We start from the raw sequence: 72,089 nt of genomic DNA, 5'->3' as shown, positions 1-72,089 counted from the left end.
CCCAGAAGATGAAGGAGAAGTGAATGCAGAGGATGCAGAAAAGATGGATACCAAGGAAAAAAGGAAAGTGGTCAATGAATCGCCCAGAGGGGGGGGGGATTGTAGAGGAGGTCCCAAGCCTGACCTGCACTCAAATCGCCCATTTTGAAGTGCCAGGAACTTTCACGCTGAAGTACGTGACGTATGATGAGCAAGCAAACCAGCAGAGAGCCGCAGTGGGGCTCTGCCCGGTACCTATCAGACAGACAGCACCCATTGAAGTACCTGCACTTAAAAAACCTTGGACAATAAGGTACCCATTGAGAAAACCATATTGACAAGTGAGACCAACTGACGATTGCCAAAACACAATGCCTTAAGAAGCCAAGAAAGTCCTAAAGGAAGACAAATGGTGACGTCACAAGAACCCGGACGGACTCACATATAGAAGATATGACAATCTGCGAATGACGAAAAGAAACAAAACACCATGGATAAGGGACATCATGAATCTAAAGTGAAATAACGATGTCAAAAGGTATGAAGCTTATGCCATAAGAGTGATGAAGATATGCAGCCAGTTTACACGTGTACATATTCTTGGAACCGCAAGAAAGCTGAGAAAATCGTGCGGCTAGCTATGCTTAGTAGTAAAATAGATTGCGGCAAGCGCCACCTATACATATCTACCTCAAAAGGAGCATTTTATACAAGTATGCGTCCACTGTGCACAAGAGCAGAATCAACCAAACGTTACTAAAAGGCCACAGGAGAGGAGCCCCTCAACAAGAGAATCAAAAGCTAAAAGACAAGAAACGAAACTCAGACGCATGCAACCCGTACCAAGAAGCCAAGGTCACACCGGCTGACATAAACAAACCATAGATACGATTTAAGAAGCAAAGAGCGGAGTATCCTGTTCAAAGAAGTTAAGACAAGCAGCAGAAGGCAGGTGGTGGGCAGAAAGCTAAATCAAATACACAAATTGCAGGGGAAATTAGACGAGTTCATGGTGTCTGAATCACGTGACCTGCCAACTAAGAAGAGTTGGGGCCTTCACACCTACACGCGAACTTGTGCCATGCACAGATATCTGAACTCGAGGCCAAACCAACAAGAAATAATTGACACATGGCCATTGGGGAGTTGATCGATGATGGCAATGGTTGGGGGAAGGCTGGAAGAGTGGGCGAGCACGCTGCACCTGGCTGACCATTCCGCACGCTGCTAAGCCAGTGGAAAAGTACAAGGAGGCTTGATGTCAACCCAATCACAATAGACCTAGTAATCTAGGATCCTATAGTTTGTAGAACCAATGGGATGTTGTACTTTTAGTGACGCCCACAATAGCTATTCTGAAGGAAGGGCTTAGATGCCCCACCTGACACTGATTACCCAATCTTGTCACCCGTTACCATATACAGATATAGTACCTATAGTAAAGTTACCTTCCTATAACCAATAGAATTGCATGCAACATTTTAAGTGTTACACGTCAGTGATGACGAGTTTTTAGTATAAAATATGTGTTTTCTATGAGGTTCGTTGGAGTTGAAGCGAGAAGGAAGATCAAGCAACAGCTGATGTTCATGAACTCCCCGTTTTTCATACTTGTCATTAAACGGACTCCCTTTGCCAAACCATTGAGTTGTCATTATTGATTCGATGCTAGAGTACAGATCTGCTTCCCCATCCATCTCACGGGTGCTGCTACCTCATCTTAAAGTGCTATTGGGCAACCCCCTGCTTTAAGGGCCGGTTGGGGTCCTGGTGCACACCAACAGTTCTGTGACTATGATACTGGGATACGGGTGGGCACCCGGGGGTGGGGCCTTGATGCGCGATGGACAGGAAGTAGCTGGAGATGGACGATGCTGGGTTTGCCTTTGTTAATTACACCATAGATATGATGAACATGTTGTAAAAGCGATCTTGCGTTGAGTATTACGCAGGCGTAATTTGATGTGGTCAGTTCTGGATGAGTGGTGAGGGTCTAGTTCCAGGCGTGGAAGGGCATGGCATGAAACTGGTGCAGAATTCTATGTCAGGAACATAAAAGGTGAGATGGGGGCGTGAAAGGGGAGACTCAGTGTCACTGATTTGGGTGAATTAAGTGATTCAAGGAATTGGAAGAACCTCTTGAGGAAAGGGGGTGGGTCAAAGGCAAACACCACAGGCAAGTTATTGAGGCAGGGAATATGGTACAGGCTGCGGCCTAGCATGAAAACCCTCAGAATGCAATATAAATATAGCAACACTAAACATGCTATGATCACCTCTGATATAGTGCTTCATGGTGGATTCCCCCGCTTCCAAGCACCATAACAATAGATTTTTCTCACAGGTTAACAGTTCTCATGTTGTTCTTTGGAAAGATAAAAGGCCTAGTCACCTATGGCAATATTTGAAGCTGTGCTATGCAGGACCCCAACGGTGAGCTGCCGAGATAAATGAGCTTTTGCAATGACAGGTCGGCACATGTCTCCAATAAAACTGTCTTTTTGTAGCTTTCTAAAAGCAAGGCACACTTTTTTCTAACTTCATTGCAGTGCATCTATAAATGAATGCACCCCGTAACATGGGTGAAGACTGGGGTGTCCAGTGGATAACTCACAAGTTAAAGGCCTGACTGGCACACCTGCTATCAGCACATTTTAATGCAGGCTCTAGAGGTTCCTGAATTAGGTACTTGTATTTGAATTTATTGATTTTTATATAGCGCTTTACATTACAACAACAAGAATACATTAGAATATAATAAAATAGAAGCACGCGGCGGAGACAAGGGCGCAGCTGTTTACTGCTGTGCGGCTGGGTGGCCATCTGTTTGGATTTGCCTGAACTGTACTTACTGGGAAGCGCCGCTCCAATTCGCATCAGTCTACCAGCAGTAGCCGATAGCAGTTGAAGCGAGCGGTTCGCTTCCTCATCACATGACAAGCGTCACCTGACTTTTTCTGAGTTACGCCCACTGGAAGTGCCTTCATTAGCAGCACTCTGTGACCCTTGCGGCGAGAAGCCCGCAGCGGAGACAAGGGCACGGCTGTTTACTGCTGTTTGCGGCTGGGTTCGGCGATAAGTGCTGTCTACACTATCTCAGCAGTACATCCAAACAATACATTTTTCTATCCCTGTACCTGTCTTTGCTTGAATAATTACTAAACTCACAAAACCGCGTACCCCACTTCAAGGGAAACTAGAAGAAACGGTTGCTATGGCAAACAAAAGCCTGATTCAAACAGAGATAAAAGGAAAGCAAACGCCCAAACTAAACTCTAATCTTCAGGTATTTATAACGGCAGAAATATACCAGTCTGAATTTCAGTCACTGAAGCCATTAGAAATTTTACAAGCAACTGTACACATATTACCATCAGTCCCTACATCGCAAATCACTGAGCCCGAGTCCCATTCCCAGCCATCTCAAACAAATCATGCCCTTCCTCCCTATGCCTTTCCTACCCCCATTTCGAATTTGTCTACATTTACAACTCCTACGGAACTTTCTCAGACAGAAACAAAACCGATTACCCATGACAAGATGTATAGACCAACATCTGATATCCTTCATGAACCTACACCATCGGCTTCCATAAAACGATCCTGTCTCTCCACATTGCTTCCTCGTCAACCTACTGAAATAGAGTGTAAATCCAATCCAGAGGACGATTGTTACACACCAACCCTTCGGGAACGAGCAAAAACAGCCTTACAACAATGGCAATCGACATATCAACCGATAGATTTGACTAATAGTGAAAATTCCAAACCTCTATCAGTTTGCATCGCGCGTCTTTCACTCAATATAACCGAGATTGATGAGATTATGGATTCTCAGGAGAAAAGGGAGGAAGTATTTGGAGCAATCCTCAATTATACTCCAATCCAAAAAATCAATACATCGACACCCATTGCACCGAAAGGATCCCAGGCGTCCCTAAGAAATTCCTCAAAGTCCACCCAAGAACTAGTTGAGGGCGAATCGTTTTCTTCACATAAGATCTCTGAAGTATTAAATGTCTCCCCAGAGCTACCGGAAAGATTACCAACTACGATGTTGGATCTCCAAAACTCATTAGTAGCTGTACTATCTGTAGCCATGATCCTTTTTCTCAAAATGCAAGAAGCGATGGTGGACTCGACTAAGGATCAAGCTACTTTGTTAGCCATGATCATGACAAAGCAAACCCATTTAGAAAGTTTCATTGGAACCATTCAGGAACGCTTGAAATATGAAGCGGAGGCATCAAGAACATGGCAAAGTCGACTGGCGGACGTTGCGAGAGTCGACTGTGCCGATAAACAAAACTTGATGGAGACTATATCTTTAATTACTAAAAAAAATGATGGATGAAAAAAATCAAAAAACAGTGTCAGGTGCTGCCAAAATCTTCGTGGACAACAAAACAAACCCAAACTGCAACTAGTACAGTGCAACCAGATGTCCTCAAAATAGATCAGTGGACTCAATATGAAATGCAACCATACAACAGTGGAACAATGGAACCTGTTCAAACAATGACTATCCCTAATGGTGAACCGGCAATATGCACCCCGTTCGTTTTTTTTAAATCTGACCAAACGAGGCCTTGTGGGAAAAGAACCTCAGCCCAAAACAAATATAAGAAAAAACTCAAAAAAAACCTCAAACAGGCTCACGGGCATTTCTAAGAAAAATGCAATCTGTGCAAAAATCATTGCCAGAGAACACAACTAAAATTGCATCAAAACCGACGGTAAAGACCCCAAGACCGGTAGCTGTTGTCGCAATTACTCCAACTGTTAATATAGTGAGCACGACAATTAAACATGATGAGCACACTCAGCATGAACCACTAGATGTTTTGCTGGCGGTAATCAAGATAGCCCTCTTAAAGCGGGAAAAGCATCGTCAGTGATTGAGAGTGGTACTGAAGACGACTCAATTGATGATGACTCCATCCTTACTGATCCTAAAGACGATGTACTGATTGTCCTTGATGAATGCAAAGAATCATCTTTCGAATCTTCACATATGAGTTCTTCCACTCAGGATTCAAGAAACAACATTTCTTTGGGATATTCAGAGGTGTCAAATGACGAATAATGGTCACCTTCAGAAACGAAAAAGAAACCAAATATCAATGTGACCCAACCCCTCCCCCCCCTACCCCAACTAGATCCACCTCTGGTCAGACCAACTTTTCTCAATCCAACGAAAACATCTTATGCTTTTAGAATCTCTCCAACTCCAATTGCGACAAATAGCGATGAGCCAGTAACATTGAATAGAGCCAATGTACTACGCCTACTAAACGCAATCCCACAATTGGCTCAGATTGGTTCCTGAGACATTGATGTGATCCTTTTCCCCAACAAAGAACAAATGGAAACAGTACAGATTGGCTTCTATTGTGAAGAAATAATGCACCGCATACTTTCTACTAAGCAGCAATTGGAGATGCTGGGTTTTGAAGCTGAAGAAATTTTTGTTTCGAGTTTAATGGCTCGGGAAAAATGCAGCAATAAACTTGCGATGTTTGTTTCTTATCATAATAATAAAACGAACATACAGAAAATGACACAAAATATACAGAAGAATACTAACGACTCAGCTTACAAGTTGCGACACACTGATGGGGAAAACTATTCGCCATACACAAATGATGCTGTGAAGAGACGAGGGATATGGCGACCAAGAATGGAATCCAGAAAACAAATTAAGATCCGATACGAGAGACGAACAATGGAGTCAGACAGGAAAACCCATCTATAACAACCAACAGGAACTACCCAATTGAGCCTAGTGTCTCTATGCTCTTGGAACACTAAAGGGCACAAACACCTCTTCAATGAAGGCTCACTAGCTCTTGCAGGAACTGACATAATTTGCTTACAGGAAACTTGGTTAAAGGAAGAGGTAGTCTGTTAAGGTTTCATAACCCTGATGAACCCTGCAATTACTTCACAAAAAGGCAGACCGGCATCAGGAATGTTCATCCTCATAAAAAATCACTCCTTTCTGGACAGTTATATCACGGAAGAACATTCACTCTTGAGCGCAATATATGACCATACTCACATCGACGCCCTACAAAGATCCAGATCAATGCACAAAATAGAGTTTGGTAACCATCTTCAATATAGGAACCCGACTGCGATGAATGACAATAAGTTCCTAGATTTCATATATGATGAAATTGATAATATTGCCTCCTCCAACAACGGAGCTGAATTTATCATTGCAGGAGACCTTAACATCCATTTATTTAGCAGAGAAGGGCAAAAATCTGACTCCAATGCATTGTCAGCCAGAGCCAAAAAATGGGTTAAAGAATTATATATCCGTAACATATCATTAATAGAGCCTGCTGTGAATAATAAAGGTGTGCCTCTTCCGACATGGCCGCGAGAAAAAACGACATCAATCATCGATTATATCTTTACATCGGAAGGTATAAGAAACCTAATTACTTCCACTGCTAATGTTCCACAGTCTACCAGTGATCACCACCAAATATCAATTACATGGGACACAGCAAAAACAAAGTATCCACCACTAACCTTGCCAGTCTTGGAAATCAATAATGGCCTAAATAAACTTCGCATGAAAAGTCATCAATTACCTGGTTTATTATCAACATTTAAGGAGTCCTTGCTTCAGGATCAGCTAAAACTGAACTACGGATGGTTACTGGAAAAATACCATCGACCATGGCACAAGAGCAACAATTCAAAAAACGCACATAGACATCAGTTCAACCCAGAAATTGTGTTGAAGAAAAAACTTCTCCAAAAGCGAATAAGGCAGTTAAAAGAAAAAATAACCCGATTTTGAAACTAAAATAAAAAGAGAAAAACAAAAACACTCAAATGCAATCAAAGCAATTAAGGCCCTAATGCAACAGAATGATGCAGAAGCAATTTTAGCTGCACTCAAACAGAAAAACATGAGGCAACTATGGTCATTGCTAAATGATTCACCAAAAGCAACTTTCATGATCCAAGAAGTAGAAGCTCAGGGATGGATTAATCATTTCACAACCCTCTATAACCCAAATCTCAATGTCCCTGTAACTGATTTAGTTCAAGAAGAGGGTGCCTGGAATCTCAACTGGGACTTAGAAGATGTAAGAAATACCACCATGGCCTTGAACCCCTCTCGAGCCCCTGGACCTGATGGATTATCAAATGCTGACCTCAAAGCAAGTCCAAATGAATGGGCAGCCTTCTTCACACTTCTTCTTCAGCTTATTGAAAATACAAAAGAAATCCCTCATAGTTAGACGCTGGCTGTTTTGATCCCAATCTTTAAAGCTGGTGATCGTAAAAGCCTGGTAAATTACAGACCTATAGCATTGCTGGATCCCTTAGGGAAACTATTTGCGGGTTATCTAGTAAAAAAACTTAACTGGGCAGAGGAGAATGGAAGACAAGAAAAAAGGCAAACTGGTTTTGTCAAGAAAATAGGAACAAATGTCAACCTCCTATTATTGAACTTGATAAAATATGAGGCAATAAGCAAGAAACACCAAGTATATGCCATCTTTATAGATTTAAAGATGGCATTTGAATCGGTTAACAGGCAAAAGCTTTGGTCCAAACTGGCAGCCTGGGGATGTCCATCTTCTATTATGAACCCGATCAAACAACTTTATTCAAACACCTCTGTCAGAGTCCGGTTAACCAATGATGGGATGGTGACAAACCCCATTCCTACTTGTAACGGCTTAAAGCAAGTATGCCCCTTGGCAGCCTGCCTTTATAATCTGGATACTTACGACTTCTGCGAGCAAATCCAAAATTCAGCGGCTAACCCTCCAAAGATCAACAACGAGCCTATACAGACGCTAATATACGTCGATGACATCATTATTTTGGATAAAACTGTATCGGGTCTACAAAAAATCTCTTGACAAAGCTCAAAATGACATGCTCGAAAATGACCTATTGATAAACAGCAACAAAACTAAGGTAATTAAACTCGCAATTCGAAATAATAATAAAAACCAACATACCCTAAACATATACCTAGAAAGAGAAGAGATCGTAACAACCAAGGAAATAAAAAACCTGGGTGTAATGATTAATCCTTCTTTAAATGAACAAGAGTGGAAGAACCACATTGAGGGAAAAGCCAGATCCCTGGCTAGACAAGGCTGCTTCTTCCATAGAAAATACGGAACGTATTCAATAAAAGCCACAATAGCCTTGTATAAACAAAAAGTAATCCCGATCTTGACGCATGCAACCGAAACTCTGATCAATCAACAAACAATGAACTGGCCCAGGTATGAAGCATTATTTTGGAGGAAAACTATCTCTTCCAAGGTCTTTTCCGATGTCGAGAATTCGCTATGAATTAGCCATCCAATCCATTAAATCAATAGTTCTTTGGAAGCAAATGGATCTTCGCAGGAAAATAATTTCCAAAGACAAGATCCCATTGTTGGAAATCCGGAGAGAAAAGACTTCAGCAGTTCATATCACAGCACTGACCAAATGGTCTTCTGAAATCAAACTGAAAATGCAAGCTGAAGATATCTCTGAGGAAATGTTGATTAACAGACCGCAGTACGCAAAGCATAAAATACAGACTAATGACTGGATCAAAACCATCGCTGATCAAAACAAATACAAACGATACCTAAAATGTGGAATTGAAATAAGAGGTCTCCATTAATTGCCTGCCTATCTAAACTACTTCCCGGATCGCAACATACGTGATCTGTTTCTACGCTTTCGGTTTAACATCCTACCGACTCGGGAATATCAATCTATGATGAACAAATCAAACAAAATAACTCCTGATTGTCGCTTTCGTAAAGATACAAACATCAAGGAAACTCTATTTCATTTGATTATGATCTGCCCGGCACTGAAGGAACAAAGATCCTTGTATAGAGACTATTTCGGGATATCACACAAACAATTGACAACTCAAGAAAGATGGGACAATTGATTGAGAGGACAAGACAAACGCCTAATTTTGACAATAATTCAATTTTGGTTGGAAATCACCAAAGAAAAACAAAATGAATGAGTGAAATGCAAGCAAATAATGATCTGTGATTGATGTTCTTTTTTCTTAATAATGTAATACTTTTGTAACACAAAAATGAAAAGTTTGTAAAATCAAAACATTTTAAATAAAATAAATAATAAAATAGAAGCATAACTGCAAAACATGAGGCAAACCATCAAAAACAGTATGTAGAACAATTTACCTACTTCTATAAATGAGAAATAGAACAGAGGAAAAGTAAGAGGGAAGTAGTGAGGGAGGTAATGAGGGAAGTCAGAGAGAAGTAATGAGGGCTATCAGGACGGGGATGAAGAAGATGAGACTTCAAGGTGGAGAGGAAAGAGGAGTAAGAGGAAATGGAGCGGATAGGGAGAGGTAAGTAAGAGGGAAGTGTGAGGGATATCAGGACGGGGATGAAGAAGATGAGATTTCAAGGTGGAGAGGAAAGAGGAGTAAGAGGAAATGGAGCGGATAGGGAGAGGTAAGTAAGAGGGAAGTATGAGGGCTATCAGGACAGGGGATGAAGAAGATGAGATTTCAAGGTGGAGAGGAAAGAGGAGTAAGAGGAAATGGAGCGGATAGGGAGAGGTAAGTAAGAGGGAAGTATGAGGGATATCAGGACAGGGGATGAAGAAGATGAGATTTCAAGGTGGAGAGGAAAGAGGAGTAAGAGGAAATGGAGCGGATAGGGAGAGGTAAGTAAGAGGTAAGTAAGAGGGAAGTATGAGGGATATCAGGACAAGGGATGAAGAAGATGAGATTAAGGTAAGGGCGCCTGGCACAGAAGAGGATGGCTCATGTAACCTGGGACCGCTATATGAGAAAGCACATTCTCAATAACTGGTTCCAGAGCGTATGCACATAACCATGCTGCATGACCTGCCTGGGTGATAGAAGGAGTGTTCCCTGCCCTACCCCAAGCACCCCCCATCCTTCACCCTCAAACCCTCTGGGGGCTTCCAAGAGGTACCCTTTGGCAATCCCCCCTCGGCTGCATCGCCGTAAAAAGCGAAGTCAGGGCCATGGATGTTGAGGACAAGAAAAACGGCGAGGAGTGGTGGCGCCAACGGGAGCGTTGCCATTCCAAGGGATATTAAAGTTCAAACATGTTAAAGAAAAATACTACTCCAGGCCTTTTTCATCACCCACAGCTCTACAATTGCTGATGGTCCAGGACTCAAGACCGGCTTCCGCATACTCCGCACCTGGTTTCTTCAGGCATTGGTTCACTCTGCGAAATACAACCCAACTGTGCGGCCAGGTACCCTCCCTCCTCTGGAAGCTCCTTGGGGTGGGTGAGGGGTGCGGGGGGAGGGGATGGTTGGAGAGATGATGCAAACGGATGACTTTTAAGCTAGTCTCGGCCATCACAGACTTATTCCCGCCCCAAAGGGGAGTCTAGACTGGACGGCGGGGTTATGCCCATTCTACACAGGACAAGCAAACCCTGCCGACTGCTTCAGCCAATGAACTGACCAATGGGCATCATTAGCAAAGCGCAGCTTCGGGGCAATAAGCATGGCAAACTCAACCGACATCTAGAAATAGCCATGCAGTAGGGAGCCAACTCAAGTGATACGTGGGAAGAGTATTGTAACCATGTCCTTTAGGGAGCTTTCACGTTCTAGCCCATCTGTGTCATCTAGAGAGGCCAAAGCTGTTTGCAATTCAATCTAGTCCAACATCAACAGGAGCAGTGCACCCCAGGCTGATGGTTGCCTGCAGAATGACTGGGGTCTGTGGTTTGCCCCCCACTGATCTCTTGGACTCAGATTGCCAATGTCTACACCTTTGCTCTAAATCTCCCACCTGGGCCAGTTGCACCACCTCAATCCTCTGAGCTATTGAATGCCTTACATGACCTTTTCCCCCCTCCATTGCTCACTTCCTGTGGTGTCTGTTCTCAGAGCCTTTGGAAGCGGGTCCCTTTTGGCTCACCCTCACCTTGGTCATTTCCCCTGAAGTAGTGGTCAGATGCATACGGCAAAGGGTATCGATTAGGGCTAAAAGTCTGAAAAGCTCTCCAGTAGACCTGGGTGTGACATGGCCCAAAAAGCTCATTAAGGCAACCCTCCGGAGAGGACGGATTCAGATGGCTTTAGAAGGAGGCCATGGCCGCACACACGCCCATGCTATCTGGGTAGCACAGGCTGGACGCCATAAAGTCCAATCAGTGACAACAGAGTCATCAGTGGCAGAGTTGTAGCACAGAGCGTCTGCATCCACCTCTACCATTCTCAGTACTAACTCCATGGTGCTCAGGGTTATAGGTCAAAGTTTCGACTCAAAGGGGTTGAATGACAAAAGGGTCGAGTCAATTCGACCGAAAAAAAGGGTCTATTTTTTTTTTGGAGATGGGGGTGGGTATCCACCTCCCAAACCACTGTTTTTGTTGTAAAAACACCTTTTTTAACCTATACCAAAATAACAAAAAAAATATAAATTAAAAAAAAAATTCGATCCTTTTGTTTTCGGTCGAATTGACTCGACCATTTTGTCATTTGACCCTTTTGCGTCGAAACTTTGACCGCCCACCGGTGCTCATTACTAGACAGGACAACATCAAAGCAAAAACTGCTTGCTGGAGGGCTCCAAGTAATATACTAGGGGCCAGTAGTGCAAAGTATACATCTGTAACCGCTTCTGTCTCGGTAACACGGGTTCGATCCCGGGGTCCGCGCTTAGAAAACCTCTGAGTATTAAGTGCGTTATAAATACCCAATCATATCATATATCCCAAAATTCACTGAAGGCACCACCCTGTATACTACTGTAACCTACATGTTGTTGTCATTATGCCTAACATGTCATTGTAACCAAGATATGCGCCCAGATGCCTTTGGGGCAGGCGCGCAATACAAATAAACAAAATACAAAGACCCTAGGACACAGCCAAGCTGGCCGCAGGGGTGTCTTGCTGGAAGAAGTCCATTGTGAAACAGGCGCTGATGCATGCTGGGAGGAGGACAATTCTGACTCAGTCAGGGCACCGTCTGCGGGAAAGATCATTGACAAGAAGGGGGCGGGGGGTGGGGGGGGGGTAAAGGGGCTGGTTGCCATCTGAGCAACACATTATTAGAACTTCTGAGGCCGCAGGAAGCATCAGCAAACAGGTGGTGTTCAGGCACCATATGCACAATCCACAGGGGTAATATTGCAAGATGTGGCTGACCCCAAAGTGTGTGGCGCAACTGGAAAGGCATTAATTGCCACAAGATAGTGGACATTTAGAAAAAAGCGCCAATGATATACGAAAGCTATGCTTTTATAAGATGCTTTATATTTAAAAGGTTGCAAGCAAAGTGGGCCAGATGCTTCTGTGCTGCACACCGCACCAAGAACACTGCACTGAGCAGAGCCGCACCACCGTGTTTCGATACACTGCATTAAGACCCTTTTGCACCGATGCAGACTTAGAAAGCACTGACAAAGTTGGCTTGTGGTACAAGAATGCAAAGAGGGGGCTGAAGAAAAAAGAGGGGGCCACAAATAAGATAACCCAAAGGCCGGTTTCTGCCCCATGAACGGAGCAGGAGACTTGCCCTTCTGCATACTTCTGCATGCTGCACAACCCATCAACGCTGAATAAACCGGCTCTAAACGTCATGTCTAGCTGAGCCACTAGAACTACCTTCATTCACTAGCAAAGCCCTCCCCCCCGCCCCCCCAACTCTCGTGCTCAGACGGCCACAGCTGCAAGGGAGTCCTCTGAGGGCAGCCAAATCAAGTGGGAATTTCGAGGGGACCCCCTCCAATCATTCAGAGGGGACTCAAATCTCAACCATGCCCCAGAAGGTAGATTCATCTCGCCCTACAGTGCTCAGACATGGCCCCGCCAACTGTCTCTAGCTATCCCCCAGCACGTTCACATCCATCCCACCAGGTTCCACATAACATGTGTTTTACACAAAAAAGGCCACCATGAAAAAGACACAACCGGTATCCTAATGATCAACTAATACTACTCCAGGTACAGCGAGAGCCATCCAGCACATGATGACATGGAGTGCAAATTCAAGGTCTTCCCTCGGATGTGGGTAACGCGGACAGTGTCCAGAATTTAGGCCGCGAAGATGTCGATCCATGTAAATCTTGAGATTATAATAAAATTGGCAGGACAGAAATCCCTACCCACTGAAAACAAGCAAAAAAAAAAGAAACAATTTGATGTAAAGCCGTCTTGCATAGAGCAAACGTCGCCATTTTGACAACCCCATGGCGCATTGCCCTGCGAAAGATCGCGGGTCAACATAGGGAGCCTGAGTCCAGCTGAAAAGGAACAGCCGAGCGATGTTTCCGAGTGAGGGCAACTCAAGCACAGGTACACCATGCCCATTCGGCTAATGAGACATATCCCGTGAGCAACTGCGTTGAGGGGTTCTGATGGCCAGAGTGAGATAAGTGGTAGGAATGTTGTAGAGGAGAGGGTTTATAACGGCGGGATGCATCTGCATGCTGGCGGAAGCACGAGTCCACACTATTGTATGTGGCGGTTGACCCAATCAGAGCTCACCATTTTGTTTTCCCCATGTAAACACGATATGCCTAAAAGGGTGTTGTCCTCCACATGGAACGCACTTCCAGGCTGCGGTCATCTCATGACGTCTGCGCCAGTCCATGAACTAGAGAAAACTCATGCACCATTATCCGGGAGGTGGAGGTGTGATCCATGAGCGAAATGTAGTCTTCACCAACTACTCACCCCCAAGTCTGTGAAAGTGTCCTCTTTGCAGGGACAGAGGATTGTGACCGAGCGGACGAGCAGGCGGGACACCAACCCTTGTAGCAAACCCCCCCGCCCCCCCCAACTCGCACAACGCAGATGTGTGGGCTAAATGTAGCCTACCCCACAAACGCAGGATGTCAGCTTTATAGCTCTTTATTTAAATCTGTGAGACTCCACCATGGCCGTGCTGCATTGTCACACAGCAGGTTAAGCGACTGTTGCTGGGACACATGTTTTTTTCCCGAATGCCTTCTGTAAAATGTCCCATTTCGGCCAGAGTGCGGGATGAGCTCGGTTCTTCAGTGTTACACATTTCTGCCAAGTCTGCACCACCTCTCTCTAGCTCCTGCCTCAGCCTCGCTGCCCGCTCATCCTTTGATCACCACTATTTCACATCACACCTCCACCCGATGGACCACACCACCTTCCAATCCACCTTACATTCAGGTATGGCATAAGGATCGGAACCTCCCTCACCCATTCACCACAGCTCTACAGCCCACTAAACCACCCTAGTCCACCAATTTAAACTCACCCATTCCTTCTTAAACCCGTAGAGACTATTCCACAGCCTGTTCCATCCAATTACTTTGCTCACAAATGATCTTTTCTCTAAAACAATAGTATCCCCCCCCACCACCCTCCATTCTTCATTACACTACCAATCTATTGTCGCTACCTCTACGCTCTTGAAATTGGTAGTAGTTCGTAGGGTTAACAACCCTGCACTAATCATTTCATCCCACAAACACCCAACAAGCTTATATCAAGTACACACTCCTATTTCGAAGCATCCATCTTTCCTTTGGAGCTTTTCCAGCCTGCTTCAATCCGACAAATGTCATACCAAACCTTCAAAAAACACATTGTCTAATACTACAAATTCAGTCAACTATCACCCTGTTTCCCACCCCGTACCACTCTACAATATCCTTGGAAATCTTCTCTTTAACTGGATCTCTCAAATTGACTGACTTATGGTCACTGTAACTCTCCCATCTGATTTTAGTTGTTATTCTACCAAGTCTGCCCATACCACACTCACAAACGTTCAGATATCAGCTCGACACTCCTATTTTTCCTGAAGCTTCTACTACTCGATCAGCTAGCAGTCCACTCCTCTTCCCACTCTTGCCGACGTCTGAATCAAGGATTCCGCTTCTGAAGAAATTTCCTCTCATCAAATATTCTCAGTCTATTCTAAACAGCCAATGCCAGTACTATTCAATCCTCATTTGGCGTCCCTCAAGATTGCTCCTGCCACATACTATTCACCAGTCTATCCTGCAACACAGCCAACGCCAGTACTATTCAATCTTCATTTGACGTCCCTCAAGATGCTCCTGCCACATACTATTCACCAGTCTATCCTGCAACACAGCCAACGCCAGTACTATTCAATCCTCATTTGACGTCCCTCAAGATTGCTCCTGCCACATACTATTCACCAGTCTATCCTGCAACACAGCTAATGCCAGTACTATTCAATCCTCATTTGGAGTCCCTCAGATTGCTCCTGCCACATACTATTCACCAGTCTATCCTGCAACACAGCTAATGCCAGTACAAATCCTCATTTGGCGTCCCTCAAGATTGCTCCTGCCAAATACTATTCACCAGTCTATCCTGCAACACAGCCAACGCCAGTACTATTCAATCCTCATTTGGCGTCCCTCAAGATTGCTCCTGCCACATACTATTCACCAGTCTATCCTGCAACACAGCTAATGCCAGTACTATTCAATCCTCATTTGGCGTCCCTCAAGTCTGTTCTTGCCATGTACTATTCACCAGTCTATCCTGCAACACAGCCAACGCCAGTACCATTCAATCCTCATTTGACGTCCCTCAAGATTGCTCCTGCCACATACTATTCACCAGTCTATCCTGCAACACAGCTAATGCCAGTACTATTCAATCCTCATTTGGCATCCCTCAAGTCTGTTCTTGCCATGTACTATTCACCAGTCTATCCTGCAACACAGCTAATGCCAGTACTATTCAATCCTCATTTGGCGTCCCTCAAGATTGCTCCTGCCAAATACTATTCACCAGTCTATCCTGCAACACAGCTAATGCCAGTTCTATTCAATCCTCATTTGACGTCCCTCAAGATTGCTCCTGCCACATACTATTCACCAGTCTATCCTGCAACACAGCCAACGCCAGTACTATTCAATCCTCATTTGACGTCCCTCAAGATTGCTCCTGCCACATACTATTCACCAGTCTATCCTGCAACACAGCCAACGCCAGTTCTATTCAATCCTCATTTGGCGTCCCTCAAGTCTGTTGTTGCCATGTACTATTCACCAGTCTATCATGCAACACAGCCAACGCCAGTACTATTCAATCCTCATTTGACGTCCCTCAAGATTGCTCCTGCCACATACTATTCACCAGTCTATCCTGCAACACAGCCAACGCCAGTATTATTCAATCCTCATTTGGCGTCCCTCAAGATTGCTCCTGCCACATACTATTCACCAGTCTATCCTGCAACACAGCTAATGCCAGTACTATTCAATCCTCATTTGGAGTCCCTCAGATTGCTCCTGCCACATACTATTCACCAGTCTATCCTGCAACACAGCCAACGCCAGTATTATTCAATCCTCATTTGGCGTCCCTCAAGATTGCTCCTGCCACATACTATTCACCAGTCTATCCTGCAACACAGCCAACGCCAGTACTATTCAATCCTCATTTGGCGTCCCTCAAGACTGTTCTTGCCACGCGTGCTTTTCACCACCTCCTTAGGTCAACACATCTCAGCTGGATTACTCGACCTCCTCTTTGCTGACCCAAATCACCCCGTCAAGGTTTTCTGCTCATCACCGAGCATTTCTTTTTTTACTTATTTATTGATCCTTAGGACATTATCGCAGACATGATTTGGCTCACAGAGCAGACGGCAAATATGAGCTCATGGCATTGCATTGCTGCTGGCGAGATATAGGCAAAAGTCAGCCCAGATATCCTAGGGCTGCAGATGATCAATAACCAAGTAACGTACAGTTTCTCATTTGCCCAAACAACATCTTGCAGCCACATTTCGCACACAGGCAGCACTTTCCAAGACCACCTCTTGATAAAATAACAGTCACCCCAAATTCAAAAATCTGCGCTTTACCATTTCCATTCTACCTGTATAGTCCACAGCACGGCACAGTTAAGATCAGTTGTTGACGCACTATATCCAACAGCGCGTTATTGACCGAGTGCCAGTACTCATTCAGTTTGGAGAAGGACCATAGCGCATGCAATAATCGCATTTACATCATTGCATCTGGGACATGCCTTCACCTGGTCAGTCTGGAATAAGTCCATTCAAGACGGGGTGTACTACAATCTTAGGATCTTAAAGTCTATAAGCCTGTACTTTGAATTCAGAGACACCCCTTTCAACAGGGTACATACTTCTTCCGCTGCGCATCGGTTAAATCTACTTGAGACCCCTGCACCCTTTATATCATGCCTTCCTTCATGACTGTTAAGACGGATTTCTGAACTCTGTCCTGGTGGCGCAGAAGTTCAGAAGGCCAACCTAATTACTTGGAACAGGGTAACCTCTGGACAAGCCAGACCAATCAAGGTAGCGATCGCGGCGGTTAAGACTAGGTCTCAGGAAGGGTGAGGGTGACTGAAAGCCCGCAATGAGCACACAAAGCAAGAGCGCTTACAAACTACTCCAAACAGTTGTTATATCAAAAATAGATACACATTTATTTTAAGGCCTTTAAAACAATGACCGTAGCAAGAAAATCACAATATCACAATATTAAACCAACACATACCATATCAACACAATATATATACAAATACACAGTCGCAAGCGTTTAAAGCACGAAATATGTAGTCCACCTGAAAGGAAAGGAAAACAGGCAGTGCGATAACGCTTTTGACTCAGTTCGCCTTTAGAGGCACCTAACTAGATGGAAGTCCGAGCCCTGCGAAGAGTGGAGCCTTGTGCTCAAAGTACCTGCCACGCCGGTGCCAACGGGCAAAACGGGAAGCTCTTCGGAGGAAGTCAGGCAGTTCGGGTTAGTGCACAGCAGAAGGAGAACAGGTTCCGCAACTCAAGCGCAGCCTCCACAGCGGGCAGAAGCAGAGCGCGAGTACGCCAAAAGGGTGCTGTTTTTACACAGCAGGGAAAAGCAATGGGATACTGCAGGAGGGCGACCAGATCCTAGCTAAACTACTCACCGGTCCCCGAAGCAAGCAGACCCAGGCTTCTCCACGTTAGTTTCAGCAGCTGGCAGGTTCAGAAGAGCAGGGAACGCCTCGTAGTCGTGTAGAGCAAAAAGACGTCCCAATCGACGAAACCAGCACAGTTTTGTTGCCGCAGCAGGACAACGGAGCGGCCGTGTGTATTCAAGCCAAATGTACACTCCTCCCTTCAGACTTGGGAACGCCAAGTGTACGAAGCGTGGGAGAGTGACAAGGACTCGAAATACAACACAACCTGGCGGCAGTTACAGAGCAGGACTCCCTGGTAAGCTGGTCAGTCAACTGGATGGCCCAGAGACACTTCCGAAGGCTTACTTGGCAGGAGATGATGAAGTCGCCGAGAATAGCTGTTCCTGCTATTCCAAAGGTCGAAGCACCAGTACAGGCCTTCTGGTTCGATCCAAGGAGGAAAGGGTTTCACAGGACGACAGCAGTGCAAAGGAGGATTCCTTCAGCGGGTCACCAGCGATTCCTCCGTCCAGCCTCTTGGTTGCAGGATACTTGGCTCCTGTATTCCTTCGTTCGTGAGAACTCAGGAGATCGACATGGCAGTGGTGTTTCCAGCTCCCTCTTATCCACGGTTCCCTTCGCGCCAAAACGGAGGGGAGCCAATGGGAGATCCGCTCATCAACACACATACCATACGTGGACCAATCACGGACCACGGTGGTCCCAGGCATTCACACCACCCCAGACTCTCTGGCACCCAGGATGTGTATTGGGACCAGACATCCCAGCCCACACCCTGGAGGCACACAAACGACATGTAGAAGCCCGCGAAAGCAACCACGTTTCGCGGGAAAGTACATGCCCAAATAAGGAAGGCCCCGGGTTGCCCGACCTGGGGAAGGTGAAGGGAGCAAGACGGTCAGTGGACAAGACAAAGGAGCCTCGTGGTCTGGCCATTTTGGGAGCCAGGCCACCATTTTGGGTTCAGTGCGAAAAACGTGCTCAGAACGCCAAAAGGAGCTCAAAATAAACAAAACGATCGCTGCCACCATTCGAGTCCCTGAATGACTTGCACCGATCAAATACCATCCTAAAAGAGTATCTAGGGCCTGTAGAAGGCTAGAGACCCAAGAGAGCTGTAACTTAGCTTACAGTGCCCTCTTGTGTCATGTTGCACTAAAGCCGCAACATGATAAAAGAAACTACGGGAAACAGCGTTCCCCGGTACTGACTGTCTTAAGGGCATGTCAGTTTCCCCATAAGAAAAGGAGCGAAAGCCCAGAGAAGTGCGGCAGAAGGCTGTACTTCTCTGGCAAAGTCAAGAACAAGGTTAAAAACAATAGCAAAAAGTTTAGGGGTTGCCACATGGAAGGAAAATTCCCTACAGTTACGAAATCTTTCCTAACACTCGCCCCTCCCAGACTATGGACAGGGGGAACTAATCCACCCCTGGATGAGTCTCTTGTTCAGGTCGGTTAAACATTCTGGACAACCCATCAGCATTGCTATGTTGGACACCTGGCCTATGCTCAATAGTGAAGTCGAAGCCTTGTAGACTTATGGACCACCTAAGCAACTTTGGATTCTCCCCCTTCATGTTCATTAGCCACTTTAACGGCTTATGGTCAGTCTGCACAGTGAAGTGGGTCCCATAGAGGTAGGGCCTCAGCTTCCTTAGGGCCCACACAACAGAGAAACATTCTTTCTCTACCGTGGACCATCTGAGCTCTCTGTCCTTAAGCTGGCGACTAATAAAACCGATAGGGTGTTCCTTACCCTTCTCATCTACTTGTGATAGTACAGCTCCTATCCCAGTGTCAGAGGCATCCGTCTGCACGATAAAAGGTCTTTGATAATCAGGGGCCCTGAGCACAGGGGCCTGGCACAAGGAGTCTTTCAAGCCATTGAAGGCCTTCTCACACTCGTCGGTCCAAGTTACCTTCTTGGGTTTCTTCGGAGTTGTGAGGGCAGTCAGAGGAGCAGCTATGGTACCATAGTCTGCCACAAAATTGCGGTAATACCCCGTGAGTCCTAAAAAGGCTCTCACTTGGGTTTGCGTAGTGGGGGTAGGCCAGTCTTGTACTGCTTGTACTTTACTGGGTAGAGGCTGTATCCTCCCTCCACCTACTTCATGTCCAAGGTAAACCACTGAGCCTTGTCCAATCTGGCATTTACTAGCCTTTATGGTCAAGTGGGCTTTCTGAAGAGCCTGGAGCACAATCCTGAGGTGTTTCACATGGTCTTCCCAGGTGGCACTGAAAACTGCTATATCGTCCAGATATGCAAGACAGAATTCGTCCAACCCATTCAACACATGATTCACAAGCCTCTGGAAAGTGGCAGGTGCATTCTTCAACCCGAACGGCATTACCCGGAATTGGTAAAGGCCGTCTGGAGTAGAAAATGCTGTCTTCTCCTTGGCATGTTCTGCTAAAGCTATTTGCCAATAGCCAGCAGTGAGGTCAAACGTGCTGAGGTACTTGGAGGCACCCAAAGTATCCACCAGCTCATCTGTTCGAGGCAAGGGGTGTGCATCTGTCTTGGTGACAGCATTCAGAGCCCTGTAATCCATGCAGAACCTCAATTCAGAAGTGCCTGCTTTTGGAACCAACACCACTGGGCTGGACCAAGGACTACTAGAGGGTTCAATCACCCCAAGGTCTAACATCTTGTTGACCTTGGTCTTAATATAAGACCGTACTTTATCCGACATCCTGTATCCCCTACTTTTGGTAGGTACACTGTCTCCTGTGTCAATGTTATGTTTGCACCAAGGTGTCAAACCAGGGGACTGTGAAAACAGGGGGGAAAACTGCCTAAGCAAACTTTTCACCTCAGCCTGCTGATCAGAAGTCAGGTGAGGGGCCACTCGGACACCCTCAACGGAGCTATCTGAAGGACCGCTTTGGAACAGGTCAGGGAGAGGTTCTGACTCCTCTTCCTCAACATCTGAAGCCAGTAGCAGTGCTGCGATTTCGACTCTTGGGACGAAAGCCTTCAGCCTATTCACGTGGAACACTTTTGGAGCCTGTCCAGGCCTTCTAAGGTCCACTAAATAGTTCACCTCACCCAGGGGCTCCACCACTGTGTAAGGGCCTGACCATTTGTCCTGTAAAGCTCGAGGCCTTATTGGATTCATGATCAGGACTTGCTGACCAGGTGTAAAGTTGATGAGGGAAGCTTTCTGGTCGTACCAATGTTTCACAAGCGCTTGCCCTGCCTTCAATTTATCACTGGCCAAGCCCATTAGAAGTACCATCCGTTTTCTGAGCCCTAGCACATAGTCAACTACATTGGTAGTAACAGGGGGAGTGGGCATCTCCCATCCCCGTACGGGATGACCGAACAGAAGTTCGAAGGGGCTGAAGCCAACACCCTCCTGTGGTACCTCTCGGTAGGCAAACAGTAAGCATGGTAAAAGAAGATCCCATTTTCTTCTCTGGGGCTCCTCCAGAGCCCCAATCATGCTCTTTAACGTTCTGTTGAAACGTTCCACCAGACCATTGGTCTGGGGGTGATATGCAGAAGAGAACTTGTAGGTGACCCCACATTCTTTCCACATAGCCTGCATATACTTCGACATAAAGTTGCTGCCACGATCTGACACAACTTCTTTAGGGAAGCCAACCCTAGTAAATATGCCGAGTAAAGCTTTTGCAACTGACTTGGCAGTTACAGTCTTCAATGGGATGGCCTCAGGATACCTGGTTGCATGGTCGACCAGCACCAGGATAAACCTATTGCCCGAGGATGTTTGCAGGTCAAGGGGACCAACGATGTCGATCCCTACCCTTTCAAATGGTACCCCCACAACTGGGAGCGGTACCAACGGAGCTTGGATTGTCGCGCCAACCTTACCAGACAACTGGCAGGAGGCGCAACTCCTGCAGTGACTTTCTACTTGCACCCCCATCTTGGGCCAGTAGAAGTGCATGGATAACCTTTGCTTGGTCCTCTTCATACCAAGGTGACCAGCAAGGGGAACTTCATGCGCCAACTGCAGGAGGAAGGGCCTAACAGCAAGGGGAACCACCAACCTCCTATGGTCTCCTTCTGTAGACTCTGTGGGCTCACTATACAGGAGTCCACCTTCCCAATAAATCCTATGCTTCCCAGGAGGTTCACCCTCAAGCTGGGAGCAGGCCTGTCTCCTTAGGCCTTCCAGAGATGGGCACTCACGTTGGCCTTTACTGAATTCGTCCCTATCAGGACCTCCTTCTACTAACAAGTCTTTTAGTTCAGGATGATCGTTGGGGTCGAATACTTCAGGCATCGCCACCTCCTCGTCAGGCCCGGGCGATTGACCAACTTCCTCCACCGCAGTGGTAGGCGAGCTCGGGGGAATATTCTCTTTCCCTCGTCTTGACTTGTAGACTCCTTTCGCCTTGGGTTTCCCCTTCGGCTGGGGCGGCGTATTGGACTTGGCCAATGCTGCCCGTGCTTGAGACCGTGTGTAGGGTCTTTCGGCAGTGTCTCCTATGAGCCCTAAAGCTCTGAGATCATTGCCCAACAAGACCTTTCCCGGGACGTTTCTCTGAATGCTCACTGGAATCCTGACTGCTGTACCATTTAAAGTAAGATTTACAGGGATCACGGGAAACATACGGAGGGGGCCGTCAGCCAACTTAGTGGGCATCAGAGTAGCTCTGGCAACTTCCTCCGAGTCTACCAAGGTAGAATCCACTACAGTTCGACTGCACCCACTATCCCTAAGAGCTGGAGTATCCACTCCATTGATCAGCACACTGTCTTTAAAGTAGTGCTTGGTATTATCTGGAATCCTAGCATAAGCCTCTGCGACTTTAGGCTCCCAGGAACCCAGGGACACTAAAACTACCTCAGCCTCTATTCCGCTGGGAAATGAGTCTGAGGAGAAGGATGCTCCTGTAATCTCTTCTTCCTCGTAGGAGGAGAAGGCCAGATTAGCGGAGTGGACCCCCAAAGGTCTAACCTTACACCGGGGATCCCCCTTCACATGGTCAGTTGCTCCACAAGAAAAACAAGCCCCAGTGGGTCTGTTTACGTAGGGAGGCTTATTGTAACCAGAGTTCTGTTTCGGAGGCTGACCTCCACTACCCTGCGAGTTCTCTTGTGTCTTACCCTTGTTTTTCTTTTTGTGGCCCTTATGGGAAGAAGATTTAGCAGATTCCCCACCCTCCATATCTTTGGACTTTTTCCCTTCCTCCTGCTTACCAGGATGAGTTTTGTCCTTATGGGACACTCGATGTGACACCCATAAGTCTGCTGCAATGGCCAGCTTCTTAGGATCTATCTCCTTCGAATCGGCCAAATGCTGCTTAAGCTCCGGGGAAGAAGAAGCAAAAATGTGTTCCAGCATGACCAGATTGATCATGCCTTCGAAGGTAGAAACCTTATAACCTTCAACCCAGCCAGTTAAGTTTTTCAAAGATTCAGCGACATAAGATACCCAAGTACCACCTTCCTTTTTCTTATACTCTCGAAAACGCTTTAAATATTGGGCCGGAGTCTTCCCAAACTTTAAAATGAGAGTTTGCTTTAACATTGCGAAATCAGCCCGCTCAGCCTTCGACATTTCCATAATGGCACTGCAGCCAGAATGGGGCAGTCTACTGAGCAACCACGCAATCTTATCAGCATTGTCAACTTCTTGAACTTCGCATGCATACTCAAACGCATTCAGCCAGTCCATAATGTCATTCCTTTCTTCATACACACTGAGCAGATCTTTTGGAAACCGTGGATGAGAGGAAGCCCCAGACCCATGTCCAGGACCCTTGGATCCATTTGCAACCTGAAGCTTGGCCAGTTCCAACTGGTGATCCCTGTCTTTTTGTTTTTCTGCCTGTTCGATTTTTAGTTTGGCTATGCTGAATTCAAGCTCCTGCTGCCTAAACCGCAGCTCTTGCTTCTTGAATTCAAGCATAGCCTCCCCATCAACACTGGCAGAGGAAACATTAGACATCACATCCTCCCTGTCCTCGTGGTCGCGATGGATCAGTGCAGCGGCAGAACTGTCGGTTCTGCCAGTGAGAGCAGCCCCACCACCTTCTGCACTGTCCTCGGAAGTTATAGCGTCAAGCTGCGCTTCTTGCCACGCCACGATTCTCTGGATCATTTCCAATTTTGTGCCTTGAGAGGAAACACCTCTCTCCGCACACATCTTTTTCAGCGTTTCTGATTTGGAAGCATTTAAAGTTAACAATATATTTGCTTCCATACTGTTTGATAGGACTATGGCCTTTTTAAAGTTATATTACAACAATTCACTACGTGTACTGTTTGGAATAACCTGAAATGCCTTAGTTCGAGCGCAACACTGGATACCTTCAGTCGTATCCCACCGCTGTACACCAATTTGTTAAGACGGATTTCTGAACTCTGTCCTGGTGGCGCAGAAGTTCAGAAGGACAACCTAATTACTTGGAACAGGGTAACCTCTGGACAAGCCAGACCAATCAAGGTAGCGATCGCGGCGGTTAAGACTAGGTCTCAGGAGGGGTGAGGGTGACTGAAAGCCCGCAATGAGCACACAAAGCAAGAGCGCTTACAAACTACTCCAAACAGTTGTTATATCAAAAATAGATACACATTTATTTTAAGGCCTTTAAAACAATGACCGTAGCAAGAAAATCACAATATCACAATATTAAACCAACACATACCATATCAACACAATATATATACAAATACACAGTCGCAAGCGTTTAAAGCACGAAATATGTAGTCCACCTGAAAGGAAAGGAAAACAGGCAGTGCGATAACGCTTTTGACTCAGTTCGCCTTTAGAGGCACCTAACTAGATGGAAGTCCGAGCCCTGCGAAGAGTGGAGCCTTGTGCTCAAAGTACCTGCCACGCCGGTGCCAACGGGCAAAAGGGGAAGCTCTTCGGAGGAAGTCAGGCAGTTCGGGTTAGTGCACAGCAGAAGGAGAACAGGTTCCGCAACTCAAGCGCAGCCTCCACAGCGGGCAGAAGCAGAGCGCGAGTACGGCCAAAAGGGTGCTGTTTTTACACAGCAGGGAAAAGCAATGGGATACTGCAGGAGGGTGACCAGATCCTAGCTAAACTACTCACCGGTCCCCGAAGCAAGCAGACCCAGGCTTCTCCACGTTAGTTTCAGCAGCTGGCAGGTTCAGAAGAGCAGGGAACGCCTCGTAGTCGTGTAGAGCAAAAAGACGTCCCAATCGACGAAACCAGCACAGTTTTGTTGCCGCAGCAGGACAACGGAGCGGCCGTGTGTATTCAAGCCAAATGTACACTCCTCCCTTCAGACTTGGGAACGCCAAGTGTACGAAGCGTGGGAGAGTGACAAGGACTCGAAATACAACACAACCTGGCGGCAGTTACAGAGCAGGACTCCCTGGTAAGCTGGTCAGTCAACTGGATGGCCCAGAGACACTTCCGAAGGCTTACTTGGCAGGAGATGATGAAGTCGCCGAGAATAGCTGTTCCTGCTATTCCAAAGGTCGAAGCACCAGTACAGGCCTTCTGGTTCGATCCAAGGAGGAAAGGGTTTCACAGGACGACAGCAGTGCAAAGGAGGATTCCTTCAGCGGGTCACCAGCGATTCCTCCGTCCAGCCTCTTGGTTGCAGGATACTTGGCTCCTGTATTCCTTCGTTCGTGAGAACTCAGGAGATCGACATGGCAGTGGTGTTTCCAGCTCCCTCTTATCCACGGTTCCCTTCGCGCCAAAACGGAGGGGAGCCAATGGGAGATCCGCTCATCAACACACATACCATACGTGGACCAATCACGGACCACGGTGGTCCCAGGCATTCACACCACCCCAGACTCTCTGGCACCCAGGATGTGTATTGGGACCAGACATCCCAGCCCACACCCTGGAGGCACACAAACGACATGTAGAAGCCCGCGAAAGCAACCACGTTTCGCGGGAAAGTACATGCCCAAATAAGGAAGGCCCCGGGTCGCCCGACCTGGGGAAGGTGAAGGGAGCAAGACGGTCAGTGGACAAGACAAAGGAGCCTCGTGGTCTGGCCATTTTGGGAGCCAGGCCACCATTTTGGGTTCAGTGCGAAAAACGTGCTCAGAACGCCAAAAGGAGCTCAAAATAAACAAAACGATCGCTGCCACCATTCGAGTCCCTGAATGACTTGCACCGATCAAATACCATCCTAAAAGAGTATCTAGGGCCTGTAGAAGGCTAGAGACCCAAGAGAGCTGTAACTTAGCTTACAGTGCCCTCTTGTGTCATGTTGCACTAAAGCCGCAACATGATAAAAGAAACTACGGGAAACAGCGTTCCCCGGTACTGACTGTCTTAAGGGCATGTCAGTTTCCCCATAAGAAAAGGAGCGAAAGCCCAGAGAAGTGCGGCAGAAGGCTGTACTTCTCTGGCAAAGTCAAGAACAAGGTTAAAAACAATAGCAAAAAGTTTAGGGGTTGCCACATGGAAGGAAAATTCCCTACAATTACGAAATCTTTCCTAACAATGACCGCAAGTCATAGTTTGCGCTAGCTTGTACGGTGCGGAAATCGCTAACCAGGCGACACCTGGAATATATACGATAAGCATGCATGTAACGGGGGTTCCTCAGGGAACGCTGGCCCGTGCTATTGAATTGCTGGCAGGGGCGTTGCTAGGGGGGGGCTAAGGGGGCTATAGCCCCTGATCTTTTGGTTGTAGCCCCGGATAGAATCTCAGGAGCTACAGCCAAAAGACTAGCTAGCCCCCAGTCCCAACAGTTCTGACATCAGCGTAGCCCCGGGTCTTTTCCAGACCTAGCAACTCCCCTGATTGCTGGGCACATTCAGCAATAGTGTCATCTTTGCAGTGGACAATAACAGTTTTCAGGTCGTTCCAATTCACGAAGCAGACGCCTGCATACAAGGATGCCAGCAGCGCTACAGATTTTTTTCAATGCCCCAGTCAGTGGTGGTAGTCAACATCTGGATCCCACATTAATCGGAGTCGCTCGCAATACACAGCCACCATATTAAGCTTGGTATTGAGATTCCTCCATGCCACCCAGGTCGCCACTGCTGGATCTAATGAATAGCACTGGTTGATACATACCGCTCGCTAATAGCGATTGCAATGGGGCCGGTCTGACTCACGGTTGTTCAAGACAGGCATGAGGGTACGTAGTGGTATCTAATGACCAATAAGTTGCATAATGTATTTGGTGCCACCTGATAATATAACTTTAGGTCAGCGGTGTTAAATCCCCCCTCTTCATACAGTCGGGCCAAACCTGCCCACTTTAAGCTAACCAGACCACCTGACCACCAGGCGAAGGAGGTACATGTTGCCATTAGGTCCTGAAATAACCCGCAGTCAGGCTGCAGCAGTATGTTGTGCAACATATACCATACCTTAGGTTCTATTATCTCCCTGCCAAAAACATCGGTATGCTTCCCTACCTTTGGCGCTTGGCTTTCATAGCCCTCATACACACCATAGTTTAGGTCCTTCACCTGCGTTACCGGAGATTTCTTCGGATACCATGAGATTCCACTTATTTATTTCAAGGAAAATGGTATGTGTGTGATGCATAACAGGTGGGGTGTGGTGGGGTAAAGGTTAAGTTAGGGTGGTGGGTGGGTCTGCGGTTGGGGGTTCTCCTGCATTCTATTGTAGAAAAAGTAAAAAGATTTCGTTTTTCGGTGAAATCTCCATTTGGTGAGATATGTTCGAAGAAATCAAATACATCTCCCTTTGCCACTGCAGGTGTGCGAGTATTATCCCCCCCACCCCCTGATACCGAATGGACTGATCATTGTGCGGGTGGCTCCTTCATACAGTCGGTACAAATATGTCTAACTTGTCATCATTTAGATGCAAGGCAAAATGCTTGCCAAATGCCACTGCCGTGCCAATTACTCCTGGCAGATTCGCGTCAGGGTCCTGAATATATAGCAAGATGTCATCTGCATAGAAGGAAATGAGTTCAGTCTTCCATCCTATCCGCAGGCCTGTTCTGCGATGTTTGCTTCAGATCATGTTCACGTGGGGCCCATTGCTAAAGCGAACAGCATAGGGCAGAGGGCACCCCGGCCTGGTCCCACCGCCTAAATGTAGCACTCAGGAGACACGTCCATTAATACTTACCTGAGCAAAAAAGATGCCCAGAGAGCAACTTGATCCATGAAAGGAATCTTGGCCCACACCCATAATTAGACAGTACCTGAAAGAGGAAGGGCCATGAAAGTGTTAGATGCCTTTTGCATACCCATCGCCTGCGATTCTTAGCCACAACATTATAAAGACCGCCTTAAGTTTGTTTATTTATAATTCACCTATACACAAAGGGCCTGATTCATAGTGTTTTATAATAGCACAACCCAATAAGAAAATGTTCAATGAATGAGGCCCAACGTGTTCTCAGGCGCAACAACGCCATAGGGTGGGAACAGGGAGGAAAAAAAATAATTAAATTACGCTACTAGGCCTCATGACGTTTAGATTGTGCAAGAGCAGTAAAGCAGCATTTTCTGCGACTGGCAACTTTGTGCACTATCCCGGCACTGTGCGCTTTGCACCAAAAGGCTGCTTAACACGAATTCCACCGGCTAAGCAAGCCATTCCAAGATGGCCAGCCAAATCGTGTTTCATAGCTATTGCGGCCCAATTGGTCAAGTCCTGCTACGACAGGGTTAAGCCAGCCCACCTCCAAAGGCTCCAGTCTGAGCATAGCCGAGCCGAAAACAACACACCGCAAGAGTACCCAACAGCTACATGTGGGGACTGTTCCGTTTCAACCTGCTCCGCTCCCTCATTTCCCTATCCTCCACTACCCCTCATCTCCCTCACGCTGGTACACACAACATTATACACTCAGTATCCACGCTTCTCCACATCTATACTCACTGCCAGCCAAACACTAATGACACAAAAACATTCAGATAATTGACGCTGATGTAGCATGCTACAGCACTGCTGAAATTCAGTCTCCTTTGTGCCACCCAAAAGCTGCGTTTAGACTCGCGCTATAAGGCACCCGCACTACTCAGACTTCACTGTTACCCTCTAAGCGCCTCCAATTGAGCTATCACAAGTGCCTTCAACTGAGCTCTGCTAATTAGCACATCTCAACTGTAACCGTGTTTTGTGCTTGCATCTGGTAATAATTCTGTGTTTTGTGCTCACACCAATCAATTTTAGCTAAGCTCTACCAAAATCAACACTCCTGCTTACTACAGGCCACGGTCTCCTTGCAACCATGCTTGCACATCCGGCCTCTCAGCATACACCTCTACCTGCTCCAATCTCTCCAGTGCAACTCTGCACAAGGGACATACCAGCACCTCGCCACACCTCTAGCATCCTCACCAGCACCAGCTCTACCCTCGCCTGCCTTATCCCAGCCATGGGGGCTCTGATGTCACCCATCCACTCACTCAACACCCCACCCCGCATGCCACCTCCAAAGCCAAATACACACTCACTCTGAAAAAGTCAAACAGCCTCCCTAACCTCCACAATATCCCATCTCTATTCCTACACAAAGCTCTCCACCTCACCAACAGTCTACAAGACATGAATCACAAACCGCTTACAAACCCCAGTCAACACTGCACCCTCAACACTCGAAACAGAAAACTAGCATCTCACCTATTCACAAACCATCAGCATATATTAACAGTGACCCCGCCACAACCCGCTCGCCTCAACGCAAGAACTACCACCCCCTGATCCGCCGCCCCCCCCGGCTCAGAACACCAATTCAACACTCCCCACCAACTCCCCCTCTACAGCCTCCCCAAACAATAACAAGCCTGCAAAATCTACTTCAAATACAGTTGCTATTTCCAACACCGACACAAAAACAAAGACCATTACAAACCTGCCAGATCCCTCCTTGCCCATGCCCTTGATATATCCGATCTCATCACCTCCAACAAACTAGACCTCCTAGCAATCACAGAAAAATGGCTGCACCCTGCTGCCGGCTCCTCCCTCTCCCTAGCCATCCCGGATGGCTACACCATCTACAGGAAAGATAGACCAACAGCCAAAGGAGGCAGAGTAGTCATCATGGCTAAAAACTACCTTCCCATCTGGAAAAATAAACAAACCTCACCATCAGCTCCGGCGAGCTATCAATTCAACTCGTACTGTCGGCCAAAGCCACCATTAAGGTCCACCTAATTTACAATCCCCCCCCCCCCTTCCAGGCCCACCAGCTTCCTCGGAGAGTACATTGCACATGCCCTCTCCACCAATACCAAGCCCTCCTCCAAAATCATTGTTAGGAAGGATTTCATAATTGTATGTAATTTTCCCTCCATGGGTCAACCCCCACACTTTTTGCTGCTATTTAGACACCATTGACTGACTTTGCCAGAGAAGCACAGTCTTCAGCTGCACTCCTCTGGACTTTTGCTCACTTTTATGGGGAAACTAACATGCCCTTCAGACAGTCAGTACTGGGAGACTGTTTCCCTTAGTCCTTTTCCCGTGTTGCAACTTTTGTGCAACATGTAACGAGTGCGCAATTTATCTTACCATACAGCACACTTGAGTCTATAGTCATTTTCCAAAGGCCCTAGAAACTCTCGCTGGACTTTTTATGAACTGTGCAGATGTGTCATGGACAGGACTGGTGGCAGCTATATTTTGCATTATTTTATACCCTTTCCTGTCATGTTAACCGCGTTTGGCACAAATAGGTGGCATGGCTCCAAAATGGCTATGTCACGAAGTTCTTTGTCCTGATCTTTGGCCATCTTGCCCCTTCACCTTCCCCAGGTCGAGTGGACCCGGGTCAGTCCTTATTTGGTCATGCACTTTCCTGCGAAACCCAGTGCTTTCGTGGGTTTCTTCATGCCTTGTGTGTGTGCCTCCAGGATGTGGGCTCGAACGTCTGAGTCCAATACACATCCTGAGCTCCAGAGAGTCTGGAGTGCCATGAATGAATGGGACCACCGTGGTCCGTGATAGGTCCACGTATGGAGTGTGTGTGTTTGTGACCAGATCTCCCATTGGGTCCTCTTTGTTTTGGCACAAAGGGAACTTTGGATAAGGAGGAGGCCAAAAACACCCATACCATGTCGATCTCCAGAGTTCTAACTGAACAAAGGATATGATCCAAGTATCCTCAAACTATGAAGCTGAGTCGAGGAACCGCTGGCGACCCGCTGGAAGGTTTGGCACCCTGAGCCCACTGTCGTCCCGTGGGACCCCTCTGCATCTGATCGTCCTAGAAGGTCTGCGAAGACGCTTCGACCCATTGGAATAGTGGGACCAACTATTCTCGGCACCTTCATTAAAACCTGCAAGTAAGCATTCTCAGAAGTGTCCCTGAGCCAGTGGGCGGACCAGCTTACCCAGTTGCTTTACTCTGTCACCGCCGCCGTCTTGAGGAGGCCCTCAAAACTTGGTATACTGCTAGCTCTGTGTACATGGCACCATCACACCAATTATCGTACACTTGGCATTCCCAGGTCTGAAGTGAGACAAGTGCGCCAGGACTGGAGTAAACGTGGTTACCGTGTTGCTCTGCCGCGGAAATGTCTTTTGCAATTCCGCTGCATTTGTGACCCTCTTGCCTCTGAAGCCTGCTGCTGTGAAACTGGGTTGATTCATCCACCCGGAGCAGAGAAATCGCCACTGTCCGGTTTGGGAATCTTCGCTGTATCTCAGGAACTGAAAGGTGCAATGACGTCCTTTTTGCCGCATTCGAAACTGCAAGCGAAGTGGACTGAACTGGTGAAGTTTGGGTCCGCTTGCGTCGGGGATCGGCAAGTACTCCATACCCAAACAGGTGGCCCCTAGCGCAAGTGCCCATTTTTACGCACGCTCCTTTCCACTGCTATTGCGAAATAGCAACACCATCCCGAACTCTCGAACTGCCTCTGCCTTCAAGTAGAGGTCCTTCTTGAATAGTGGGAACTTGTTCTGCATCGCCTCATCCACTTTCCAGAGTTGCTAGAGACCCCTGAAGAGACCATATTTTCCCCCCTGGAAGAACCGCGTGTGCTTGGATTGCACATACTATTGAGCACACGGCTCCTCTCTTCTTAGGGCTTGGACTGCCCCTTAGTTAAGTCTGCTATCGATGTCGAAGGGGCCTAAAGACTATCTTGACTGCCCATTTCCTTCCCCTCTAGGTTGTCAACATATTTCATGCATTTAACCCTTTGGACCCCAATGGTCTTGTATATACATTGCATTGATAGTGCTGTGTTTACTTAGTGTTACTGTGATTCTTTTTCTATGGTCTATGTTACAAAGACCTTGTAATAATTGGGTCTATATTTTTGACATAACACCTGTCTGGAGTAATTTGTAAGTGTCCTTGCTTTGTGTGCTCATTGAGGCCCTTCAGTCACCCTCACCCCTCCTGAGACCTAGTCTTGACCACCTGCCATAGCTACCTTGGTTGGTCTGGCTTGTCCAGAGGATACCCTGTTCCAAGAAACTAGGCTGGCCTTCTGAGCCTCTGCCCCTCCAGGTAAGCGTTCAGAAATGCATCTGAACAATCATCCTCCTCGTAGATATAAATTTAGGTCTTAACGATCCATCCGATGCCCACGCTTATACCCTAGCCAACACCATTGAAAATGTAGGCTTCAAAGCCCCACAAATGACAAAGGCTGCACATTAGACTGGATAGCAAACCTCAGTTGCAACGCCAGCATTCTCTCCAATGTCCCCCGCCCTTGGTCAGACCACAAAGTCATTACATTCAACATTTCCGAGACAGTGCCCTCAGTGATCGCACCCCAAGCAGCCATGGCCTCCCTCTCGAGAAACTCAGCATTTATCATCAGCCAACTAACTCCCCCCACTAACAGATCCCACACAGACCCCACTACCATGGTTGAATGCTACAACCAAACCCTCCTCAAATCTATCAACAAACAGCGCTGCTAAGCCTACGCAAGCCCAAAACAACTGCCCACCTCAATAAATGGTATACCCCCACTCAAAACCCTATGCTCCACCAAAAGAGCAGCAGAGACTGCCTGGACAAATTCACATTCCACCAAGAACAAACCCTTCACAGCCCTCTCCAGAAAGTTCAAATAAGCTATCCTTCAAACAAAAAGTGACACAATAAGAGAATCGAAGAAGCTAGCTCAGGAACAAGAGAGCTCTTTACTATCCTATGTGAACTTGAAACAGCTCCCCCACCTACCAATGCCATCAAATATCTCAATTGGTGTAAGAATATCCAAAGTGCATTCCTCGACAAAATCTCCCTCCTACAAATCATTGCAAACAAAAATAAACTCCCTCCACTCGATCAGCTCATAGACCAACCCTCAGACCAGCGTCCCCTCACGCCTCCCCACACCTCCCGGTTCAAATTCTCCCCGATCATAGTTTTCGAAACTGCCAACATCATTAAAGGTCTGAAACCATCAATATTCCAAGGAGACACCTAACCGGTCACTGTAATAAAACACTGCGCTGACGAGTTCGACCCCCTCATCTCGACACTTTCTTTTCAACTGGCATCGTTCCTGAGAATCTAAAAGAAGCCTGGGTACTCCCCCCGCCCCTTCCTCAAAAAACCCACCCTAGATTCCAACATCCCTACTAACTACCGCCCCATCACAACTGTACCCTTCACCCTTAAAATACTTGATAGAGCAACCCATCTTCAAATTCAGAACCACCTCGAAACCCACAATCTCCACGGTATCTGACAATCAGGCATACTCCCCAGTCATGGCACAGAATCCGCTCAATTGGACTTAAAAATCCAAAAGGACGAAATCTAAGACCAAGGCCACATGGACATCATCCTGTTCCTGGAAATCTCAGCAGCCTTCGATCTAGTCAATCATAATATCCTCTGCCAACACCTCTCATCAGCTGCCCACTTCTCGCCCATAACCACTAATTGGATAAAGTCAATCCTCCCCAACCGCACAATGAGAGTTTTCTCCGCTTCAGCGGCAGCCCCACTTTGCCCAGTCAAATGCGAAGTGCTCTTGTGTTTCATTGACCCTGTACAATATCTTCACTAAACCCCTTTTTGACCTCCCGGATGCCCTGCGTGTCACCTACTCCAACTATGCGGATGGCACCCAAATCCTCCTAGCCATATGCAGAAACTACAACGTCGACTCCAATGCAGTTAGCAAATTATACCCAACCACCGAAGACTGGGTGGCACAACACAGCCTATACCTTAATGATGGAAAAAATACAAGTACTTCTCATTGGCACCCAATATCGGCTAAACTCACTCAATACTGCATACAAATCCTTTCCATCGATAGGAATTCCATCACCGCCTCCAAAGAGGTAAAGACCTTAGGAGTATATGTAGACTCCACCCTATCGCTAACCAGACATGCCAACTTTATAGCAGCAGCAGCACATACTGTGAAAATGATCAATGCCTGCAGACCATTCAAGTCCACAGACAGCTTCAAGACCTTCACCAGTGCCCTCATACTATTGTATTTTATTTGGTTATTTATATAGCACTCTTTCCCCATTTGTATGGCCGCAATGCGCTTTGTGGTTGGAACGCCCTCAGTGACCGTAGTCAATGTGCTGGAGGTTCAAAGAGTTTTAGATTCAGAGATGCATGTGTGCATTTTAGCTTGTCTAGGACTTCGTGGCGGGCTAGGCTCGACTAAGCAGCCCAAAAAAAGGTCAGGCACGTGGGTGGGCTCTGTAGGTGGTTTGCAATAGAGTGCTATTGTTGCAAGAGGCGGTGTGTGGCCAGCTAAACCAAACTTCATTTCGTTGGTAGTCACCGTATGCTGGTGGCAGAGGTGTTGCGGTACGTAAGGTGTTTCAATGCAGACGGCAATGTGCGTTGCTTGACTGGAAAAGCATAGCCACTGCTGCATTCTATGGGGCATGGATGTTTGGCCATGTTTGCAGCCTGTGTCCACAGACGTGTTGAAAGGTATACGCACCGTAGGCTTCCATGCTGTTCGGCTGCATCAATCTTTGTCAAGTGCAGACAGGTTTCAGATACAGTGGGTTACACAGTATAATGGGCAGATATGGGGGGTAGGGGGAGCGGGGGAATACACTTCGGCCCGGTACACCTGGGTAGACAGAGAGGGCCTGATATGGGGGGGGGACATCAGTTAAGTGCAGTAACAGTAATGCGATAGCAGCACCTAGGTTTGGGGGACTTGGATAGAGGGAGAAAGGCCTTAACCAAGGGGGGGCAGGGGGCAGGAAGGACAACAGTAAATACAATAGCACCAGGTTTTGGGACATCTGGATAGAGGGAGAAAGGCCCCAACACAGGGGGGTCAGCCTTAAATGCAATAGTAGATGCAACAGCAGCACCCAAGTTTGGGACACTATCAAGGATTAACTACTGCAACTCCCTCTGCAGGCACCAATGCACGCAACAACAAAAAACTGCAAATCATTCAAAACAACGCAGTACGAGCAGCCCTAAACATCACCAAAAAAAGGCCACATATCTGCGGACAGGCGTAGCATCCACTGGCTCCCCATCCGAGAAGACATCACGTTCAAAACACTGCCCCCACATACCTGTCCAAAATATTCTTTAAGGGCCAGTCAACCAGGCCCACCCGGGATGCCTACTCCCACTAACTCGTCACCCCTAGCTATATGCACCAGAAATCAGGGGATAACAGTTTCCCGGTGATAAAGGCCAAATCCTGGAATGCTCTCCCTCTATCCTATTGGTCCTTTCGGCTGGGAGTCATAAACTGGCTTTTTTTCTTGACATCCAAAAACGTAAACGACCATTAACACTAGATCGTGCCATCCCATTTACACACCAACTAGAAACTGCGACGCTCACATTTTGAAACTCTTGCCTATATTGCCAGTGTACCTGCAACATACTGTACTAACAACTGTAACCCTGGTGTATCCCATGTACTACCCAGCCGATACTGCTCAGAATCTGTATCCCTTGCACTATATATGACTATTAAGGCTGGCGACAGTAACCTTGCCAAACTAAGCCTTCTTGTAACCAGAGTCAGGGGAAGCAAGGTCCACAAGCTAAGTGCAAGGTAAGGGGCTGGAAATACTACATGGGTGGGGGGGGGGGGTGGTTAGGGGGGAAAACAACTGCAGGGGTAGACTGGACTAGGGGGACCTGTGCCCTGTAAGACTCTGAAGGAACCAGGAAGCCAGTCAACGGCAGACTGGGACAGTAGCAAGAGAGAGGGAAGGAAGAAAATAAAAGGAAGTTCTCGAAAAGCTTCCAGGAACTTAAGGCGATCTGGCTCAAGTCTTAGAGAGGCAGGGAGGCTATTCCAGAGGGAGTCACCTGCAGCGGAGAGATCTACAACCCCCCCCCCCCACTCTATGCTTTGAAAAGCGTCTGATCTACAAAGTTAGAGCTATACGACCAAAGGGCTCTAGCAGGGAGGTATTTAGGGAAAGAGGATGTAGCAGGCTCAGAAAGCCTTGTGGGTGATGCAGAGGGTCTTGAATTTGATCCTCGCAGCAATTGGGAGCCAGTGGAGAGATTTTAGGGCTGGAGAGAATCAGTGCCTTGACTTGAGGCGAAGGACAAGTCTTGCAGTCCTTTGCTGGATTAGTAGAAGGGGCAAAGGGAGGAGTTGGGCAGATTGAGGAAGAGGCTATTGCAGTAGTCCAACCTGGAGAGGACCAGAGCTCTGGAAACATTGAGTTTCTGCAGGAAGGTGAGGCAAGGGAAAACACCTCTGAGGAGTCGCAGCTGAAAGTGGCCCATCTTGGCAAGGTCTGTGATGCGAGGAGAGGAGTCGAAGACGACACCACGGTTTTTCACCTCTCAGAAGGGTGAAGTGAAGCCCGTGGAGGGCGGCCAGAGTATGGGAGGGAAAGAGGGAGCAGAGGAACCAATGAAAAGGAGCCCCATCGTCTTACCGGCATTAAGGCAGAAATCATAAGCAGTGCATCATGCCTCAATATCAGACAGTCGGGAATATGAGAGGAATAGGAGGGAAGGTAGAAGGGACACTGCGGGTCATCCGCAAAACACTGAATGTTAGGAGAGAAGGTGGAGATCAAATGGGCTACTGGGGCCAAGTAGATGTTGAAAATCCAGGGCGAGAGGATAGAGCCCTGAGGGACACTGCAAGTGGAGAGTGAGATGGTGGAGAGAAAAGGGCCCAGTTGAACCTGGGAATGTAGGTCTAAAACGAAGGTGGTCATCCAATCCAGAGCCAGGTCTGCGATGCCAAGGGTATCACAGAGCTGATTTATCAGGGGTGCATGGTTGACGGTATCAAAGGCAGAGGAGAGGTCAAGAAGGATGAGAACGGAAGGAGAGCAAGAAATGAGATTAGAGAGCAAGTCTTCACATGTATTCGGGAGAGCAGTTTCCATGCCTCCGGCAGCTCTGAAGCCAGCATGGTGGTCGTGGAGACAACTAACAGATTCCACTAGCTTGCCCAGCATGGTGGTAATGGAGATAGAGCAGTAGTTTGCCAGACAGCAAGGGTTGGCAGAAGGCTTTTTGAGGAGGGTGCACAAGGGAGCGCGAGGAAGGATCCAGTGACAACGGGGTGATTGCAGAAATTGGCCGAGGAGCAAGGGAGACAATGGGTCTCATTACAAGACTGGCAGGTTGCGGCCAGACTCATGACAGTTTTCTGGCACCTGACTTCCCAGTGCCACTTGGATATTAAAAGTCCCAGCAGACCGGGAAGTCAGGCGCCAGAAAATCTTAGTCCCCATTCCCAGACTCCATGGGAATGGGGACAAGGCAGCACTGGCACTGTTGCCAACAGTGCCAGTGCTTCTGTGAAAACTCTGTGGGCAGGTGCCATTACGCCCGGCAGGTCTGAGCGTAACAACCCCCACCCGCAGAGTCCGAGTATGGCAGTCCAGTAAGGGTGCAGGTACAGTGCAACCGGCACCCTTGTTTCCAGACCACCACATTCATAATGGGGCCCAATGTTGCCCTTGATAGTTCTGGAGGAGCAGGGGTGCACCTGTTTGGATGAGACTTTCATAGAGCGGACTAATCTAGAAAACTCATCAGGTGTTATGGGAGAAAAAGAGGAGAGGGGTGAGAGCAGGAGGTGGAGAAGGGTGTGGGGTAGAGGAGAGTGATGACAGGTAGAGGAGAGTGAAGACAGGATGTCCAGAGTTCAAGAAATGAAGTGAGAGGCCAGAGAAGCGCAGAGGAGAAGTGGAGTCTGCAGTAGGGTTGGCGAGTACTTGCAGATTTTGAAAAGTTCAGCCGTGTTGCTAGTGGCTGCAGAGATGCAGGCTTGGATATAGACCCTCCTTTTTTCGAGCAGAGGGAGTCGATTGCATTTGGAACGGCAGCAGGCCAGTTTGTCTGAGGGTGTGCGCCAATCCTGCCACTTCCGCTCAGCCGCTCTGCACTTGCGCTTCAGAGCAGCCAGGTCGGAGTCATGACAGGAGGTGTAAGTTTAATGCAGATCTTCATGATGTCCAGAGTGTTGGAGATGGAGAGTTGAAGGTTAGTAGGGTCTGTGTCTGAGTGGGAGTCAGTGGCAGGTGTTGGAGGGGGGAGTGAACGTGGTGGCAAAAGCAGCAACAGACACTCGCTCGGTAGGTTGAATGACCGAGGAGTCCGTCAGTGCGGGCGGATGCTTAGTCAGGACATCCAGGAGAGCATGATCAAACCAGGAGAGGAGTAATGAAAGGGTTGAAGATGGGGATGTCTGAAGAGATGAGCATCCAAGGTGTATCCGGCTGTGTACATTGGATCAGAAGGGGAAAGGGAGTCACAAAGGGTGCAGGTCCGTTAGGCCTGGGCTTAGAGAGGATCTTGTAGCCCTTATGTAGGCGTTTCTCGAAACTCGCAACAGCACTGGAAGTGAACCATGTCTCGGTGAGAGCTAGGATGTCTAGGTCTAAGGTCTTCAAGGAGGTGGCAGATGTAATGAAGGGTTGACAGAGCCAGAGTTGAGCAGGTTGCCACGTGTAAAGGGCTTCCAAGGAGGTATACAGAAGTATGGCACGCCCGTCAGAGGTGGCAGAAAGTGGAGTGGCAGGAGGAGGGAGAAAGGCGATGAGATGGAAGACACCCATCAAGGCGGAGGTTGGGCTGAGAGCCCTGGGCCATAACAGTGCCAGTTAGGTAGATATTAACGACCCTAGAGGACAGGAAGGATGCCCAGAATACCTCCCAACAGGCATCACCATTAATGAGAGGAGAGCAGACACCCTAAGGGGAATCCAAAGGTAAGGAGAAGGAACAACAGAGGAGGTCGGTGAAAGTCTGCTCAGAAGAAGCTTTGACATAGGGGTCAGCGATGGGCAGGCATGGATTGGACACCAGGATAGTCTTCTTTAAACGTTGTACTGACAGATTTCAAAAGAGGGATGGGATAGGTGATAGAATAGCAATTACAGAGGACAAGGGAGATTGAGAGCACCATTGAGGGAGAGTGCAGAGAGAAGGAAGGGGGAAGATGGGAGGAACTGCAGAGCGCACCAACTACAACCATACAGCAATGCAACAATCTAGAGACAAGCAGCCACGCAGGTTATAAAAAGGCCCAGGTTTACATCATACAGCACACCCAGAGGCAAGTTATCAGCAAATTAATTTTGCAGTTTAATACTGCAGAGCAACCAGGTACGAACCCCGATTGATCGGGGTGGGCCATGTGCAGCATTAAGGGGGAGGAGGGTATTTTGGCTGCTAACACTTTGGCAAAGATCTTAGCGGCTGCATTTATGAGACAGCGGCCTATAGGACCCACTGTCCTTGTGCCTCCATATCTGGTTTAAGCAACAATAGTAGAATGGCTGCTCTGATTGGTTCAGGTAATATTTCCGTCTTTAGCACCTCTTTCCACAAGCACAACAAGTGCTGGGACAGTATTTCAAGGTATTCCGCATAGAAGTCTGCCCCCTAGGCCATACAATCCGGGCACCTTTCCGTTTGGTAAGCCCAACAGGTCTGTGTTGATCTCCTCTACCGTGAGAGGTACACCAAGCACTTAACCGCAGGGTAGTCTGTATCCTGTTTCATTCGGCAGGGCACTCTTTTTCAGCCATCAGTGACATGTAAAAATAATTTAAAAATATTACAAATGTATTCATCGGTGTGTGCCATCGACCCACCCAACTTCCCCATGTATGCTAGATGTGCATTTACAAACCTAAATTTAACAAGCTAACGTGCGGCCTAGCCCATCAGCTTCCTCATATTTCCTGGCTAGCAGCTGTCTATCCATGAATTTTACAGCCCTGTGTGCAATGTTTCTGTAAGCATCGAGTGTAGTCTTGACCGCATGGTGCAAGGGCAGATGAAGAAAAGGGGAATTCCTGTTTGGATCTGTTCGGACCAGGAGGATCCAGGGCCCGACCACCGGCTCAGACAGCAGGTAGGCATGCACCAACATGTGTTACTCCCTCTGGTCCCCACCCCCCGTGATGTTCCCTTGTGCCCCCCATTCTCGCACACATGTGTTGCCTGTTTTGCTTGATTCTTCTACCCTGCTTCCCCAACACCCCACTCAAGCCTACTTCTGCAGGAGTCTGTCCTGATACATTCTGGTTTCACCATCACCGTCTTGTGGACAATGCTGGATTTCACTTTTATGGACTTCATTCATTCATGGTGCGTCACCCTTTCTCAACTCTCATGCTGGACTTCCTTTGCATCTTGTACTCATGGTGGCCCTGAATCATGCTGTTCCCATCTTCATCCTGTATCCTGGCTTGCAACATTATGTGTTGCTACTGACTTCTGCAATTGTATTCGCTCTCCCCTCTTGCCTCTCCACTCTTTTTGACTGCTTACTCTCTGTTCTCTCCTCCTTTCCCTACTCCCTTTTCCTATCTCCTCCCCTTACTTTCTTCTATGCACTTACTCTATCAGAATTGTCCCTGGACCTAATATGATAGCAACCTCGTCTGTTTCCTCCACCCTCCCATTAATGTTTTTTCCTCCCCACAGCCCCTCCAGCACTATCTGAAATGTCGTCAGGCCTAGTATGATAGTCGCTTGTTTTGTTCCTCACCTCCCTTTCTGCACCCATCTCCCTCACCTTTTGTTTTTCTCCGGCTCTACCAGAAATGTCATCAGGCCTAGTATGGTAGTCGCCTGTCTGTTTCCATTTCGTTTCCACTCTCCCCCTCCCTTCCTTATCTATTTTTTAGCTCTTGCACTATCTGAAATGTCACCAGGCCGAGTACGATAGTTAATTTCACATCCTTACTGTTCATGGCCTGTAAGAATGTCATTGTTTTTTCCCCTTGTTCCCTCCCTTGCCTTGAAGCGCTTTGAAACACATTGTGTATAGGCACTATATAAATAAACTATCATATCATATCAATTCTGGGGTTGGATGTCGCTCACACATTTGCTGCAGGATTTTAAGCTCAGCCGCCTTTGCAGCTAGATCATTCCTTTAACTCGAGAACCCTAAATTCTGTCGACATGGCCACTTTAACATACTTTGCTTGTCATAGTATTGCCGCTGAGGAAACCAACCACATATTATCAAAGGAAGTCACACGTTTGTGTCAGTTGGGTCAAGGAAAGCAGCAAGTTTAAAATACCATGGCAGACGGGGCTCACTTTGTAAACTGCATGGTGAGTAGCACTGGAAATGATCGGAAAGAGCGTGAGGGAGCATTGAGCACAGGATCCCTCTGTTGACCAGTGAAGATCTCAGAGCATCTCTACCAGTTCCACAGCGATCACCTGAACTGACAAAGATTAACATGCATAATATCATGGGGTGGAGAGACAGACAGACACACACACAAAAATGAAAATGAAAGGGAGCCTTTTAGCACCTGCTTGTGGGTTAGAAAAGCCTGGTTAACTTGCTACCAGGAGCTACATTTGGCTCCAGGGGCAAACTAATGCGGAACAAACATAGCTATGCAAATTTAACTCTGCATTTGGGCCAATCTTTAAATAAACATTCAGCACAGGTACATAACATTTGAAGCATATGGCATCAGAAATAATTTTATGTGGAAGTTAGATTAGTACGCAATGTAACTCCTGGTTAATGATGGATGCCCAGGAGCTGCGTTTGGCTCACGCTTGTCCAATCTCAATTTCGAGCCTTGCACACTGACATTTTCTGCACATTATTCCCAATACCAAACACTGCCCAAATAGCTCGTGGCTTTCCTTGTAAAAACCACTTTAAGTGTCTACTACTTTTTTAACCCATCTCGTACACTTCCCACAGGTTCCGAATACTATCACCAGCCCACTGCAAGTGGCGTGGGGCCAGAAGAGATGGAATGGAACTCCTGCTTACCATGTGAAAGCCCGTCTAAATGGTCACTTACATAAAAGTAAACCTTCGAGCCCTGGCGGTGAGCAGTTAATGTTGAGCTCGCTCCCTGGTGAATGTTCAGGGAAGGGGTCCAAATACTGGACAAATGCCAATAAACGCAGCAGGCTGGGTCTTCCGCTTGCAGCCTAGCCTGCATTCCCAGCCAGGAGAAAAAAACACTTGGCTAAATCAAATGCGTAGTTCACCCGTCATCACAAATGGGATGCAAAAAAATAAAAAAAACAGGGAGACAAATGGCAGAGGCGAGATGGGTAAAGGAGCGATGTGCATGGAAGGCGTGTAAAAGTGAAGCAGCCAATAAACAGCATAAAAGACGACATGTAGGAATGAAGGGCATTAAATGGCAATGAGAAATCAGTCAGAAGCATAAATGGGGCGTAAGGACGACGTTGAGGGAAAAGTGTTAGAAATTGGGAAGCCATCTAAAAAGGTAAGACGGAGAGAGGCACAATAAAAGATGGTGCATAGCAAAGCATGAGGGAGCAGTGGGTAGCATGAGAATTGGAGGACAGACAGGAAACGGACAAGGAAGCTAAGGAGACAACTAGAACATGCGTCTGCCTTCTATCTGCAGGTCAATGAACGCATGCACTGTTAGATCGCGAGATGGCGGGCGAGCGTGCAACCCTTCCACTTCTGCTGCCTGCTCAGTACTTGGTTGTGTTAGGAGGAGAACCCCATGCATGCACCATGCCATTTTGGGGAAGCTCAGACAGTCCGGTTTTATTAGATTTACATTTTAGGACCTAGTTTTGCATTCCTTTTATGAATGCAAAAGTACAAGACGAAGGGGAAGAAAAACACCCAGTACCAGCCTCGCTCACATAAGGAAGTCTTCACTGTTACTATCGGCGAGAGCGCCGTTTACCACTTGTTGCAGGGCTAGCCTAAAAAGCGTTTGTTGTAGCCTCTTGTTGCAGCGCTTGGCATTTATTGTGAGCAACTAACAGTCATTTCAGCAGGGGGTTGGAAACAGTCCAAAATGTTTGATGACCACGCCACGAAATAACATTGTATGGAGCACCCCAAATAAGCCCCACCACTCTTCCGAGCAGACTTGATCATCAGTGCCTTGGTGTAAGGCGCTCTATAAAAAAAACAATCAATCAATTCTCCCTCCGGCTCAGATACAAATGATGCACTCAATAGGAACATCTAGAGAAAGGAGCGGGTTGATCGATGATGTCACTAAGAGTTCTGGGAGGCAAGAACCCCAAGGCCTATCGGGATATGATTGAGATATATATATACAGCATAAACAAAACATAATCACAACAGGTGTAAGACTGTTACTCATAGAGATTATTTTACCTGTTCTCCTAGGAAGATTATGGGTTAGTCAAAGTCCGTGTATAGCTTCGGTCTCCCCGAGGTTGCGGACAGTTATCCAGTTATCCCCAGGACGTAGATCGCAAGTCTATTTGTATAAACTCACTTTCTCCACCAGGTGTAAAGGCACAGGATTATTTAGTAATTTATCAGGCACAGAATCTTTAAGTCAATCCTAAACCGTCCCCACCCCCCACCCCCCAGAAAAAGTAAGAAGCTTAGCAAATTTACTAAAACAAATGGAATAACTGTTGGACCCATATGTAGGCAAACATACATTTGTTGTGTTGAGGCGAGTGCATCGTGTCTATGGCCCTTGCCCTCCCCATGAAATATAACACCACAACATTTGGTCGTGTTGGCAATAAAAGGCTGTAGGTTTTTATTGTTATAGATATGGTTATGGAACATAACAATACTCGTACATCAGAATAATAATATAGTACTTTTGGGCACCGGGTCCTGAGGGTACCCCCCTCTGACCCATGCCGCCACACACAGGTAGGTTTTCGGCTGCCTGTGTTCCCCCGAAAGTTCATTTATTTGCAGCCTCTGGTAGCTAAAGTATTGGTTATTTCCCGGTACAAATGCTCCATACCATGCCCAGATGGGTGGGTGCCATCTTTGTGAAAAAGCTCAGAGTCCCCCAGTGTGATGGCCGGGTGTTTTATAAAACCCAAACCCCTGGTTATACAGAATTTTTCGATCCCTCTGTTTAACTTCCTCCTGGAGTTATCGATTTATAACATGTGGCCCCACGCCATGTTCTCCTCGGCAGTATTGCTGTGTCGCTCCATTGATGTGAAATGCCTGCTAATGAGGCGCATATTTCTTCATATAAAACTTTCCTACCCATGCTTACTAGGTCATTGCCGCCCAAGTGAATTATCAAAAAATCCAGAGGGTCCCTGTAGGAGACATGGTCGGCCAACCTGTCATGCGTGTCAGTCCATTGGAGGCCTCTGTAGCCCCACCATGACACTATGGTGTTCCTGAAAGCTGGGCCATCTTTAGTTTCCTCTGACCACCGCCCTGTCCTGAATACTAACGAGTGACCGACTATCCAGGCTGATTTTAATGGTGCATCTTGGGCCGCAGGTTTTTCTGGAGAGGAAAAACAGGTATGGGAGGGTGAGCGTGGGGGGAGAGGGAACAAGAAAACTACATTAGTTTGGCCCGGATATATTTTTTGTAACGCTCAGATTTCCATCCCCCTATTTTCTTTACTTGCTGAGCGCCTAGCCCTCCCTGCCATGCCGACGTTGCTGCCTCAATCCTAAAAGAGTGTGTGCCGAACTCCTTTGGGTTCCACCCCGCTTTGCTGATTGCCTTCATCGGCACCCCTTTGAATTGGTAGTGACTTAATGCTGAGACATCCCTGTGGATTAGGAATCTTCCCCCTACTTTGGGCCGCTGTGCGTAATAGAGGTTGGTGATGCACACCGGGCAATTAGCGGCATCATCAATGCAGCAAATGTTAATGACTCTTTCTACCCCTGTTTTTGATCGTTGTATATCTATGCTGACGCTGTCCCTTCTCACCCTGGTTTCCATGATGCGCAACCCATCGTTGGCTTTGGTGCTGGAAGCTATGAGCTCTCCCACTAGAAAAGCCCCAAAGCATGCAAGAAAAAACGCTGTTTTAAATAATAATTCTTCATATGGGTGCGTGCATATGCTATCTAGCAGGTTTGCTATCTGTACTATTTACCAAAACCTAGTGGGCGGCGGGTATCTACCTGGGGTCCCTCCATCATGCCCCAACCTTTCATAGCATATGAAATTCACGCACTCTGTGTGGGGTCAGAGTCACCCCGTAATTTTGAAAAATAAGATAGCTACCAAATGTCTCTTAGCCCACTCCTTTTTAAAACCCATCTCTTTTGTTGTTATTAACTCTACATGGTGTAATCCTGTTGCTCTAAACAAGGTTTGCGAGCACTTACTGTACTGGGCTGTGGTGCTGCCTGCCAATGCTTTCTCTGCAAGGAACCCCGTGGCAGGCTTCACGTTATCCGTGGGCAGCATGCTGTCGGCACCCATTTTTGAGGTGCCCGTTTTTTGATGCGCATCCCAGCCTTCGCCCTCCGGTGCATGCTTTGATGCAACTCTCACTAGCTTCCCATTATCACCCAGCAGTCCGCTGGGATTGGTTTCATCTTTTCCCGGGGCATGTGGTCCACTGAAAGCGAGATAAAAGCATCTGCAATGTTATTATCTGCTCCAGTGATGTGACTTGCTCCGACAATGTTTTTGTGTAGCGTGACTGCTGTGATGGTTCATAGAACCCTGAGCACTAGTCCCGTTTATGATTCCTACCACTGCCATGTTGTCACACCATACCAAGAGTTCCGTGTTTCCCAGCTGCCTACCCCATGTGCATACGGTTAGCCAGATGGGGAATATTTATAACAGAGTGATGTTTTTTGACCATCCTGCTATGTGCCATGACTCGGGCCATTGCCCGGCCACCCACTCTGCGTCCAGCATGGCCCCAAACCCTTTGCTCCCAGCTGCATCTGTAGAGGACCCTCTTCACCCCATGTTAAGAGGCATGCACCACAGTGCGGTCCTGTTGTACTTTGTGAGGAACTTCCCCCAAATCTTCAGATCCTCTTTCACCTCTTTGCCTAGCCTGATGTGGAGGTGGGGTTTGGTGCATGCTTTGGTTTTTAACTCCAAGCTCCTGGAGAATACTTTCCCCAGGGGTATGATCCTGGCCGCAAAATTGAGACTGCCCACCCGTGATAGCAATTCCAAGACTGTGCCCTTGTTTTTCGCGCTTAGTTCTTGGATTTTTTGCCAAAAGTTCAGCCACTTTTGTTTTCGGGATTCTGAATGCGTCGTCTGCGGAGTATCTCCATCCCCAAAAAGATAATGTTTGTGGATGGCTTGGTTGTCTTCTCTGCTGCCAGCGGGATGCCCCATTGTGCTGCCATCGCAACAAACCTTGTCAGCGCCTTACTGCACTCATCCGACTCTGCTGGGCCTATCACCATAAAACCGTCCAGGTAGTGCACTACTCTAACTCCCGGTACTTCTCCGAAATGCCCATTGGAAGAAAGAACTGAATTGTTTAAACAGGGTACAGGATACTGCGCATCCCATTGGAAGGCATCTGTCCACATAAAATGTCTTCTCAAACGAAAAACCTAACCATTGCTGTGAACTCGGGTAGACCGGTAATAGCCTAAAAGCAGACTTAATGTCTAGTTTTGCCATCAGGGCTTCCCTGCCACAACCCTGTATTAATCGCAACGCTTCCTGAAAATGCGTGTAGGTAACCGCAGATGCAGTGCGCAAGATGCCGTCGAGCAAGCGGCCCCTGGGATACGATAAGTGGTGCATCAGCCTCATGTTACCGGGTTCTTTCTTAGGTACAAAGCCTAGTGATGACACTAGGTAGTTTGTAAATGGCATGGTTTCCCAGGGACCTGCAATCCTCCCCAGGCGTAATTATTTTTATATTTTTGCCTTAACTATCTAAGAGTTAAAAATGTGGGGATTTTCCAGTACCCTTCTCCTTTAAAGGGGATGAGGAAGACTTCCTTGAAACCCTGCTCGATTATCGAACTGATCTGCTTGTCAGGATAACACCTTAAAGCTGGGTTGATGGGGGTTCTGCCTGGTTCCAAGGCTGGCGGTAACGTTCCCTCACTGCCTCTCCTTTGTATTCTTAGTGGGTAATCTGGTGCAGTTGCTTGCGGGGTGTTCGCTGTAGCAATACAAGCGATGGATAACGCAGTAAATGCATGTAAACCAAACATTTGTGTTGCCCAACATCTTATGGCACCCTCTTTAGTCGTTTTGTAAGCCACTAGCCTTCCCTCTTTTAAGGAAACTGCACAGTGATGCCTGGAATAACCTGTGGTCCTGGATCATGACATTTGAGTGGGAATAATTTAAACCGAGGGTGTACAGTTGTACATTTTACAGAGAACATTTACACCGCCCAGCCATAATTTTCATAAAGGTATCTTTGACTCTCCAAAACATGCATCATGTCCAAACAAAGACTTAAAGACAAAGTTGCACACGCTTTTTAAATGTGAGGAGACCATAACACCCACTGATGGCATTTTGTGTTGCAAATTAAAAAGTGCAATTAACTATTACTGAAAGCGATTTTAAAATGTTTAAATATTGGGACAGTCACGAATTTGCAGCGTTTGAGATTTGTAAAAAGGTACTTCTCTGGGCCCTCTTCCTGCAAGGCAAAAAACCTCGGGGTCATCTTCGACTCCACACTCTCCTTCTCTCCTCACATAACCGACGTCTCTAAGAAGTCACACTACCAGCTACACCTCCTCAGAGGTATCCTTCCTTTCCTCTCCTTGCCCCAGAAGCTCACTGTCTCTAGAGCCCTGGTTCTCTCGAAGCTGGACTACTGTAACAGCCGCTATCTAAATCCACCCGCCTCTACTCTCCGCCCTTTGCAACTCATCCAGAACAGGACTGCAAGACTTGTCCTCAAGCCCAGGGACCGTATCTCACCAGGACTGAAATCAATACACTGGCTCCCAGTGACTGCGAGGATCAAGTTCAAAACCCTCTGCATTGTCCACAAGGCCATCTGGGGCCTTGGGCCAAATTACCTTCAACTCTCTCTTCCTAAATATCTTCCTTCTCGAGCTCTTCGCTCATCCGCCTCCAACGCCCCACCCCCATAGAAAATTCCCTGACCCCTCACATAGCCCAGGGGTTGGATTACAGTTCTGTGTGATCCCTGCTTTTGGCACAACAAGGTGCCAAAAAGGACAAGCTATCTCGTCCTTGGCACTGCGTATTCACTTCCAAGGACAAGATATCTCTTCCTTGGCACTAAAGAGGTTAAGTGATGCTTGTAAAATGCTATTGTGAGGGCTGTTATTTTTAGTAGGTAGGGTGCAGCCTCTCGAAATCCCCCACACCCGATATGAAGCAGGATGCACAACACATTCAAAATCCAAACCATCCCAATGCCAAGACTCGGAGATGGTGCGCAACATCCTTCTACAGACCGTAAACAGTTCCTGGAAAGATTTTGGCTAAAGCCCACACTGGACCTTTCCCACAATTGCTGCATTATCACCCTATGAAAGCCACATAACTATTTCAAGAACATGAACCAAATACACGTCTTATTGCAAGAACTAGGCACCAAGCAAGACATAAAATAAGCACTGTGTAGCAACTACATTGAGTTACCCTGCGCAATACAAACACTGCTTACCCGGAATTCCTCTCTGGTTCACGCCACAATCTTCTCTGTTCACTGCAAGTTCAAAGAGGCTTATGAAGAGAGAAATAGTAATCAGCTCCTTGCCTCTTAAGTGACACAGGCATGTGGGGGAGTGCTACATCAGATGATTTTTTCTTTTTTCCAACAATTAAAAACCAGAAGTAAACTGGTTGATACTTGTATTAAGCTAACTAGGCAAAGACTAGTATGTAACTAAGTAAAGCAAATCCATTCCTAACAATGTAAATTGTTGCATAATGCCTAACTACAGTATTGCTTCAGTAAAACACTGCATGGTCTCCATGGTTTACAGTAAAATTGGGGAAGATTCAACACATTGATGAATGAACACTTATGAAAATGTACATCACACGGCCAGTGTTTTTTTTCTTTATGTCAATTTGGTTAACTAAATTGGTCTATGGACGCTTTAAGAATGTGCAAGGCCAATTCATCTCACAAAGATCGTACGTCAGTGGTACTCAAAAATGCTGTATTCATGTTCATTTTATGTTTTGGATACAAATAACACTTCTAGTGACATATGTACAGCATAGCTAATCAATTGAATGTTTGCTAATCAAGAATATTTGAATAGCAAACAATTTTCGAAAACGAATATATGCCTTGGGAATCACTACACCTTTATAATAACTATCAATTTGTAGGGTCACAGAAACAAACTAGACAGCAACCTCGATGACCGTACAAACAACCAGCAGTGGGCCATCTACCTGCTGAAAACGTTCACCATAGCTAAATGTTACACTGGGTTTTTATATTGGTGGTGGAGAAAGGTCCATGTTGCGATCCCAAGTAGGTACAATTAACTACTACAAGTCTGATTTAGTAAGCAAACTAGTGTACTATGGTACGTGCACATGTGCATGCTTGAATCAATGTCCAGTTAATTCCAGTAAAGCAGTGCCTATTGAGTGCCCTTCCCGTCCCTACACAAAGGCCCAAAACGGTTGCCAATTCTGGTTTACGGATTTGGGAAGCAAATGCAAACCAAGCAAGCACTTTGTTGCCCACTTCCCATATAAGCTATGGAAGCAACCAGCGTGATTCAGCGTACAGTAAAGGCCCCACAATGCTTTTAAAATACAGATTATGTGCAGTTTTAAAGTCAGGCCAGGATATGTGCACTTGCCACAACCGAAGGCAGGACAAAAATTCACCCCGTTTTTTGTGAAGTGACATATTGAAGCTATGAGCAAGTGACACATCCATGGCCAGTGGTCTATGACTGGCAAGCTTAACCACAACCAAAACGCTACAGGCTGGCACACAGTCCATGTTTACTCCATTAGCTACTGCACTACCCCGCCTCAGATTGACATTGGCTACCAGCGCAATCTGGCAATTCATTTTCGGGTGAAGCAAAAATAACGAATACGGGTCATTTTAGATGAACTAAAATACTTACTTTTTATTGAAAAGCCTCACATACGTCAATGCCTTACTGCACCCACGATCGAGGAATGATCCTATAAACACGACATTTCAAGTGACTAACATCTAGACAGAGGCAGGAGAAAAAAAACTGTGCAATGCCCCACATTGACGAAAATGCTAAAAAGCAGAGGCCGTAAACAATTGGCGTTCACTATAAACATTCGGTCAAATAAGGAATGACAAAGCCCGTCTTCCAGGTAAACCAAACGTGCTTCTCTGGGACAGTGGTTCGCAACATGTAGCCATCCAGACGGTTTGGCCTACGACCTCCATGAGCTCACCTATGTCCATGATGGGAGTGGTAGCCTGAGGTCCACTAGCTGCAAACCGATGTAAAGCACCACACGCACTCGGCTAAATTGAACGTGACGAATCTATATATTTGACCTATATAGAATGACATCCATATGAGAAGGCCCATAAAAACAGAAGTAGAGACGTTTCTAGGCAACGAAGAGTGGTAGAGTACAGGGTCCGATGCGTCAGTGTGTCAAGAAGGGCAGTCACTGCTGGTACTGAACTATACAGTTAAACACTTAATGTCCCCTACATGAAAACATTAGAGAGCCTTTTGAGAACTTGAAGAAAATTGGCACAAAGAAGCAAGAGCCACGTATATTGCCCCAATCCTCCTGGCACCTGCAGAACCAGATGCCGTGAAGCCAAAGTGCTGTATAGCCACCCGCATGTCATCACAACCTTGTTCCGGGAGCGCTGAAAAGAATGGTTACTGAAAAGAGACGGCTAATGGATTGATGTGCGGTTAACACGGGCAACCAATTTATTGGGAATGGCATATATGCAACCATTGTGTATAAAAGTGTCATTTAAACAAGGCCCAGAACTTAACTAAACAGGGGATGTACACAGCGTATATTGGGAAATATCCCAATCTAAAGGGCTGCTGCAGGTTGTCATGGTCTTCAAAAGTGTAATAGTTCAGAAACAGTCACCATGTTCTCTCCTTCGACAGTTCTCGCTCTTTTGCCCAGTGGCGTTACATACTTTTTCTGCAGGAACCCATATACAAAACATCAGAAAGGAAAAAAAATGTCACTCACGTCTTTGCACAGACCATTGTCTGCACAATTTTACATTTAGAATGGAAAAATCTTAGTTAACTTTTCAGAATATTTCGAGAAAAGCTAAAAACGTGACCACAATTACCCCTAGTAACCATTTTTATTAAACAAAAAAAGCAATGCATGGGTCCACTAAAAAAATGTCTGGAACTGGGCAAGTTAGAGGTGAAATCATACAAAGAGGAAGCTGCCCATGTCTTGGCCAGATTTCTCCATGGAATGGCAGAAGGCCGCCTGGGCACGCTCATTGGCGTAATCGACCTGGATGCACTTGTCGCCCACGGTCGTCTTGCCATTCTCCATCGATCTCACGCACTGCCTGGCAGGCAAGTGGGCCTTGAATAGTATCAGGGCAGCCCCCCTTTTTCTATCAATCACATGCTTCTCCACGTGTCCACATTTCTCAAACGGCTTCAGCAGCTTGCGCTCATCGACATCTTTCGCGAAGCCGTCCACCCAAACGCAGCTGGAAACCTTATTCTTGCCGGACACTGTCCTGATTAAACACTTGCCTATTTTATGCAGATCCAAGGCTCTGGCCGCGGCCTTGGCGTCTTTCACGGACCAGAACTGCACGATGGCGCTGTTGCAGAAACTGCCTTCCACTTTCTTGATTTCGATGTCCAAGATCTCCCCGTGGCGCCCGAAGATCTTGTGCAGCTCCTCCGCGCCGACGGTCGGGTCCAGGTTCTCCACGTACATGACCCTGGTGGAGGCCAGCGTGACGGGCCGATCCTTGTCCCCGGCCATGATGACCCAGGGCGAGACGGACAGCACCGTGTTGAAGATCTCCTTCTTCTTGCTCTCGCGGACGGCCAGGTCCGAGGCGTCTCGCTGGGCGAAGAAGACCAGGCCGTAGTGGCCCTCGGTGTGCTTGTGCACCTGCACCTCGGTCACGGTGCCGTACTTGATGAAGGACTCGGAGAGCAGGCTGCGGATGTTCTCCACTTCGTAAAGCGGCGGGAAGCCGTCCACCCTGATGGCACTGCCCGGCTCGGACTGGGACCCCTTGGGCGGCAGAGACTTCTCGGGACTGCGGGGCCGCTTCCTGTAAAGGGCAGCATCGGGGGAGAGGCTTCGGAGGCGAGCAGGTGCCAAGGGGGGCGTAAGGCTCCGGGCTCTCCCCGGGTAGGGCGAGCGGCGCCTGTCCAGAAGGTCGCTGTCTCTCAGGTAAGGGTCCCTGGGCCCCAGGGGCGTCCTGCTCCTCCTGTAGGGAGGCAGGGGGGACAGGGGCGAGAGTGGCCGCTCATAGGCCCCCCTCACTGGCGACCGCCCTCGGTCGTACATGGAGGACGAGAGCGCGGGGTCTCTGGCGCTCGGCGGCAGGTCTCCGGCGTGCTTCGGCGGGTAGTGGGAGCGCTCTCCGTACAGGTCCGGGTAGGATACGAGCTCGCTGGGGCGCTCCGGGTAAGGATCGGGATACGAGGCGCCCTCTCTGCTGGACATACCTGGATGCGAGGTGTAGTCTCTGGGGCGAGGCGGGAACTCTCGGGCCGGGTCCGGGGCTCGATCTCGGGGCTCGTCGGGATAGGGAGGCCTGGCCGGGAACGGGGAGCGCGCTCGGGGCGATCGGCTTCTGCCCCGTGGCCCCTGCATGGGATGATAAGGCCCGCCTGGTTCCTGCTGCATGCCGGGCCCTGGTTCTCTTCTGGGGGGCCCATCGAACTCTCCCTGGCGGCGCATCATCTCCGACGGGCTCGGTCTGCCGTACGGATCACCACGGCCTGGGTAGGGCCCTTCACGCGGGGGACCCGGCCTGCCGTAGGGGTCGCCGTGGCCAGGATACGGTCCATCCCGCGGCGCGCCCCCCGACGGCCTTATATCGGAGGGGTGCCCTCTGCCGTACGGGTCACCGTGGCCGGGATAGGGTCCCTGGCGTTGCGGACCGCCCCTGCCGTAGGGGTCACCATATGGCCCTTCCCGCTGCGGGCCCCCTCGGCCGTAAGGGTCTCCCTGGCCAGGATACGGGCCTTCGCGCTGCGGCCCACCCGGCGCCATCATATTGGGGGCGCGCGTTCTGCCGTAGGGGTCACCGGGATAGGGCCCTTCCCGTTGAGGGCCCCCCCTGCCGTATGAGTCACCGGGATAGGGAGCTTCACGATGAGGACCGGGTCCCATGCCTCTATGCGGGTCCATCATCCTGCCGCCCTCGTGTCCGTAGTCTCCGTTCAGGCCGCGTTCGGGGCCTCGGGCGGGAAACGGGATATCGCCTCTGCGCGCATTCCCTGGACCGGCCTCCATTAGGCCGCGGCCTCGTAGCTCGGCCTCACGCATGTACATTTCGTTGGCGGCTCCTCGCGGATAACGCTCCATCTGCCACGCTGCTCTGCTTCCTGGAGGCGGTTTAGCTGCCGCTGCAGTGGGCAGATTTGAAAATGTCGGCGGCTGTGGTGCATGTGCGCATGCGCGCTCGTCTTTTTTTGCTACGTTACGCATGCGTATTGCGTACTTAGTGGCCGGCCATTTCAGAAAGGTATGTATTTTTTTGTTCAACATGGCGAATGGTCGCGTCCAACCACGAAATAAAGGCCGACTTTCTATTGACTAAGCAAACATTTTCAGTGGCTTTCATAAGAATTACAAATACATCGCATATGGACAATATTTAAACATGTAAAGAATATTTCTACCAATCATACTTTATCGGCGTGAGGATTAAAACAAGCAGTCTCCGATTAATCAAATGACAATCGGTCACATCACTGTATTTTGCGCATCGGGGTTCAGTCTGCTAATGTAACGTTCCATTTGAAGTTAAGGGAAAGCTTCCACCATTGTAAAATGGCCGCCTCGATCCCCAGACTCTTTCAGGCACTTATTCTAGCTAGCCCCCGACCTGTCCTATGGCTGCTGTGAAGCAAGAGGCCCGCCCTTCTACTATCTCGACATGCGCCTAGATTCCCGCGCGGGCAGCCCTAACAAAGGGCTCAACGCACATGTCCAGGTCGCTTTCTGGTAATCGTTATTACTCCTGGACCCACTCTTCCTCGTGACAGTACTCGCTGTTGAGGCACGGCCAGGAATGCTCTGTAAATTGCACATGTTCTGTCCATACCCAGAAGGTATAAACCCCTCTCTTTACCATAGCGCTAAACTCAACCGCTGTTGGCCGATGTCACCTAGGGTGGCACATTACCACAAGGCGGTGAAGACGTCACGTCATTCACGTTAGGCCCGCCCCTTTTTTTAAATGTACATTTTTTAATGGATCTTATTTCCTGGCTTAATTGAAATGCAAATGGTTTGACCATGGCGAGTGATGGTCACGTTTTTTAACTGCAAACATGACCATCACGACCCCAGTAACAAAGCATTTGCATTTGAATTAAGCCAGGTGTCAGAGTGTTATAGCTCGACCTGCAGGCTCAAAAGGAGCAGAGCTGTAGAGCTGCCCAGAGAAAGAAAGCAGCAGGGCCATGCTGTGTAGAATGCCACTTCAGTTTGCAGAGTAGCTGTGCTGGAGGCAGGTTGTCCTGATGGAAATCAGGACAACCTGCACCCCGCATAGCCACTCTGCAAACTTATATAAACATATAAACATAGCCTCCGCGAGCCCTTTTCTAAGGTTCTAAAGTGTGGAATGTTAAGGTATGAAGGTTCCGGGTGGCGGTTGGTGAGAAGGGAAGGAGCTGGGAGGAGATCGTGTATGGCGTTCGGGTTTGAAGAATAAAGATAAATATATAAACGTACTTGTGTGCGGATCCACGTTACTACACTGGCGACGAGGATCTTCAAACTCGACCCACGCGCCTTGCCAGCCGTACACATCCTCTGGTACCTCAGCTGATTTCTGGGCTGCGCTCCCGGACGTGGTCGAGCGCGGCCCCCGGCGTGAAAAGTGTCAGCTGGGCCAGCGCTACCTTGCCTTCAGCAGCCGGCCGAGCCGCGCTCCCGGAGGAGGTCGAGCGCGGCACACGGCAAGGAGTGCAGCCGTGTTACGGCTGAGCGGCCGCTGCCACAAGCAGAAGATCCTGCCGAGCCGCGCTCCCGGAAGAGGTCGAGTGCGGCTTGCGGCAGGGTGCGACTGTGCCGTGCGGTGCACAAATATACTGGAGAGCGGCACAGGTGAGAGGTGGACCCTGGGAGGGGGCACAGTCCGGCGTTCTTCGTAGCTGAGAAGACGCAAACTATACACGGATGCCCTGTTGTTCGGCTCCGCCCACCACATAGGAAGTTAACGGAAGGCTTCGTGTTCAAGGGTGGGTGTGTCTACATTACTTGAACTGCAAGGAGAGGAAAGTTAACTTCTTGTGTGCCGACATTAGAGGTACTGCGCTTTCTATTTTCTACAAAATATAGAGGAGGGAAGTGACTGGAGCCTGCCTTTAACAGTATTGTGCATATGTGAAGGTGGAATATTCATCTTGCTAGTCTGCCGTGTTGAACAAGGTACTTAAACATTGTTATTCACGGAAGTGCGCAGAGATTTCAAGTGTTTCATAGCATAGACCTCAGTCAGTGGCTATGTCGGTTCCAGTGACTATGCAGCACAGCAATGCACGTCCTCCTCCAGCCTTCCTCCCCAATCCGGGGGAGCCCCCCATTGCATGGGAGCTTTGGGTGGACACTTTCAAAGTATATCTGAGAGCGTCAGGTGGTTCCAGAATGTCTGATGATGACAAGGAAGCGACTCTACTCAATTGCCTTGGTACAGAGGGTTTGAGGGTGTTCAGACACCTTCCGGGCCAGGATGTTTTAGCTTTGTCGTCAGGCGAAGGAGAGGGAGAAGGAGGGCAGGCAGCGATTTTGACATTTGAGACTGCTCTTAAAAAGCTTGAGACACGTTTTGGCAAAAGAGCAAACATTGTGCTTGAGAGGTATCATTTCTTTTCAAGGGCACAAGGTCTTGGCGAGAACATTGATTCATATGTGACGGCACTGCGCACTCTCATTTCTACGTGTAAGTTCACGGGCATAGCGGAAGAATACATTCGTGACCAGATCATGATGAGGACTAGTGACTCAAAAGTTAGGGAGAGGTTATGGACAGAGAAGGATCCTCCGTTGGAGAAAGTAATAGAAATAGCTCGTGCCTTGGAAGAGTCAAGGAAGAGCGTCAAGGAAGTGACGGAAAAGGCAGACATTGTGCATATGGTTCAGCCTCGCAAAAGTGAAGAAAATCGCGCCAGGGACAAGGATCAAAGAGTAACGCCAAATAGCAGAGATTTCTGCAAGAAATGTGGTTGGAGGGGTCATGTTGCTGGTGCTAGGGAATGTCCTGCTTCTGCTGTTGTATGCAGAAAATGCAAGGGAAGAGGGCATTTTGCCCGCATGTGTAAGGCTATTCCACAGAAGGAATTGGTGCGGATGGTGGACCCTGAAGAAGGCGATAGCAACGTAACAGTTGTAGGATATGTTAGTCCTGCTGTTAAGGTGGATGTGCTTCCAAAAGAAGGTGCGCTGTTGAGTGTGGGATTGTCAAAAAAAAGTGCGTGGGCTACCCTTAATGTGAATGGAGTTCCCCTCAGTGTGTTGGTTGACACGGGTTCTCCTTACACTATGATTTCTCCTGAGATGTATAAATCTAAGTTCCATAAGGAGGTGTCTAGTCTGAAGCCGTCTGATATTAATCCTTGTGCTTATGGCCGTGTTCCGATTAAAGTATTGGGATATGAGTGGGTTGATATTGAATTTCATGGCCGGAAAACCAGAGGAAAACTGTATGTAGCTCATAAGGGTGATCCGGTTATTGGGTGGGATGAGCAGGCTGCCCTAGAAATGGAGATTCGCCCTGGCAAAGCTGTCCCTGTTTTGTGTGTGAGCAAGGGAAGGGAAGGCGATTTCAGTGAAGAGAGTGCGTTGACAGCAGATACTCTCCAAAAGAAATTTCCGTCAGTTTTCTCATCCGCCCTGGGCAAGTTGCGAGGGTTTTCGCACAAGATCGTGCTCAAGAGGAGTGCTGTTCCCGTTGTGCACAGAGTTAGGCGTGTACCCATCATGGCGCGTGAAAGTCTCCAGGCAGAACTTAAAAAGCTGATGGAAGCTGGAGTAATAGAGGAGGTAGAATCTTCAGAATGGTTAGCCCCGGTTGTATTGGCACGCAAATCCGATGGAGGTATGAGAATGTGTGTTGATTTAAGAGATTTAAATTCGAACATCTGGATAGACAGGCATCCCTTACCTAATATACATGAAATGCTTTCACTTGTGGGAGGGGCATCTTGTTTTTCCACCTTAGATTTGTCCTCTGCCTATCACCAGGTGGATTTACACATCGAATCACGACCTCTTACTTCGTTCATTACACCATTTGGAGCTTTCCGTTTCCGGCGTATGCCATTTGGTTTGGCATCCGCCTCCGCTGTTTTTCAGCGGGTGATGCAAAAGTTGTTTTGTGAAGTGGATGGTGTGGAGTATTTCCAGGACGATATCTTGGTGTGGGGCAGGTCACGTGAGGAACACAATGAGAGGATTCTACGAGTTTTGGGCATTCTAGAGAAGAGTGGTATGACGCTCAAATTGAGTAAGTGTAAGATAGGGGTGGAGAGTGTGACTTATTTGGGACACACGCTGGATGCCAAGGGGATACATCCCAAGGCTGAATTGGTGAAGGCGTTATGTGAAGTATCTTCACCCACCAGTAAAGACCAATTATGGTCATTTTTGGGATTGGCTGAATATTATAGTAGGTTTATTCCCACGTACTCTGACAAAACAGTGGCCATGAGAGCGTTGCTCAAAAAGGGTGTACGTTTTGAGTGGTCGGAGATGTGCCAACGTGAATTTGAAGGCTTGAAGGCTCAAGTGGACCAGGCTCCATCGTTAGCTTCATTTTCTCCATCTAGGAAGACAGTTTTGACAGTAGATGCTAGTGAGTATGGTGTAGGGGCAGTTCTTGAACAGTGTTTTGATGGATCGTACCGCCCCATTGCTTTTGCGTCGAGGGTTCTTAGTGAGGCAGAACGTAGATATGCTGTAATAGAGAGGGAGGCCTTGGCAGCTATCTGGGCATCCAAACATTTTAGAACATTTTTGTGGGGAGTAGAATACACCATACGTACCGATCATAAACCCCTAGTGCATGTTTTGACATCTAAGGGTTTATTCCAGGCATCATCTAGAGTGATGCGATGGATGGCAGACATGAGTGAATATAATTTTAAGGTGGAGTATTTACCTGGCACTAAAAATATGGTCGCAGATGGTCTCTCTCGTTTTCCCCGTCATGATGTACGTGTGGAAAATTCAAAACAGGCTGTGACGAGTGATGAATATGTATTGGTGGCCAAGGTGTTTCCAGCTGTCAATGAGCAGGAATGGGGTAGAGAGTGTGCTATGGACCCCGTGTTGAACAACATCAAGGCTGCTCTCACTACCGGGGCTGGCATGGATGGATTGGACAAGTCGTTCGGACAAGTATGGTCTGAGCTGTCTGAGGGTCCGTGGGGCATTGCCAGGGGTACCAGGTTAATACCACCTGAATCTCTTAAGGCCAAGTTGGTGGAGTTGGCTCATGAAGGGCACATCGGTAGATCTATGACGAAAAGAAGGCTAAGAGAAGGGTATTGGTGGCCCAAGATGGATGAGGAGGTTGAGAAGGTAGTCAAGGATTGTGTGGCTTGTTCAGTCAGTGATAAGAGTAGGACAACGTCGCCCCAACCTGTACAGCCTGTGGAAGTGCCGCAAGACGTGTGGTCAAAGGTGGCCATAGACATTATGGGTCCCATGGACACTTTGGGTGGAGGTTTCAAGTATTTTGTAGTGTTAGTTGACTATACATCTAGGTGGGTGGAGGCCACGGCTTTGTCCTCTGTCACCACTGAAAAGGTGATTGACTTCTTGTCAGCAGTGTTTGACAGGGAAGGGGTTCCTGCTGGAGTAGTAACCGATAATGGTCCTCAATTTGTATCAGTCGCCATGCAAGAGTTCTTCTCAAAACTAGGAATACGTCACCATAGGGTGGCTTTGTACAATCCTGAGGCCAATGGATTAGTTGAGCGGATGAACCGGTTCGTGAAAGGAGCGGTTCAGTTGGCACTTGCAAATGGTCTGCCGTGGTGCAGTGTTGTGACTGAGGCTCTAAAGGCTTATAGGGTTACCCCTTCATCATTTACCGGGGTATCTCCGTTTGAATTAATGAGAGGTAGAAAACCAGGATCTAAACTCCGGGTGGCCGCTCTTGGGGGTGGTGTACAAAGTTGCATCAACATGCAGGAAGTTCTTGACAAGGTGCGTGTTAAACAATCCCGTTTTTGGGAATCTCAGCTTGCCAAAAAGAAACCCCTGCGTGTAAAGGTTGGTGATCTTGTAGTGGTGAAGAATCCAAGATTTGTAGCCAAGGGTTTGTCCAAATTTATGAAGCCATGTGTTGTGACCAAAGTAGGTCATGGATATGTTCAACTACAAGATGGTACCAGATGGAGTTTGAGGAGGGTGGTCCTGATTAAGGGAAAGATGGCGGATACTAAGGACCAGTGTTGTGAGGGAGGTGGTGACACTGTTGGAATTGGTCCAGAATGTGCGTCTGAGAGTGTGGTTCCCCTACAGAGTGATAGGGCTGAGACAGTTCATGGACAGGCTACTTGGGTGGAGCATGGCAGTATGGAGGTGTCTGCCTCGGAAAGTGATGATATTGCACCATTAGAGGGGGGACATTGTGCAAGGGGAGAGGATGGATATGCTGAGTGTGATTCTGATGAAGGTGCTCTGGGTTTGACTGGTGTGGAGACAAGGGTTGTAGAGAAGCCTTCAATGTTTGTGTCAGATAATGCGGGTTTGATTTCACACGGAAGGAGACTGTGTGGGGATTCTACTATAGCAGAATCATCCAACGAGGTGAATAATCGCCCAACCCGAATAAAGCAGATTCCAGCGAGATACAAGGATTTTGTTTTAGAATTTGCAGATGATTAAGCTTTAAATGTAAATAATTAGCAATATTCCACATATATATATGTCTCTTCTGCATATTACTGTTCGTCATTACTTTTCAAATTCCTAAATCTATGTTCGTATTTAATGAATATTCATTTGTGAGATTTACAGGGGAAGATGTGTAGTAATTGCTCGCGCCTCCGCGAGCCCTTTTCTAAGGTTCTAAAGTGTGGAATGTTAAGGTATGAAGGTTCCGGGTGGCGGTTGGTGAGAAGGGAAGGAGCTGGGAGGAGATCGTGTATGGCGTTCGGGTTTGAAGAATAAAGATAAATATATAAACGTACTTGTGTGCGGATCCACGTTACTACACAGAGCTGTAGAGCTGCCCAGAGAAAGAAAGCAGCAGGGCCATGCTGTGTAGAATGCCACTTCAGTTTGCAGAGTAGCTGTGCTGGAGGCAGGTTGTCCTGATGGAAATCAGGACAACCTGCACCCCGCATAGCCACTCTGCAAACTGTGGGACAGAGTCCCTAATTGCGGGACAATCCCATCCGGGACAGTTGGCCACCCTAGTGTCACCCGCCTTGCAAGCAGATGAATCACCCGTCTGGCAAGTAGCTGAATCACCCACCAAGTCCCTCATACGCCCTTTCACTTCTAGGGGCTCTCACCCGCCATAAAAAAATCGGGTATTTTCACCCGCATTGGTGACACAAAAGGTTGCGAGCTATGCTGTACCATTTCCATAGATGGCAATTTTTCACTGTGTGTGGGGTTGAGAGCAAACCTGCCTAACCTCCGGAATTTTTCTGGAGACTCCGGAATTTAAGGCATTTCTCTGGGTCTCCAGAAAAGTCCTGCAATCTCAGCAATTTTGTCATTCTTTCCGGGTCCCGTCATATTCTCCACCTGATTTGCTGCCGCCGGTAGCCAAGTGGGTGGAGAAGTGGACGGGACCCGGGAACGGCACGAAATGTTCGTACCCACTGCTTGCACTACTATATGAATCCGCTGCTGTCGGCCAGCATTCACTGACTTTTTCTTCGCTTTGCCTCAATCCGACCACCGACCACCGTAATAATACTGCTTTCAATCCATGTAATTGGATTGAAAGCAGCATTATTTCAGCTGCGGCGCCACCTTCATTTTGGTTACTGTATTATTGAAAATCATTCAAATCAATTCATAGTAAGCAAAATGAAGGCAACGCCGCCACCGTAATAATCTCCCTTGTCTCTTCATATTCTCTTCATGCCTGGTGTATAACATTGCACATATTGTTCACCGTTATTAGTCGTCTAGGCAAAATGCCTCTAACGTGGACTAAAAGTATAATACTAGCAATACACACCAGGGAGATCACAAGATGTCTGGTTACTGTATATTATTAGCCATGCTAGATGCACCAGCTAAAGTATTTGACAGAATTGTTGGCTGAAATTTGACAGGTTGGCAGGTGTGTGGGCGGAGCCATGTGCAAATGGGCGGAGTCTTGTGTGGCTGTGGTCGGGGCATAAATCTCAGGAATTTCGATTTTCAAATGTAGGCAGGTATGGTTGAGAGTCACTTGTCGAGGGGTGGTTAAACTGCTATGCATACACGCCGACCCTCCCAATTTAGGTGGGAGACACCCACATTTTAGATCAAAATATTGTTATTTTTTACTTACTTCTATCTAAAATAATTAAATACCCATTGAATCCTATGGAGAAATTCCTGTCACCTGCTTTTTGTTGCACAATTTCCCCCCAAGGTGCTTGAGAATGCTGGCATGTATGGCTATGTCTTACGCATCCTTGTCAATGAAAACGCGGACAGGGGTGTTTTTTAAATTATACAACACAAAGGTCTGCCTCCACGAAATCCTAAAAAAAGGGTTGTTTTTCTGTCTACTGCAGGCTGGCACCTCTCAAGGGCTTTGACGTCACGTAATGGTGACATAATGGCCCGGCTTCACAGGCCTCAAGGTCAGTGGTATTTAAATGTTTTTATGCCGAGCCCCGCCTCCCCCCAAAAATGTTTTGTTGCCGCCCCCCGTCCCCAAGTAAAAATATTGCTGCTGGGCCCCCCTAGATGTAATTTCTGCTTATATTTTCTATAAAAACCAGTCATCGTACTCCCATGGGGGCCAGCCCCACAGTTTGAAGACCATAGTTTGAAGCCCAAGGACTGCATCTCTCCTGCCCTAACAAGTCTTCCCTTGATGCAATAGGTAAAATCGCCGAAAAATATATTCAACGTACAAACGGTCATATAGCCATTGAAGTAACCTGAAAATTGATCTAAAATACAGAAGTGAAGCCTGAGTGCAGGTTAAGTGCATAGATGACATATGTCTTTTTGCTAGTTAAAGCACAAGAAACTGATATACATTAAAATGAAGAAGGAACCGAAATAGATAACTTTTATATTTTAAAAAGACTTCAAAAATCAAAGCTACACCACCCCCTCTCAATCCTTCCCTATCCTCAAGTAAAAAGGACACAAGACCATAATTATACTTGAAAATAATATTATTGATATCCTTCGAATGAGCAATTGCTGATCTACAATTCAACACTTAGTTTAGTTTATTTATTTATAATACGCTCCAAGCCCTTAGGCAACGGGCCGCTAATCTTACATGTTGCACAAATACAAACAGTTTATAGAAGATGAAACATCAATAGAACATCATTTTTAAAAAATGTACAGATATACAGCAAGAGCAAATTTTACAAAATTTCAGGGTAAACCTAACAAGTCCAACCTGTGGTGTAGGATTAGCAATCTATACATAGGTTATGCAGCAAGTTTGTTTTATGTGGAAGAAGTGGTTATCAGGGCAAGGTTAGACGGTGGGTCTAGCTAGTTCTTGCTCGTGGAGCCAAACTTTGGTCTTTTTTCGGAATAGGTGGAAGGATGGTTCGTCTCTTAAGGACAAAGGGAGGGCATTCCTCGTTTTGGCAGCAAGGACAGGGAAGCTAGCCCCGCCTGCTCGTTGTAACCTGAAACTGCAGCATTAATAGTACAGTGTATTTTAACCTCCTGGCATTGCGATGTTGCTATTAAAATAATTATAATATTATCAAAGTTAATTCCTGAGCAACTAACATAACCAGATTTTTCATTAAAATGGATGTGAGGTTTAGGAACTGGAATAGATTGACACATGTTGCTTGCAACAAAATCTACTTACAAGTGTTACCTGCAAAAACCGGCAATAACAGGTGAATCTGTCTAGTGCCCTTAACTGGACGACTTGGCGAGGGACGTCATACCTACCTACGTTTAAATACTCCATGTGACCAGATCATGTGACCTCTGATCACCACTGCATTCTGTGTCAGTCTGTGTCGGTGGAGCGAGGGACGCCACAGATAAAGATATTAAGTGTGGAGGAACGAGAGAGAGAGAGAGTGAGGCCGGTTGTCAGAAGAGCAGATGAAGGTTTGAGAATAAGTGCGAAGGAGGCTATGGGCCTCATTACGACCCACACGGCCACGGAATGTACAGTGCCGGTAAGGGACCAGCACCGTACATTCCGGGCCGCCCTATTACGAAGTCTGCAGCGGGTCCCGCTGAGGATGTCTGGTAAAACCAGGCATCCTTAGTGGGACCCGCTAGCAGACCAGGATGCTAACAACAGGTCTGTCATTAACGGGCCGTTGTTAGCATCCTCCCCATTCCCATTGAGCCATATGGGGCTCAAATGGGAATGGGGATTCATTTTACCGGAACCCAGAAAAGGGCAATTGTCCAGTCTGCCAAGGTCGGCATGACCCAGTTATTGCCCTTTTCTGGGCTCCTCTAAAAAATCATTACTGGCGGCAGCCGTGCCCTAATAAGGGCACGGCTACCGCTTTGATCGTAATGAGGCCCTATGTCTTTTAACGCCAGGATAGAGGATAGGCTAGAAATGGCAATAGAGGCACATGAGCATAAAAAATGGGAAGAAACGCTGAGGCTAGCGTAGGAAGTGGTAGTGCTGTTATGGTGGCAGAAGTGAAGAGCGGGAAGAAGTGAGTAGACAGTCAAAGGACGTATAGGAAGGAAGGCGGAGGCATGGACAAATTCTTGTTTGGTTGGATGTATCGATTATCAAAGAGGTCAATGTGGTCCTGGAGAACAGAAGTATTGCTATGGGTACAGGATTTGAGCAGGGAGAACGGGAGTCGGCACCCTATGGTAGTACTGAGTATGCATCTGTGCCTGTAGAAGTGTCAGGAGAAGTGGTAACAGGAGTAGCAGGCAAAGGTTAATGGGAATCGGATGTTGCGCAAGGGAGAGCAGGGTGTAGAAGCCCCAACTCCCGCTCCAGTAGCAGCAACAGAGAGTATACCATGGAATCGTAGGATGCGCCGTGGTACCTGCATGGCCGTAGTAAGTAGCAGGGGAGAGATGGGGGAAGCCCCAGTAAAAGCGGGTGCAACTCAGTTTCTGTTACTCCAGAATGACATATTATGTCCCGTGGCACACATGGACTGGAATCATTTGATCAAGACACTCCCTTCACTGCCGGGCAGAGGGATTGGATCTATACATTAGAGAAACACACTGCCAGTATCATATTGGCCATAGGGGAAATGAAAAGCGTATCCACTGCTCTAATGGGGTAACGGTCAGATGAGCTTTGGAGGAGAGCAGGCTATCCATGACTTCAGTTGGAAACAAGTACCCACGATTGTGCAGCTTTTAATAATTACAGGACACATGTATGGGGAGCCCTGCGTATTATGTATCCCGATATTCCAGATATAAATTCTATTCTAGCTAAAACAATGAAGTTGGATGATTATCCTGCCGCCCACATCTAGTTAATTCCGGAGATGTGGATGGCAGAGACGGGGGAAGTGTGGGATAAGAATGTGGCAAATTGTTACCACATGCTAAAGAAGGGATTTCCTAAGGAACTTCAACACAATCTAGATAAAGTAGTAGGGATGGAGGCCAAGAGTTGGCTCGAAATTAAGGTACATATTGTGCATTTTTGTAAAAGAAGGCAAGGGAAGCAAAAGGAAGGTGTAGAACCGGCACAAAAGGCAGAAAAGTCAACCATGTTCAGAACAAGCTAACGGAAATCTGTTTGGAAGGAGCAGTGATTATCAGCTCCAAGGAGGGACCACAGGAACAATTGGGACAACCAGGGCATAGTGAATCGGGTATGGCACAAGGTTGGATGGATGGGTATGCTCCCAGTCGTAGGCAAATGAGAGGATTTCCAAGGGGTAGGGGAGGATTTTCACGAGGAAGTGGGTCATTTGCCAGCTCCAGAGGAATGGGGCCCCCAGTTTAACTGGCCAATGGGTACTAACTATGGAAGGTTATATGGGATTAAGTGTTGGTCGTGCGGACGGATGGGACACCTGTTACGAGATTGTCAAAACAGGCAACATAATTTTAACCTGGGAGCTCAGCAAATGCAATCCCCGACCATGCCATATTCCCCAGGCTCTATCCAATTGCAACAGGCACGGGTTGAACAGAAATGAGCAACTGAGGCTGTACACAGCTATGTGTTTCATCCGATCATGCCAGCATAGGCACTGGTACAAACATGGGAGGAAATTCCTTTACCCCAAGGAACGGTAACTCATTACACTGGAACAAGTGTTTTTGCAGAGAATGCTTTCTCACTCCCCGGTACTAATATGTACCAAGAGTGGGACAACCCATAGAGATCTCTGATGTGACCAGTCCTGTCTGTTAACACTGATCCGGAAGAGGAATCCCAGATAGATGTGCAGGTAGGTGACCACACGTAATCATTCATGAGTTCCGCTTGTCAAGTAAAACTATGGACTCTCAGGGATTCTCTGGGGCTATCCTGTCGGTTCAGTGAGAGACCTGAGGGTATTCTCCCAAGTAGATCCTGAGAATCCCTTATGCAGGTGGCCAAGAAAGGGCTGGCACTCCCAGATCCCAACCCTGGAGGTGGACAAGCGAGGGAGGATCACCTGGGTAGGGGAACCTGGGGTTATGCTTGGGGGAATGCCCTAGGTGAGAGCGGTATTACACCGGGGAAGAGATGGAGGAGGATGAAGTACCTAAGGCTGTTCCAGATCAACCTCCCTTCCACCCAATGAATCTCCCTTACTAGAATCCAAGCCCTCGGCATCTGGTAAACCTGTTAGAAACCCACACCCTGTTGGAGTGGTAAACTACATCCCCCAGAATACCTATTTTCTGGTTGCCTATCTGAGTACTCCCAGTACCTCTGATAATTATTTCTCGAACTCCCCGTCTGCTTTGACAAGACACTGCAGTTCCCACAAACCCCCCTACTCATTTTCCAAATCCTACAAAACTCACCCTACTAAGTTTATCAACCCCCCTAGGATGAGGGATATAATTCCTTATGACACCTTTTCCCCATTCTGCCCTGCAGCATGCGTATAAACTCTACCCACCCACCCCCTATCCGACTCAAACACTTTTTCACATCATGAAAGACAACAGACTAATACCAGAGCCGTTTACCTGACATGCCCCAACACACGGGACAGGCAGAGTCAGGCAATTGACGACAACAACACACAACTGACTGCCCTTTGTTTTCCACACCGGGATAAAAGGCGGAGTACACAAGCACACTTTGAGCAAGGCTGAACGTACGGTAAAGCAGCTATTCCGGGACGGCAGTTCAAATGAAGGAGAAAGTCGGAGGAAACCAAAAGGACAGAAAGGAATGGGATTCCCCTTGCCCATTTCAATCAAGACCCGCAAAGCCTTCGACCAAGGAATAGAAAGACGGGGAAATGCAGCTGGGTATTGGTGTGACAGATGTCAATGGCACACAGGGTCCTGCCGTACTGATAGCTAGGACGGGGAAAAGAGCTTGCCGCCGTGGTACCCTCATAGACTCCATCAGAAGAAAACCCAACGAGTTCAGCACAGCCGATGAGTCGGAGGAAACTGATAGTGGACGAGACTGTGTCAAGCTCATGGTTGCCGTGGCAACATCTGCGTAAAGAAAAGAAGATAATAGACAAATGTCTTTTGTGAACAAACAAGGTATCAAAGTTAGAGTGGTTCAATGCGACGAGAGCGCTCATCCAAAAAATTCTAACGAATGCCCCACTCCTGAAGAAGGAGTATATAGTGAATCGAGAGAACTATAAAAACCAAGAGGCCATAGGGAAGGCAGGTGTGAAATGTCAAAGTGGCCATACAAGGGTCAAGCCAAAACCCCTTGTACAGTTGAAAGTGTTTGACACATTGTGAAATGAACTGAGTTACTGAGGGGAACACTGCGTTGAATATGATAAAGGGAAATCTACACCTGATGAATTAGAAAGCTAAGTGAACTGCATAGTGGTAACGAATATGAACCCGACTGAGGGACGTCCACAGTTTGACGTTGGTCTGAGCCCGATTGATGGAGGCTGATATTGTAAAAGGGATCGGAGCCCGTCTGAGGGGGATCCCCGGGTGAAGAAAAGTCACCCGACGTGAAAATAAATAGAAAAAAAAGAGGTTTAGAAAAGTTACTCAAATGCGCCAACATTATTCAAAAAATATGTTCAAAGGTGAGTCAGTTCAATTTTGTTTTTATTTTTGCACAATAGATTAAAGAACATTCAAACAAAAATTGTTCCAATTTTGTGTTTACTTCATACCATTTCAATCCTTAATGCAACTTGATATTAGGTGTTAGCTCCACACCTATAGTTCAGTAGCTTCTTCAAGAAGAATTCTTTTTGTTTAACTGATTATCTGTGCCTAACTATATCTCTCTCAACACGTGTTTCCCCATTGTTGCTAACAATGGTTCATCAGGAGAGGAAGTGTATTTGCATTCTTGTGATTTTAGCATATATCTAGCTAACTTTAACAGGCTCAAAAATGGATGAACAAGTAAGCTTGATGGTTATTTATTTTTTCAGGGTTTGCCTCTTATCCCAATTTTTGGGTAAAGTTCAGTGTTATAACTTGTTTCTTGTTTTGCGATCCTTTACCATGATAAGCATCCGAGTAAATGGAACTTGAAAATAAATAGATGGAACTTTTGTTTGTTGTTTGTGATGCATCAGGTCCTCTGAAACAATAAACTTTGCATAAAGAGACTTGGGCGCTGTAGCCCTGAACTGGGAAAAAGGAACTGTAAACTCAGGCCGCAGACGCCCATAAGTATGCTGTACTCAAGAGTCCCACCTTGTCCCGTGCTTCAAACGTGGGGAAGGGAGACCCAGGCTATAACATCCTGACTTATCCTTTTGAGAACACTTCTTTCTTTCTTTGTGAACATTATCCCACGCTGTTTTGTATTTAGTGGTAACGACTGGCAATAGGGTTTTCTTAGTGTATGCCCTTTTTATTTGACTAGACTCCACTAGGACTGTATTCATATTTATTTGATGGTCATAGCTTTCTCCCATCTTAGATTTAGGTTTAGATTAGGCATTTATCTCACCCATTTTTACAGTTTAATAAACACCCTTGTACTGTGATCACTTGTGTCTGTCTCTTTTTGATACCATGCCTTCCTTACAGTTCCTTAGACTAAAGATCTACATATTATGATAGGTCCACAAAATGTATCTGCTCCTTTGTTGTATTGCACAGATACACTGGCAAATCTTTTTGGCATAGATCTCCTCAGTCGACTCCACATGTCGATCGTTTTCATGGAGGAAGGTATAGTATGCTCGACTCCAGGTTTGTATCCGGTAAGAGAAGCAGCGCGTTTGCATGCATACTGTAGTTACAGCACGATAAGGGTGGTGGTGGGTGCCTGTACATTCAACATTGTTTCTTTATGGGATAATGATTTTGTTGAGTTGGGTCTGGGAATCCGAGATCAGACATGGCGGGTAACGATTGAGTTTTTGTTTCAGCCTGTTGTGCCGCAGGAGGTAACACCAGGCCCCATAGTTACAATTCTCCTACAAGCAGAAGTCATTAAGAAGAACAGGGTGGTTCTCTCAAGCATTGATGAGGAAGGCGGAGAGTAGTGCACAATTTTGTGCATCGATCCAACCTTATCGCTAAGGGACGTGTCCAATGAGCAATTGTTCGTAGACACTGAAAACACAGGAGAGATGGTTTTAAAATGGGGGTTCCTTGCCAGATAGCGATAGAGCAAAGAGAAGTACCGCCGACCATGCTCATCATTAGAAATACATTGCCACACTGGAAGGAGGTTTTGGAAAAAGTGGCAGATCATTTATGGACCTGCAATCCTTATGATGTGGGGCTGCTAAAGAGTGTTGGAGCAGTAAATATACAATTAAAAGCTGGTGCAATATTACCACAGGTTAAGCGTTATCTCATATCTAGAGAGGTCGGACGAGGGGATTTATGAGACCATTATGGCGTTGCTGAAGCAAGCCATAATACATCCTTCTGTGTCCCCATATTACACAGCCATCTACCATGTGAAGAAAGTTAAAAGGTCAAGTTGGAGGATGGTCCAGGATTTGAGCCCTATCAATAATAATCCTGCTACCATTCTCTGTAATATCCCTACTGATCGAAACACTTCACGGTGAATGATTTAAAGAATGTATTTCTCTTGGTCCCCTTACACCTATATTCTCAATAGGCTTCAGGTGCTGCAGCACTCTGCAGCCAGGGCTGCCACTGGCACCCCTTTCGGTAACTCCATCTCACCAGCTCTTCGCCCCCTACAATGGTTTCCAGTGGCCCACTGTATTCAGTTTAAGGCGCTCTGCATCGTCCACCATGCTTTCTATGGGATTGGTGCAGAGTTCCTTCAGGAAGAATTCCATCCTTATAAGCCCTCTAAAGCTCTAAAATCAGAGCATGCTTATGCTTACCTGATTCAGGTTCCCAGCTTTAAACGCTCACAGGTGGGGCGACAAGCCTTTTTTTGGTGGCAGCAGGTATCCTATAAAAACAAACTGCCATTCTACCTGCGCGCGACAGAGTACCACCTGTTGTTCGGACGATTAGGCAAGACCGTGCTGTTTTGATTCTTCTGATTCTCTTGCTGTTCTCTTCTTAGGGGTTTTATTTGTAGCGCCATGATGCCTTTATTGGCGTAAGTCTGTGCTCTACAAATTCGTATTAACATAACATGACATAACAACCCGATTCTCAGTATCTCACAGCGGTTCTGTATCAAGGTCAGAGATTCAAGCACATGAGGCTGTTCCATGGTTACTGTGAATCTCTGAGTGTTTTCAGCATGGTGATTCAAATTGATTTGGGTAATGGGTCCAGTACAGTAATCTAGTAGGTGGACGATTTGCTAGTTTGTAGCACTTCCGAAACGCATTGTCAAGGAAATTCAATAACGCTCATCACCCTGCTGGCAGAGAAAGGGTACAAAGTGAACAAAGACAAATTGCAGTACTGCCAGACAGGGGTAGTATATTTGGGGCAAGTGATATCACCTGCAGGAAGGTAGGTAATTTTTATTTCTTTATTTTTTATTGTGCACTTAGTTAATTCAACAAAAACCGTAAACACATTTCATTAAATAACTTAATACAAAAAACAAGACATATTAAGCATATCACACATACAAGTTTTCATTCAATCAGATACCAAGTAATCATGAAAGAATTCATAATAAGTATTAATAATACACATCTGTGTAGGTAAAATAAAGGGTGCATATTTAAGATTTGAGTTGAAACTCATAAGTCATTGCCGTGACAGTTACTTAGCAAGATAGGGCAATATTCAGTTAATCCGTTTCATCGAATCAATAGAGAAAGAGGGGCAAACGCATGCATGAGAAGTCCCCGCCATAGTCTTAAACGCCACCTGCCAAATATTATATGCTGCGCAGGCAATCACTAGTGAAGTGGTGGCATGTAGGGTGCTCCAGAACTGATCTTTTTGGATGTCCGACATATGGGAAACATATCTCTGGTAACCCTTTTGATATTGCAAGTGTAGACAAGGGCATTGTGTCAATACATGTTGCAGTGTCTCAATATTAATTCTACATATTCTACTAGTCCTCTCTGCATAAGGTACGTTCATCCATCCACCAGTGTATTTGTACGTGGACAGTATATTAAGACGCATGCAGCAGATAAACCTCCTCAGATCATTCGCGCATATTTTTGTTATGTAGGTACAGGGTTTATTATGGGAAATATTTTGTCTACTATCATTATACCTCTTCTTTCCATTCAAATGGGCAATGGAGATAAATCTGTCCAAAATAGATGTTTTTTCCTTCAATTTTTGCCAGATGGTAGGATCTATTGTCTCTATAGCTGTGATAGAGCTCGTGTCTACATTAAGGTAAATATTGAAGAAATTGGCCCTCATTAGGAGGTTGGCGGAATGGGTTTACCGGCACTGGTAATGGTGCCAGTAAACCCATTCCGCCCTATTACGAGGTCTCCTCGCGGGACCCGCAGTGGCCGCCTGGTAAAACCAGGCGTCCTTACCGGGTCCCGCGAGGAGACCAGGGAGCTAACAACGGGTCCGTTATAAACGGGCCCGTTGTTAGCTCCATCCCCATTCCCATTGAGCCCTATGGGATGTAGTGATGTTGAATGGTGTAGTGATGTAGTGATGTTTAATGGTTTTTAAAAATCATGCTCTCCAGGCTGTTGCGCGCAACTAAGATGGAGCTCTCCGATCCCACGAACATCCTATATATAAATTAATCCTTTTTGGAGCCGCGGAGAGAAGAAACTACTACACCGTCTGTTTCCCGTACTCTGGCCGCACATTGTGTGCAAATCCTGCTTGAAACCGCGGAGGCGCGGGGGAGTTCGCAGCTCCCTTCGGACTAACGACTTCTCCAGTGAACCGCGGGCCGCCCCAGGGCTCCAGGAGAATCCTACGCCAGACTGAGGCGCCGTCATCCGCACAAGGCCGCGGGGGGGAGGAGGGCCGATCACCGCGGGGCAGCCCCACAGCAAGGGCCTGAGGGCGGACCGTGTGTGCAGACATCAGGACCCAGGGTGGACGCAAGACGGTCTGTGGCTCCGGCCCACCTCCCGGATAACGACTGGGTCGGCACACCATCTTTCACGCAGGGCCCCAGCCGACTCAGGCCTCGGGCCTGCCGCCGAGCGAGCCCACGTCCGACGTTGCGAAAGCAGGTGAGAGATGTAAAAGCGTGCAGACCCAGAGACAGCGGCTGTGTCACGAAATAAAGTTTTATAAAACCCTTTCTATGTTGGCTGCAACTCAGAGACAGTGCTAACTTGGGAGGTCACAATACATCCGTGAAGT

This window comes from Ambystoma mexicanum, chromosome 1p (assembly GCF_040938575.1).
Source record: "Ambystoma mexicanum isolate Mex_15411 chromosome 1p, UKY_AmexF1_1, whole genome shotgun sequence".
Lineage (NCBI taxonomy): Eukaryota > Metazoa > Chordata > Amphibia > Caudata > Ambystomatidae > Ambystoma > Ambystoma mexicanum.
This window is presented reverse-complemented; position numbering follows the sequence as displayed.